This window comes from Sarcophilus harrisii, chromosome 4, assembly GCF_902635505.1.
Source record: "Sarcophilus harrisii chromosome 4, mSarHar1.11, whole genome shotgun sequence".
NCBI lineage: Eukaryota > Metazoa > Chordata > Mammalia > Dasyuromorphia > Dasyuridae > Sarcophilus > Sarcophilus harrisii.
Genome location: NC_045429.1, coordinates 295770252 through 295842340, shown reverse-complemented (window position 1 = coordinate 295842340; position 72089 = coordinate 295770252). Strand labels below are relative to the sequence as shown.

General features: G+C 34.4%; 1 protein-coding gene across 3 annotated transcripts; it reads right to left on the bottom strand.

The window, feature by feature from the left end:
• Positions 1-18804: 18804 nt before the first annotated feature.
• On the bottom strand, positions 18805-54851 carry LOC100932624 (zinc finger protein with KRAB and SCAN domains 8). Of its 3 annotated transcripts, XM_031968431.1 has the most exons (7): positions 54801-54851; positions 54292-54527; positions 45552-46073; positions 38855-38990; positions 25182-25273; positions 24741-24867; positions 18805-22923 (listed from the first exon to the last, which is right to left on the bottom strand). In XM_031968431.1, exons 3-7 carry the CDS (start codon positions 45969-45971, stop codon positions 21965-21967), a joined length of 1734 nt encoding a protein of 577 aa, XP_031824291.1. In that variant the 5' UTR covers positions 45972-46073; positions 54292-54527; positions 54801-54851; the 3' UTR covers positions 18805-21964. The 3 variants fall into 3 exon arrangements, with proteins under 3 accessions (XP_031824291.1, XP_012404295.1, XP_012404297.1); XM_012548841.3 differs by lacking the exon at positions 54801-54851 and having other exon boundaries at positions 54292-54587; XM_012548843.3 differs by lacking the exons at positions 45552-46073; positions 54801-54851 and having other exon boundaries at positions 54292-54586.
• Between the last annotated feature and the right edge of the window lie 17238 nt (positions 54852-72089).

Sequence of the window (72089 nt, the reverse complement as noted above, 5' to 3'; positions counted from 1 at the left end):
TCAGTCTGTCTGCCTCTGTCTCTGTCTCTCCCTCTCTCTATATATATTCCTTTTGCCATAATAATGAAAAAATTCTAAAATATTACTATTATCGTCCTCCTATGTAGGAATGTAAACAGATAAATCTTATAAAGTCCCCTTAATATCACTTTCTCCTTAGGTTTCTCCTGAGTTCTGTATTTGAAAATAAAATTTTCCATTCACTTCTGGTCTTTTCACCATGATTACTTTAAAATCCTCTATTTCCTTGAATTTTCACCTTTTCCCCTGAAGAATTACACTAAGTTTTGCTGGGTAGGTGATTCTTGATTGCAATCCTAGCTTGATTGCTCTTCAAAATACCATGTTCCAAGCCCTCCAATCCTTTTATGTAGAAGCTGATAAATCTTGTGTTATTCTGATTATAGTTCTGATGAGGTTTAGATTTAGGGAACCAAAATAAAATTAGGGTTTCTAGTGGTCAGGGAGTTAAATGATAAGGTCTAGTGGCAGGTTCGGGGTTCAGGGAACCAAATGGAGAGGTTTGCCTCCCCTGAACTCCCTTGGGATTTGGCTCAAGGGTAGGGAGTTTTGGGGACTCCTTTCTGGTGGTGCGGAGGTTCTTTGTAAAAGAATTGACAGACCCAAAAAATTAGATTGATAAAAAGAGGTTTATTATAGGAATTGGAAGTATGGTTAGAAATCCTGACAGAGAAGTATAAAGTCTGGTTAGGGAAATAGGTGAGGATAAGGAGAGGATAACACTGGAAAAGAATATTATTCCAGCAGGCAAATCTGGGGGAAATGGAGTTTTGCACTGAGAATGCAGTTCTCAGTGGACAGAAGGTCCTGGCAGAAAAGGGAGCTGCCAAGATCCATCTATAGAGACCTTAGTTGATGAAAGCTCATTATATTGGTTTTCTTGGTGGAGATTGGGAAACCCAAGCAGATCAGAACCAGATGGGGGCTGGGAGAGCCCAAGTTGGCTGAGATCTGGTGGAGGCTTTTGACCAGGATTTGTGAATCAAAGGCCCTGGCTGGCATCCTGGACTGATATACCCCAGCCAGGAGGGGCTCGGAATTGAAAGGAATCACAGATCAATAGGATCCGTTCCACTATCTTTGAATTTGTTTCTTTCTGGATGCTTGTAATATTCCCTCCTTGACCTGGGAATTCTGGAATTTGGCTATAATATTCTTGGGGGTTTTCATTTTTGTTGTCCTTTTCAGGAAGTTATTGGTGGATTCTTTTTGCTTCTATTTGCTCTCTGAATCTAGAATATCAGGACAGTTTCCCTTGATAATTTCTTGAAAGATGATGTCCAGGCTTTTTTAAATCATGATTTTCAGGTAGGCCAATAATTTTAAAATTATCTCTCCTGGATCTATTTTTCAGGTGACTTGTTGCTCTAATAATGTATTTCACTTTTTCCCCTATTTCTTTTTTTTTTTTTTTGGTTTTGCTTTGTTTTCTTCTGAGTGTGTTTTGATCTTCCTTGTCACCATAGTCCCTTTTTAACCTCAGAAACTTTTTCTGTTGCCTGCTCATTTTCCTAGTTGAGCTATATAATGCTCTATGTATTATCCTGGCTAAAGCCCATCCCATAAAGTGTTCATCTCTTTGTCTCCCCATACTGACTTCATTTATAAGATAATTCACTGTGATTTTTTTCATTTTCCAATCAGAATTCTGCCTAATGTGATCTTTAGATCTGTTTGGAGTTACAGTGGGGAGAAGGGAAGGAGTTTGATGTTCTTCCTGTTACTCCCTCATCTTAGCTCTTCCTCTCCATTTAGTAAGTAGGGAAATGTGGCAAGAGAGAATTGTTTTCCATATTATTGATGAGTAATTATCTACTTTGGTTCTACTGACTTTCCTCTTTTTCATTTAGTTCAAACTCCAATCACAGGTACTTGTCCTTTCTTACTTCCATTTAAAATCCTTATTTTTGGTCAATCTGCTGGAGTGGGGGGGGGGGGAGAACAGAGAGGGAGGGAGGGAGAGGACAGAATTTTACTTATGACTAAGCCCTTCCTGAATCAGACATCTGTTGACCCTCTCATCCTTTTTCCAGTTTGTTTCTGTTTCTCTATCAAAAAATACAGCATTTTCTCTCTCTGTCTGCCTGTCTCTCACTTGCTCTCTCCCCCCCACCCTCACTCTTTCTTCCATATTTACATAACACTCTTTTTGTACACCTTATATATTAAGTTCCATCCCTTGTCTTCCTAAGTTTATTCTTTTTCCTCTCCCTTAATACCATCAAAACACAGTGAAACTATTCTCGTGTCTTTGTTAACTCCCTCCATGACACTTTGTGACATTAAAAATGGTCCTTCAGAATAGACTGTGGTACTCATGACACTGATAGCATTTATACTCAATGTGCATACTCTGAAACTGCATAAGGCTAGTGCCCGCATTAAAGTCTTTCCTACATTCTTTGCATTTGTAGTCTCTGGTGTAGACTCTCCAATGTTCAATAAGATTTTAAGATTCTCCTAAAGGATTTCCCACATTCTTCATATTTACAAGGTCTCTCCCCAGTATTGATTCTCTAATGTCCTATAAATAGGCTGGTTTTTGAATTCTTTTGGCAAACAGTCAGATAGAGAGCAGCACTGCCTTTCAAACAGTGGATATATTTAATTATGTAGAGAATGCATTTAGTTGGGAACTTATCTCAGCACTTCAATATAGCTTGATCATCTTAATGAGAAGAAAAACTTAAAAGTGTATTCCACTATTTTATATACTTTAAAATTCCACTTATTTTTCTCATGACAATTCAACTCAGTTTTCATTAATACTTAGTTTCCTATCAAAAAGTTATCAAACTGTGCATACCCTTTGATCCAGCAGTGTTTTTACTGGGCTTATACCCCAAAGATAAGGAAGGGAAAGGAACCTGTATGTGTCAAACTGTTTGCGGCAGCCCTGTTTGTAGTGGCTAGAAACTGGCAAATGAATGGATGCCCATCAATTGGAGAATGGTTGGGTAAATTGTGGTATATGAATGTTATGGAATATTATTGTTCTGTAAGAAATGACCAGCAGGATGAATACAGAGAGGCTTGGCGAGACTTACATGAACTGATGCTAAGTGAAATGAGCAGAACCAGGAGATCATTATATATCTCAACAACGATTACTGTATGAGGATGTATTCTGATGGAAGTGGATTTCTTTGACAAAGAGAAGATCTAACTCAGTTTCAATTGATCAAGGATGGACAGAAACAGCTACACCCAAAGAAAGAACACTGGGAAATGAATGTAAACTTTTTTGGTTTTCTTCCCAGGTTATTTTTACCTTCTGAATCCAATTCTTCCTGTGCAACAAAAGACACACATATATTGTATCTAGGATATACTGTGGCATATTTAACATGTATAGGACTGCTTGCCATCTGGGGGAGGGGGTGAAGGGAGGGAGGGGAAAAGTTGGAACAGAAGTGAGTGTAAAAAAAATTACCCAGGCATGGGTTTTGTCAATAAAAAGTTATAATAAAAAAAATACTTGGTTTCCTAGTAGTTCAATTCTCTAAATCATTTGTTCAGTATCTTATTTTCTCAGACTACTTTCTGTTTCTATTATTTACTACTGAAATTTTTACCTTATTAACTTAAAAATGTAATTCTTTACTGTTGACCTTGGTGATTGGGTCTATTCTTGGAGTTTTCCCATTAACAAATAATTAATAGCTCTGTTCTGATCTTACCAACCATAGAGGAAATATCACTTTAGCAATTTCTTACACATAACAAAATAGAAAGCTGTTCTTTCCCAAACCAGCCCTGAAAAATACTGCCACATTTATTCTAATCTTTTCTTATCCACCTAGACAACAACAACAACAAAAAGAAATGGTCTCTGTCAGTCTGGGTTCTTTCTTCTAGAGTTTCTCTCCAGCAGAAAACAGCTTCAAGCTCTAATAGTGACTATTTTCTGATAATATGTGGGGCTTCTGCTTTGTAATCAATATATATCATTTCCTTACAAATGGTTTCCTACCTTTGTGGAATCTGAATAAAATTAAATATATTTGGATTTGTTAATAGTCAAATTTACCTCACAGGGTGGTTGTGAGGATAAAATGAGAATTGTAAAAAGTGTTTAGCAGGGTGCCTGGCACATAGGTGCTATAAAACTAACAAAAGCCAACAGTATCTCTAATACAGATACAATTCTTCATCACTGGTGGGGTGAACGAAAGGTATAGTTCTGCACCCAAGTCTGAAGTTTCTTACCATGGTTCTAGCATTGCTCTTGCACTAATAGTGAAATGATTTATTCCTTTGTGTGCATTTCTGGCCTGAGTCATTGATGGATGGCAAAGGTCCTGGATTTGGCCTTACAAAGTTCAGATATCTTTTGGTAGCAGAACTGCCTGGAGTTTCAAGGAGTTTATGGGGCTCTAAGAATTATCATAATCTGCCCTTTTTTACTATAAGAAAGAAGCCCCTTCTGTTCATCTGGAAAGTGAATAGCTAACGCTCCAATTAGTTTGCATGGGAATTTCTTCCATTCACCTGTAATTGAGGTGGTTGGGAGATAGTTCCTTTCAATCACTCTTCTTTAAGTGAATTCCTAAGAGAAATGAATTCTCCATTTAATAAGAATAGCATCACATACCAATAAAAAATACAAATAAAGAGAACAAAAGTATTTTATTAGACAGTAACCGTATAAAAGTGACAGTGTAAGAGAAAAGATTTCAGCTGGTCCTTTTTTACCTTCTGCTCCATATATCCAGCTAAGTACTATGAGATAATGGCATTGTGGCAAGCTCTTCAATATGGGTCCTACTAGGTCTATACTGTTAGGAAGATGGAGCAAGGAAGAAAATTTATTTTGGGACAGAAAAGACTGCGTAGAAAAGCAAAGATAAAAGGAAAGCTTACCCTCTGCTGCCTTTTCTGAATACATATTGGAATTTATGGTAGCATCAGACAGGAGCCAGGGTATCAGGGCATCTATGATCTGGCTTACCTTAATGAAACGCTTTTCTGCACTTAACTAGATGCAACAAATGCTTTCCCAGAGGGAGCAAGGGAGCAAAACAACAGGTTGAATTGTACAGATGTAGGTTAGGGACAGTAAGCTCTTCATAGATATTCTTGACATCGCACGAGGATGAGGGCCGGAGCCCGGCCATACCTGCAGAAAAAGAGGAAGGGAAGCGCCGTTCCAGGGCGGCACGGCCACGCCTCGGCCCCGCTCTCCAAGAGACTTCGAGCTTTGAACGAGCTCCTGCTTCCGTGCGCACCCACCCGCTTCCCGGCCAAGAGGGCATGCAGTGTCTCCGGACTCGTGGGTGGAGCTGAAACCCACGGAGCAAAAACCTGGAAGCTTGTGGGCTTCAAGTCCGGTAGAAGCAGAAACCCCCGCCCGACACTTACACTTGTTAACTTTCTAGGATTCCTAAGGGCTCCTAAAGCCTCCAGATCGCTGCCTTCCCCTCGCCCGTCGCAGCCTAGCAGCCAGGAGAGGAAAGGGGAAACACCCGGCTGCCACTGCTTGGTGCACGGAATTAAACACCCAGCTCTTCCGGGACAGGAACAGTTCCATTTTTGTCTATCCCCAGAGAATAACACTGTGTCTGAGACTCGGTGTTTAATAAAAAGCCCCGCTCACTGGGAGAAGCTAAACCATGGTGAGGCTGGGGCAAGGGAACGCCGGCCCCCCACCCGGGTTCCCGCAGTTTTCTTCCTGGTGCCTGCTTCCAGGAAACGAATGCTATGGTGCTCAAGGCAACTTGCTTTGCGAATTGCAAGCGAAGTTGATTTTAAAAATATTTTTCATCTTTTCTTTGCCCATTCCTATCTCAGACGAGGCACTCGCTCGCTCGTTAAATTTTCAGTATGAGTATTTGCAACTCTGAAATATGCAAATGTCCTTTTGGTAGTCTAGACTTGCGATGGAGAAAATATTAAAATGAAAAGTTTGTCTCTGCCTCGTCCACCCTCCACCGCTAAATTGGTTATTAAACATTGACAGGCACATCTAAACCGCCAGGATCAGAATGAATTCGTTTGTCTTTCAGACATCCGGGTTTCTTCCTACCTTTTCAGTCTTTTCGAATTTAACTCTTTTACAGGCACTTTGGGTTCCAACCTACACGGGCCCTCTTACTATTCCTCCATGTCATTCCATCTTCAGGCTTCATGATTGGATATTGTTCCCTTACCCTCGCAACAGCCCCTTCCCCACCCCCAACTAGCTAGGATGTTCTACCACCTTACCGGCTTCTTGGTTTGCATATTCTTCAAAACTCAGCTTAAATCCCACCTACTCCAGGAGGCCTTTATGCTTTGCCCCTTCACACTCAGGGATGATTATCTTGTCAGACTGTATATATTTTATATGTACCTAACTGTATACTTTTGTCTGTCCTTACCCTCACTCTTTGAATGTAAGCTCCAAAAAGGCAGAAACTTTAGTTTTTCATCATATCCCCAGCACTTTTTAGTGCCTTGGACAGTAGTGTCTAGTTACAGGCACTTTATGTTAGTTGACTTAATCTCCCTATGAATACTGCAATTTTATCCAGTAATTTAAGGGTAACAAGCTCATACAAAACTGGCATTTCAAGATCGGAGCTCTGAAATTGTCATGGTATGGTTGCTTTTTTTTTTAACCTCCATACTCAAAGATGGAAATTACTATAAGCGTTCTCATGCCATATGATTCTTCTTTCAGGGTTCCCATAAATTTTTTATAAGAGATGCAAGGGACTGAAAGCTCTCTAGTGCTTTTTTACCCTCTTTATTCTGTGACTGGTCCCGATTTTCGATATAGGAACAATGCAGGTCCAGAGTCCCCCTGGAACAATGAAATGGCTAAGTGATTTTCCCAAAGTCTAGCAGGTAGTTTGTTCTGCTGTGTCCCACTCTTCATGACCCTGCAGACCAAGCTGTTCATTGGAGTTTTTAGTGGATTTGGAATTTGTGGCAGTATCAGACTGGGGCCAGCTGGAGTAAGGCCAACAAAGGTTAAGTGACTTGTCTAAGGTCACATGGTTAGTAAATGAGGGAGAACTCGTCTCCCTCACTTCAGGCCGAGAGCTCTCTCCACTGAAGCATCTGGACAGCTAGCAGAACTAAAAATGAGACCTTGTCCTGTAAAAAGGCATCTCTACTCACAGTGGTCATACTGACTCTCCCTTTCATTCACCAACATAAATATACAATTGTGTCTTATCTTGCCTTTCACACCCCCACAGTTCCCACCTTTTCCCATCAGAGAGGTCTTCAGTAATTTATGTTTTTATAACACATAAGTACTTTATGTTATTTCTTGCACTAGTCATTCTTAATAATGTATTGCTATTTCTTTATATCAAGGAGATTTTATAGTATCCTTTAATAATTTGGATTTCCAAATTTTGTATTTTGTAACAATGTGGCAATCAAGAGAATCTTAACATTACAAATACACAAACTTCTGTGAAAGCATGAAGTTTGGGATAACTAAGAGCAGTGCCCAATTTCCCCATGTCCTTCTTATGCTCTGGCTCAGTTTGGGGCCTAACTCACTGATCATTAGAAGTTCTTTAAGATTATTCAATTGGTCCCAACCAGCTCTATGTCAGCCTCTGGATAAGATACATTTTTTGCTTCCTTTTTATGGACATGAAGGATTAAATTGTGTCAATAATGGATTTCATCAAGAAAGCAGTTCAGAGACTTTAATACCATTAGGACCATGTCACCTGAGAAGAAATTACTGAGAACCTTTCTAATAGTGAACCTTGTTATGTGAACAGTATTTTTCTCAATAATAGCAAACACCAAAAGATGTCAACTAATCAAAGACTGCTGAGCTAACATATCTGTCAAATTCTTGAATTATTTTCTCCTTCCCGCTCACTTTTCTTGTATGACTTTGATGTGAACTTTGGAGGGGGAAAAAAAAACACGTTTAAAATTGCACTTTGTTCTGACTTACTTTATTCAAATCAGTAAAAATATGGAGGATCTTTGTGTGAAATTCATTGTACTAGTTCAAACCCATTCTGACTAAAAGTTTCTGAAATGTTTTCATTTTCATTTTGTGGAGTGTAGCTACTTTTTGTCAATATGCTAAAAGTTCCATTAAATCCCTACTCTATTGCTTCAATAAAGGATGGAGGTGATTCTTGGTTCTTAAAGCTCTGATGACAATGCAATCTCTATCATCTGTCATAGAAAGTTTTGAATAAGGGCCTGATGATGTACTGTCCACAGTCTGGAATCCAAACAGATTAAGTTTAGAAAGCCTTGGCCATTAGGTGATTTTTTCCCCCCTTGTAACAGCAACTTAGACTTCAAGGTAAAATCCAAGAAAAGAGATCCTAAAAAGAAGAATGGCACTGAGAGCTAAAGAATGTGATATCAGTAAGAAAGAAACAATACAGAAAACTTTGATACTAAGTATTAAGTTCTTTGTAAAAACAGTTTAAGATGAATGCTCTGAATAAGCAACTGCTAACACTCTAATAATTGATAATGAGATTCCATAGGAAGATAGATTATCCTTTGAGGGTTGAGAGGGGAAAAAAATGAGTACTCAAGTTTGTAACCTGAGTGTCAAAGCAAATATCTGTTCACTTATAACATTGACAATAGTGAGAATTACTGTTTTAAAGGCAAGAAACTGGGATATGAGATGAGTATTTCCCAAGATTTGTGATTCATGAAGACAAAAGAGAAGGAAGTTACAATAAAAATCATGAAAGTGAAGATGTTAGGAACAGAGATGATATCTACTACTAATGCCAGAAACTTTAGAAGAAAAGGCAGATTTAGAAAGACAGTTGGTTTTGTAGTGATGTTTAAAAAAGGATGTTTTTTCTGAATTGCAAGTTAAAACACAGGAATCATAAATTTAAGGCTAGAAGAGTCAAATTCATCTAGTCTACCCCATCTTATTTTATAAATAAGGAAACTGATGCTGAGATTTGCCCTACAGATAATAAAAAGAACAGATTCAAACCCTGATTCTCCTACTCTAAATTCAACAATCTTTTCATCATATCATGCTGGCTCTTTGATAGACTCTTAGACAGTCATTGATGTAATAAATCAAGGACTGGTAAAATTTTTTTTTTTTTTTGCCAAGAATCTTGCAATTGCAATCAAGAGGACTATAAGTTGAAAAAAAGAGGAAAAGGACAAAACTTCCTATAGCTATCAACCAAGCCAGAAAGCACAGAGAACTATATCTACTCCACAGAAATAACAAAAATACTTAAAAATCTAAAATCCAAGTCTTTTGCACAATAAAATCCATGGCACAAAATGCAGATAATAGGCCAGGAAAACTCGAGAAATTTGACTTCCTTAGGTATCCCTCAGATTTTGTGAAATAGGACTAATGAATGGAATATTTTTTGAATATTTTTGAAGGGATATATAATTTATTGAAAAGATAAATAGGTAAAGAAAAGTGGCAGAGAAACAGTGTATTAAGGAAATATGCTCATCAGAAAAAATCCAGGAAGCATATTGGGGAAATTAATGGAAAAGCATTTGGGTAAAATCAGCAGAGAGTAAAACAGAAGCAATACTGTTATAGAAGTATACTATAAGACACCAGGACAAATGAAGGAAATGGATAATCTTTCTAGAAACAAATCAGAAGTCTTTTATAAATACATCATATTAAGTAGTGAGAGAATATCTGTGAAAAAGTGCTTGCTGCCAAAAACAAAGCAGCTAATGATTTCTGGGTCTGGTCATCTTAATGATATTTTCATCCTTTTGAAGGTTGAATGAGACAGGTGGGAAACTGCTGTTCCTGAACTAATTCTGCCAATGAAAGGGAATTGGTCTTGAAAAAGAAATAATAACAGCCAACATGTACACAGCATTTGAAAAACTGCATAACGCTGTACCTTTGATCTTCCTGAACAGCCCTGTGAGCAAAAACTATCTTTTTTTGTATTTCTTTTTTAGTGAAAAAAGTGAAAAAGAGAAGTGAAGTGACTGCCCAGGATAACATGGTTTGTGTCCGAGGTAGGATTTAAACTCGGGTCTTCTACAGGAAAAAAAATGAATTGGGATTCTTAGAGTGGTCACTTCTCCAATTTCAATATCTGTGACAGTATAAAATTCAACATCTGGCACATACCCTAGATTCAGAAAAAGTAGCTTTCAGAAGATAAAAGATAAACAGCTTATCAACTTAAAAATCTTTAGGGTGAGTTAGCCCAGGAGGGATGGGAGATACTCTTAATAATGAAAATTTTAAAATAACAAAATATTCCCATAAGAAAAGGGAAAATGACATTCTGTGAAGATACCATTATGAAGACACAGAAATTCATCAATCAACATGATTTAAGTAAGACATGTTAATACTTGAGGGTGAATACAAGACCATGGCATAATCCTTTAAAAATATCAGGACTGCTAATGCTTAGAATGAGCAAAGGCTGGCAAACAATCCTAATAAAAACAAAGGATTATAGGATTTGTTTGGCCTGGTTTTAGTTTTAGAGTACGTGGAAATGAAAAATGCTTAGTGGGATAATGAACATAACAAAAAGATAGATGCTAAATACTCACTGTACTTGTTTTCTTTTGAAAAATAAGAGACTTGGACTAGAAATGACAAAACAAAAATGGTTAATAAAAAGCTCCAAATATTTGCTGCAATTCTCTATGGCCAAAGCAGGGAAACATTACTTTTTAACCTATTTTAGTATCTTATAATTCCATCCTTCAAAAGGTGGAGGAACCCACTAAAGGGAAATTATATTGTTCTATTTTTTATTGCATTATGCTGTATTATATTACATTGTGTTCTGTTTTCTGTTCCATACCATTACCTGAAACAGGTATGGATGCCATATACCTATAATCCCTATTGAGACAGCCTAAGATTAGTGGATCTTCTGAGCTAGGGATATATGCAGTATGGAGAACTGAGCTGCAGTGAGGTAAAGTGATCAGTGTTCAAACCAAATCTGGCACCAATAAGGGTAACTCCCCTCTCCAGATGATTAAGAAAGGGCAAGCTGGCTCAGGTTGGAAATGAAGCAAATAAACCATTTTCTGATCTTTGTAAGAGGGTTCATAAAATGTTTCACAAACATCCCCTAAATGACTAGTCTAAATGAGGAAGGAAGGAATAAAAAGGAAAAGGAAGAGAAAGGAAGAAAGGAATGAAAAAAGAAAGGAAGGGAGGAAGAGAGAAAGGAAAGGAGGGAACAAGTAAGAGAGAAATAGGGGAGGAAAAAAAGAAAGAAATCTATATAACTGAAGATAAATATAAGATCAAGGCATAGTCTTATAGGAAGTGTCAGACCTACCATAATTTTTTTTTTAAAGAGGGAATGTATCCATTACATATAAAGTCAAACTTTTTCTATTATTGATCAGTTTTGCTGGGGGAAGAGGGGTTGTTTAAGTTACGGTGTTTTATTTTTAATCTGAGTTGTCTGACCAATTTTTTATATACATATCTGTCTCTTCAGACAAGTCCCATTTTTCCTTTTTCTATGTATGGCAAAAAATGTCATTCTTGAGGATCTCCCATACCTCCTGGATTGACTTTTTCTTAAGAGTATTTTAATTTGTGAGATTTTCCTCTGAATAGGAAGGAAATTTATTTTCCAAAAAAATGTCAGACTATATATATCTAGATTTCCTCTCTTCTCTCACAAATTCTAAGAATGAGTGGCCATTTTTCATCATTTATGTTTCAACAAATAATAAGAAATGAAAGTTATATTTTGGTGTATTAATAGTATATTATACTGATAAATGGTATCTAAGCTCAGTTCTTGACTTATTTTAACATTCACGATGACAGATGAATGAAATTCTAAGAAATGAAAATATTAAATTCTAGTTAAGAATCAACTCCCTGGCAAGGAGAGTCAGAGAAATAAAGAAGAAAATCTAGGTGATGTAAAAAGAAAAAAATATTAACATGAATTTTAAAAAGAGCAATTTCAGATATCCTAAAGTTTAGAGTAAGCCGAGTGTAGTAAGGGAAAATAAAAACAAAAAAAGTTGCTTATTGCTTAATGTTTTTAACATTGTTTTTTAAAAATTATATTGGGAGACTACTTGGAGTGAATGATATGTGGCAACAGAAAGAAGATAGAGCTTTCCAATTTTTATTTTTTATGTTTTCTCGTCCAAGAAAGATGGCCCTTGCCCTGAAGATAACACAACAAAAATGCCTAACAAGGGTTAAGAAAAATAAACAAAGAATGTGAAAAAAAGTTTTCTTCAATAAATTAAAGTTATGTAGTTCAGATGAACTACATCTGTGGGTCCTGAAAGAATTGGTAGATGTAACTGCAGGGCCATTATGAGTGATAATAGAGTTTGGAAAACAGAAGACAAACTACAAGACTGGAAAAGGGCAAATATACCAATTTTCAAAAAAAGGAAAGTGACCAGAATCTGAATACTATATAGGTCAGTGATCTTGAATTTCTGAAGAAATCCCAGAGATCATTTAAGAGATAATTGGCAAACAAAAGAGAAGTGATGATTTCATAAACAGGCCATGCCAGATTATTTCATTTCTGTTCTTGACAAGATTAAAACTAATCTATATCTAGATTTCCTCTCTTCTGTCACAAACTCTAGGAATGAATGATCAGAAGGATGCTGTAAATATTATTTACTTAGATTTTATCAAAATTATTGATAAAAATATCTTACACTATTCTTATGAGGATGTGGATTAAGAACAGAATTGATGGGCATATTCAGAGAATTTTTAAATGGTTTAACATTAACATGATAGGAGGCCTCTAGGTAGACTATACTAAGGAGATGACCTAGGCATTGGGCTGTCTGACAAATAAGTCAATAACTCCAATAAAGTACAGATGGCATACTCATTAACTTTGCTGACATAATTAAAGCAAAGAGAGGTAATCAATATTAGCAAAGTGGATGACAAAATTGATATCAAAAAAATCTTGATAGGCTATAACAGGGATCTTCAGTTTTTTATCTGTGTCGGAAAAATTTCCTAACAAAGTTTACCTAAAGTAGAATGGACTATCTACAGAGTGATGTATTTCCCCTCCTTGGAAGTCTTTAAGGAAAGTTTAGATGACTCCTTTTCAGGTATGTTATAGTAGGGATTCCTTTTATCCTCTGAACTCTCAAATGCTGTAATGCTTGAAGTTAAAACCTAAGTGGAGTAAGATTAACTTGATTCCTAGAAAAATTATAGATACTTCTACATACATTTACGATCTCTCCCTCCTATTCCTCTTACCTCCACTGAACAAAAGAGAAAAAGAAAACTATCATAACAAGTTTTCATAGTCCAATATAAGAAATTCCTATATTGATTACATTACAAAAATGTATGTATAAATCATATTATTAAAGAGATTTATGATAATCTAGAAAATGAAGTAGCAATACCAAGAGCCAACATGGCTTCATCAAAGAGAGACCATACTTGATTGGTTTGTTTTTTTTTTTTGGTTTGTTTTTGATAGGTTTGCCAGACTAGGAAGATCAGGAGAATAGTGTGTGTGTGTGTGTGTGTGTGTGTGTGTGTGTGAGAGAGAGAGAGAGAGAGAGAGAGAGAGAGAGAGAGAGAGAGAGAGAGAGAGAATGAGAATGAGAATATGAGAGAATTTAGCTAGGCTTTGACAAAGTCTGTGGCAAAAGAGTCTCACACTAGCCTTGTGGAAAGGATGGAAAGATGTAGGCTAGGTGGTATTCTATTTATGGAGAAGAAGAACTCATTAAATGACAAGAAGCAAAGTGTAGTCATTGATGGCTCAATGGAAACTTGGTCTTAATGGCAAGGTTCTTAGAACCGTTGCTGTATGTAGTTACTAAAATGCCTATTAGACTTGTGTGTGATTAATCTGGCAGAGACAACTAACGAAGACAAATAATATAATGGATAAGAATCAGAATCCCCAATAATATTAACAGGCAATAACAATGGTTTGAATCTAAAAGAGATAAATCTTTAAAATAGATTTAAGTATAAAATGGAGTTATGACTAAGCAGAAATTTATGAAAATGCCTGAGGTGAACTGCAGTGAACTACAAAGATCAATATAAGTCCCCAGTGTAACAAAGCATGATTTTAACCTGTACTGACATAATATCCAGAATTTGGGAATTGATAGTTTCATTCTATTCTGCTCTGGGCAGAACTACTCCTGGGATACTGTGTCTAATTCTAGGTATCCCATTGTAAGAGGAACTGTAAGTTGGAGGTGCATTAAAAGGAGTAAAATTTGACTAATTAGGGACTTCATTCCATTTGAGGATCAGATGAAGGGTTTGGTATTGTTTATCCAAGGCAGAGAAAAGTCTTAGGGGTGAAATATAAGCCCTCGAAGAGCTATACAGAAGAGAAATTAGAATTGTATTGCTTCATCTTAAAGAATAGTCTTGGGAGAAATGGCTGGAAGACTGAAGAAGGCGGCTTAAACTTGATATAAGTAAAATTTCTTAACAGAGTTTTCCAAAAGTGAAATGGGAGTCCATAGGAGATAATGAGTTTACCATCACTATATGTTTCCAAACAGAAACTGGATGAGCAAGTACTGGGAAACTAAAGGAAATTTTTGGTTAATTGTGTAATTATCTTAAGTATTTTCTATTTGTCCCTGCAAACTCTTAGATTCTGTGATTCTGGAAAAGGAAAGAAATATTATATAGCATTAATTCTTATAACATTTAATAATTTTTTCCTAAAGATTTTCCTTCCTAATTATGGCTGAAAGAAGATAAAGTAAAAATGGATATGAGATTTAAATGGGTGTTACTTAGAAATATCTATTCCTTTGCTGAGTTGGAAGATACAACCCCAATTTCTAATTGCCACCAATCAGACTCATTCTACTGAGGAAACTGTGAGGAGGGATTCCTGATCCTTAGCCTAAGTCAATCTTCATGTTGGTAGTCAGAGTGAAGAGCATGAGGAACACCCTATGTCACTGACCATTAGGGTGAAAATCATCAACACTGGTTTTGATGGTTTAACCAAAAGCTTATCTCATTTATGCAATGAGGTACACCTGAGATATAGGTGATATTAGACAGACTTAGGGCTGAAAGATACTTCAGGATAAAAGAAAAATCAAGTTTATTATAACTAATTCCATTGTGACCTTGATATACATACTACTGAGTGAACCCAAACAAAGGATTGTTCACTCTTAAAATCTTACAGACCACATGCATATGTAATACACCATTAAAACCAAGAATATGTACTTTTTCTAAGAGCAAATCACAAATGATTCTATTTTTTTTTTTACTTGTTTTGTATACATCTAGCCTAAGGCCTAACAATTCTACATTCCCAAGTCCTTTAGCATTCCTAATTTAAGTAGAAGTGGACAAGCAATTTCTGAGGGATTAGAGAAATTCCTAATTCATTTCTTAACCCCCAAATAATCTTAGAGAGTAGATAAATTCTTTACAGGTAGGAAGCTTATGATTTTATATCTTGTTTAATCTTTGCTTTCTTAGACTGGCTGATTATTTGGTTGTATTAGTAATAATGGATGTTGTCTCATGCAGCCACATCTTTAAAAAAAATTAGCCTTATGTACTTCCTAAACACACAATAAGTGGCAGGAAGTGCTATCCCAGAACTAATGTGGAGTAGGAAGGAAACTTAAAAATCATTGCAGATAATTCATATGGTGAATATAATACTTTAATTCAATAAGCATTTGTTAAATTCCTACCATGTACTCAGCAGTGTACTAGGCACTATAGGATACCAAAGTAAAAGATACTGTCCCTTGCCCACAAAGAGCTTACAATCTAGCTGTAAGAAAACACATACAAAATGAATCTATGGTACTAGCTAGCTGTTATCATTTAGGAAGTACAAAATAATAAATTATAAACTATTAGTGATCAGTGTAAGTAATGTGAGATTAGTTAAAGAAAGCTGAGAATAGGTGATTTGAGTGCCATAAATAATGGACATGGAATGATTTTAGGTTAGAGCAATTCCTAAGCAAGGAAAACAGGATCAACAAAGTACTAATTTTTAAAAAGGCAAATGAATATATAGAAGATGATTTGAACTAGCTAAAAAATTTGAACTAGCTAAAAGATTAGATTAGCTACTTTTGAACAACAAATTGATAGAAAACTTGAAAGGGCAAACTAAGTTTAGATTATAAGGAATCACTATAGCTTCTTGAGGGGAAATATGCCATGAAAATAATATTTAATATGTGCAGAAGACATTAGAGGAGGACTTTAAGAGATGGGGAGATCAACCAAATAACTTAAATAATTCATGCATGCGATAATGGGCCAGTTTGATGGGAGGAGTGGCTGTGGAAATATAAAATGAGATCTGAGATATATTACTAAATAAAAATGTTAAGTATGTGGCACTGGATAAAGGAGAAGTTCAAAAGAATTACAAGATTGAGGTATTTGGTAAGTTCAAACGATGATGCACAAGGTAATGGGACAACTGAAGTGATGTCTTTTGGGGAATAGAGGGAAGGAAAGGGCAAGAAACAATGACTATACCTATAAGGTGAGAAGAGAAGCTAAGTTATAATTTAAGAATTTACTAAGAAAATGCAAAGAAGAACATATATATAACTCATTTGAGGAGGCAGTCACCAAAAATGGGGTTTTTACCAATATGAGAAATTAGGATACAACTAGTGACAACAGAAAAATTATTGGGGCTGGAGTAAGGAAGATTTGTTTTCTAATCTGGCTGTAGACTTTCACTGAGCAATTCACTTAACCTCTGTCCAACTCAATTTCTTCAACTGTAAAATGGGGATAATAATGGCACCTACCTCCCAAGGTTGCTGTGAAGATCAAATAAGATACTTGTAAAGCACAATATCTGGCCCATAGAAGGCATTTATAAGTGCTGGTTTCCTTCATTCCAGGAAGAGTAGAAGGGAAACAGGACTGTAGATGGAAGAAGTATCCAGATTAAGAAAAGGTTCTTCATATTTCACTTAGTAGGTGAGCTAGACCTTTTTTCTATATCTTTTTTCCCCCCATCTCTCCTTGTTGAGGTACAAATTCTCCTCCTTCAATCATTCTGCTAAACATATCTCACTTCCCCTTAGCAGACAGAAGCATTAGATGCTTTAAGGTAATTGCTTTATTTTTTTCAGTTACCCTCCTAAATCCCATCTCCTATTTGCAGTTATTTTATGCTCTGCATATTTCCCCTTAATGGACTAGCACAAAATGACAAAAACTTGTTTTTTCACCCTATTTCCACAAAGACCCAAAACTTACTCTAAAAGCAAAGCAGAGAAATGTAATTTTTGTTAGGTGGAAAGGCACTTAACCTTTGTGGATCTCAGATTCTTCATTTATAAAATGAGTAATCTATAACTACAGTTCCAAAGTATTATGCTGTAATAAAAAAAATTAGTTTTGGAAAAGCAGTTGCTCCTCAAAATTGTTGGTGGTTGAGTAGAAGAGAACTGACTTTAAACTAAAAACAAAGAGAGAGAGAACACTGCTTAAGTTCTTTTACAAAGCAAAATACAAGAGAGAGAAGCAACAATATCACAAGAAGAATAAGTCACAGGATATCAATTTAAGTAATAAAACCCATGGTCTCAAGGTAAGGGTAATAAGTAAAGTCAACTAAAGACCCTAATGAAAGGTTTTGTGGCCTGAGAACTACATCTGGACTACAGTTCTATAATACCTTACTTGAAAAAAGACAGAAAAATTAAAATTAAAAGAGCAGCATTATATATGAAGAAGCTATACTTGTATGAGGAATTCCAGAAATCAGAGGAGGAAAGTTTGAAAGCATCTGGGTAATCAGCAGAGCGAGGAACAGTGGCATTTCTGTCATGAAAGTATGTTAAGGGACAGGTCAATTCTCTGAGAGCCTCCACAGCTGTGGATCATAACATCTGAAGGAGTTGCAAGGCAGTCTTTGCTTACACAGGTGTTGTGGACTGAGAATTAGATAAACTGGAGGCAAAGGAATGAGGAGAGAGGTCAGATAACACAACGGCCTCTCAGTCAGAGATCAGAGAACAGCAATTGCCTCTCAGTCTCCTTGTCTCATCCTCTCACAAGAGGAGATTCATTCCGCAGGTCTGGGTTGGATCTCTAGCAGCCACTGTCAGGTGGCTCCTGTGTATTTCAACAGCTCCCATGAATTCCAACAACAGTATATTATAACTTTTTTGAACAGAAGGAAATAAATAAGTTCAAGAAAAAGAACACAGGAATATAATATAATAATTCAGAATTCTGATTATCTATGTATCTGCTGGAGCTCTCTTATTGCCCAAATAAATTCTTGATTTGTCATTGACCCTTCTAGAATTAAAGGGGATGGGGTAGTTGAAAGGGGAGGGGGAGGGGAGAATGAAATGGAGAAAGGACACAGAAACTTGATTTTTACTAACTAAAAAAATAGCGAAAAATATTTTAGAATTCATGATAGCAAAGAAGATAGCCAAGAAGTTTAAAATGCACTCTAGATTTTGACAGATTTTCAAAGATTCAAAGAAATAAGAAGGATCCCATGACCCAAATTCAATAAGATAAGCCCAAAAAGGATAAGAAAGTCTCAAGAATAAAATTCTGAAAACACACACACACACACACACTCATTTCAATGAGTAAGGGGACTCTAAAGAGGCAAATGTGGACTTGCTTTGGTAGAAAATAGGATGAATTAAAAAACAGGGCATGATGCTATGAAGTATAATATCTGGAGGACAAAAGCTCAGAATGAGCTACAAGCTAGGTAGGAAACAAAATTCTTTTTAAGCTTTGTTAAGAGTATCAAAAAATGGATAAGCATACTCTTAGAGTGAATCAGATAATGAAAAAAAATGGAAAGGATAAATTAATTCTTATTTTGCTTCTATTTTCTCTGCCAAGGAGAATAAAGGCTAAATTCCTAAAAAGGTTTCGACATCCTAGATAAGAATACAATTAAAAAGTTCCTGGATGCTCTGACTTCATGTCATCTGTTCCAAATACACATCAAAAACACTGGGAAAAAAATACCAGGTATGACTTATTAGTCATTATTACTAATCTTTCAAAGACCAAGATAATTATCTTCAAACATCTGAAGGGCTGTTAGGTAGAAGAGTCATTAGACATTTTCTGTTTGGTCACAGTGGAAAGAACTACAACAATGTAGAAATCTGCAGATTTAGGCTTGCAAGAAGAAAAAGTTTCCTACCAATTAAACCTATCTAAAAACTGAATGCCTGTCTAAGGAGGTAGATTATTCACTAGATTACCACTGGATATCAAGTACAGACTGTATAATCACTTGTTGGAGATTTTTTAAAAAGCACTCTTGGTCAAGAATGGATTGAAGAAAATGCCCCTGGATCTTTTCCAGCTCTGAGATTCCATAACTATAATGATATTTATAATGTAAACTCCATGAAGGCAGGTAATATTTTCTAAACTTTTTAAAAAATGCGCTCCTTACAGAAGGCACATAATTAATGTCTGTTGAATAAATGAAAAAGGGAAGGATGAGAGACATGGTAGAACCCACATCACAGTTGTTTTTACTGTCCATCAGAAATCTCATCCTAAGGAACACGTGTATCCACAAAACATGTTCTAAGCAAAATCTTTATCTTAAAGAAACTATGAAGAATAATCTATAGTAGGTTAAGATGGCTTAGTTCTGGGATTTTCTAAATCATTAATTAACAGGTAAATGTCCAAAAGGAGTTTTCTATGGCATTATCTGGCTCGAAATCAGCTTACTCTGAGACTAACATGAGTAAGACAATTGACTAAGAGAAGTGAAATGGGGAATGAAGAAAGGCTAAAGCATTTGACAATGAAGTACTAGGTAAGTAATGGAGAAGAACCAGTGTAACAAAGACAAGCAATGTAAGTTGAAAGATTGAATCTAATATTCAAACAGTTTGGTAAGGGAAAATTTAATTAAGGAAGGGTGTTCCTTAAAGATGTTACTAGGAGATTTTAGTGAGGAGAGGCAGGCGGAGAAGGAACTTGATTCATTATAACATATGACCTATAAGATAAAATAAAAAAAAAACATACATAAGAATCTGATTTTGTCAGTTTAAATAGGGAACTCCCTTCCACTACCACAGATTACAACCCATCTTTGATGTAACAGGTAAATTCTAGAGAACTGATTAAGCCACATATAATTGCTTGTGAATTAATCAGTATCACAAATTTATTGTCAGAAGCAGGTCTGAAGTTAAGTTTTCCTGCTCCAAGTCCAGCATTCTATCCACTATTCTACATTATCTCTCTCATACCTCCAAATGGCTGCTATTCTTTTAAAGGAGTTACATTAGGAGATCTTATAATCACTCCAACCAAATAAATACTCAAAGCATTCTTGGGATTCCTTTGGAATTATGTTCAGATCCCCTATTACATGCTTTTAAATATCTTCACAGGTGGAAAATCTTTGATCTTTTAAAGGACTGATGGTATTTGGTTTTTAAAAACAACCCAGAGGAGTCTGTATCCAAGCTACTAATGAAGAGATTTACAAATTGGAAAATAGTTTTAGAAAAAAAAAACAAAGTAATATGCATGAGTTTCTAGCATGACTTTTAAATTGGTTCTAAAGCTAACTATAAATAATAAGTTTCAAAGAAATCTTAAGGAAAGTATAAGAAAGATTTCCTGAGTTCTAGTATGGTAATTTGTAATATCAACCTCATCACTTTATTCACAACTCATATCCTGGAAATCTCAGATATAGAGCAGTGACCCTGGTGGTCAGTCCGACTAACAGAGTAAAGATGGAGAGCAATATAGTCCAAGAAAGAAAGGATCTTTAAAACTGAGGATATGCGTGGATTTTCAAAATAGATACTGAAGTCACTGAAGCTAATAGCTAGAAATAAAGCAAAAAGAAATAATATGTACCAGCTGTACATCAACATCTGTGGAGGCTGATTGTAACATGAGAGAAAAATAATGACCAGAAGAAATGTATATTCTTTAGATATATTTTATCTTAGCCTCTGTTTTTTCCCAATCTGTAGCATTCTGAAGGTTGTATGGCATGGGTCTGTCCCAAGTTTAGAATAGGTGGTACTGTACTGTACTGTACAAAGCAGGAGGAGCTATAACATACAGTTATCTGAACATTGACCAAAAAACTAGGCAAAGATTTCAACTCACCTATTTTTCTACATTACTCCTATCATAATTACTTTGCTTTCACTTCCTTTGATAACTTCACCAAAAGTAATGGACATAATATGTCTGTGTATCCAAAAGAGTCAGCAAAATGACATGACAAAAAGAAAAGACCCTCTGGATATGGTTTTAAAATATAGCATTCTGAATTCAAATAACAATAAAGAATTCACAAACAGTGGAGACAATCACAGAAGCATTTACAATAAAATGTAGTTATATTCTCATGAAAGAATTAAGTGTTTTTCAAAGTTTTCCTATGATTTTATAAAGCTTGAAGTTTTTCATGAAACCTCATGATAATCTAAAGTAATACTGTACATCCAATCAGAAACATGACAGTAATTTCTACAAAGAATATGAAGGAAAACAATGGGAAAGACAAAATGTGGTGATGAAAGGAATAGTAGCAGCTTTCAAATCCACAGCCACTTAGCCAGAACCAAAGTTAAATTCCTTGGGTGGTAAATAAGCAGCTTATTCAAACACATTTTTCAATTTCAGAGAATAAATAGGCAACTTAAAAGTTGCATCCCATTACATAATGGGCCAAAATATCAAGTAAATTTTGCCCAACTTGCTCTGAAGAGTAGTATAATGTAACTATACCATATAGAGTCTATGATACTAGATACTAGATAAGATTATAACAGTGACTAACTTACTTTTCACTCATTTACTACAATGACAGGGACTCTCTCCAGTGTAGTTTCAATTCAAATTTAACAAACATTTATTAAGCACCCTACTAATTTTGCAAAGCACTCTTCTTCTAGGCTCTGAGGAATGGCAGCTAATTCTCTAATGGTTGAATAATGCTTGAATTGTGACTGAAAGCTTTCATACATATTATGTGGATTCAGATTTTTCTGCACTGTGTATTCTCTGATGTCGAATAAGACTTGACCTTTGAATAAAGGCCTTTCCACATGCCCCACACTGATAAGGTTTCTCCCCAGTATGGATTCTCAGATGTTGAATAAGGCCTGTGTTTCCATTGAAAGCTTTCCCACATTCTTTACATTTATAGGGTCTCTCTCCTGTATGTATTCTTTGATGTTCAATAAGACCTGACTTCTGACTGAACGCTCTCCCACATTCACCACATTTGTAGGGTTTCTCCCCAGTGTGGCTTCTCTGATGGCCAATGAGGTGTGAGCTCCTCCTGAAAGTTTTTCCACACTCATCACATTCATAGGGTTTCTCCCCAGTGTGGATTCTCTGATGTCCAATAAGGTGAGAACTATGACTAAAAGCTTTTCCACATTCGTTACATTCATAGGGTTTTTCCCCACTGTGAATTCTCTGATGTAGAATTAGGCCTGCACTCTGACTAAAAGCCTTCCCACACTGATTACACTCATAAGGCTTTTCCCCAGTGTGGATTCTCTGATGTAGAATAAGTCCTGTGTTCTGACTAAAGGCTTTCCCACACTCTTTACAATGATAGCGTTTCACTTTGTTGTGGATATCCTGATGTGAAAGAAGGGCTGACCTATAACTGAAGGCTTTACCACACACATTACATTGATATGGTTTTTCCCCAGTGTGGATTCTCCAGTGTCGAACAAGACCCGAGCTTTGGGCAAAGCTCTTCCCACATTCCTCACATTTATGTCGTCTTTCTCCTGTGGGGGGATTTCCTCGTCGTCGATCTATCCTGCCTGTATATTCACTAACTTGTCCATGATCTTTACTCTCAGGAACGTTCCCATTGCGTTTGGCAGTTTTCTCTCCATTTGGTTCCATTTCAGGAGAAATTACCTGTTTTTGAGTTAGATCTCTGTTCTCACTCCTGGTCTCACCACCTGAAACAAACCAAAGAAACCAAATAACACTAGAACACTCAAATGGCACAGGGCTTGATAGCAAAGTGGCATCATAACATAAGAAAAGAAATACCAAGGTTCAAAATACCATGGAACAACAGTGATGCATAGTTAGCAGATAGGGAACAAAGCTCCCAGCCAGACTTAATCAAAGAAAATGACGAGTAATTCTATTCACTTACTCATTCCTAATGCTTCTTCAAGATTTTATCTTTCTTATCTTAGCATGAAGGGGGTAGGGAAGAATAGAAAAGAGTCTGGAAAAATAAGAGATGCTCTGTTAATGTGTACTGTTTAAAAATGTTTTCTAACTATAAACTGTAATCTAAGAAACCATTAAAGACAAAAGATATGTTCGGCATGCTCAGAGCAACAAAAACAGATTAGGATCTAATGTCATTTAAGAATTTGGTGTTCACTACTTCTTAAAGGAATCTACCATCTGAATCTTGCAATAAGTGGGGAGCTAGGGTAAGGTCACCAAAAGGTATATGTTAAAAAATGAAGAAAACATCAATCTAGGAGGAAAGCTTAAGCTGGAAGCCCAAAGGGGGAATGGAGGCTTTCACTCATGACTCCTGACCTCCAGAAGCACAGGAACCAATGCCAAAAGATATAAAACCAACATAACCACAAAGATCAGAACCAGTTACTATAATCCAACTTGGTACGTGCAATGAGAGAGAAGATGATTTGAACTGGGGAAACTACTGTCTTAAGTCCCAGGTTTCTACTCTCAGACCTGAAAGTTGAACGAAGCAGATTGCAGAGGCTGATCTATAAAACAGTCCTACAAGATCAAATTCACAAGTGAAGTGAAAATAGAGAATACAGTAATAGAATACAGAAATAGAGAATACAGTACCCTAATACAGTACCCCAGGTTTATGGGGTACTGTATTCTCTATTTCCCATTCTTCCTTAAGTGTCACCTCCATGAAAAGCCTAATGTTGTAGAAAAAAGGAAACTGTTCTGCAATAAAATTCTAGCTATTATTTGTGTGACCCTGGGCAAGTACCTTCTCTTGGCCTGTTTCCTCATCTATAAAATTATGGAATAAAAACCAGATTACCACAGGCTCTTTCTAGGTCTAAATTTATGATCTTAAAGCTGGTAAAAGGCTCACATGAGAAAAACTTGGACTTTGGTTTGTACAAGGACTGGAGGAAGAGTATCAAGAAGAATTAAAGGGATGGAGAGTTGCTAAGTGGAATTCTATAATTATGGCAAGAAGATCTAGCAAAGATAGTAAGAATGAGAAAATACAAAGAATGGTTTAAAAAAAGATAAACAGTGGTAAATAAAATTTGAAATCTATATATCAAATATCTCTCAGGGAAGTGGGAAGATGGAAAAGGTGACAGTAAGGAAAAAAAATCCAGAAATTTGCTTCCAAACAGAGTCCAACAAAAATTAACAAACTATCCTTTGGAATATGAGAGCCAAGAACATGGTGCAGGGGAGCGTGGCAGTGATTAGAGTACTGGATTTGGGAATTCAGGAGAACTTGAGTTCAAATCCTACCTCAACACTTACTGTGACTCATGGAAAATCACTTAATCTCTCTTAGTTTGTTTCTTTATCTGTAAAATGGGAATATTACCTACTTCATGAAGCTGTTAAGAGCAACAAAAAAGATAAGCATGTTATTTTAGGATCTTACAAGGGTCTTTATATTTCAGTTACCTGAGGCTAAACTTAAATTGAGGTCTGCATACATACGTACATACATGGCTACAATTCCATGTTAAGTCAATAAAATTTTAAAATATGCTAATCTGCTATTGGTCCTTACCCAGGGAGTACATGTGACCATAATTCTCTGGCCTGCCATCACTACAGAGGTCTTTCTGTGCTGGATCAAGAAGTCCCCACTCCTCCTGGATAAGAGATACTGCCATGTCCTCAATCTTCACCAAAGTCTGGAACAACACAAAATCCCCACTGAGGCCTTTTGTCTCAAAAGTTATAGTCCCATTACTTTAACCCAGAGTAAAAAAATGAACCAGCAGGATCAGAGTAGAAGAGTGAGAGAATCTCTCTGATGAAATGGGCAGTGTTGAAATGGGGAGAAAAATAGAAAAGGTGACCATCAGAAAACCAGAATGGATATCTTCAGGAAGAAGTATTTAGGGTGAATACCCTAGGTGAAATTTACTAGAAGATCCAGGATGATGGCAAATAATCAAGTAGCAGCTATGGGGTTTTAATAAGGGGTAAGCAGACAACAGCTTACCTGGAACCCAGCTGTGAGAAGTGCAGCTGCCATCTCCTGGTCTCGGGGGCTTCCCTTCTGAGATGAAGCAGGAGCCTGGGGAATAGGCAAAACTAAGAGAAGAAAAAGAAGGCATAAATGGTATTAGCCTTGTCCTCAGGCCTCTCCTCACTAGGATCCAAACTTGTGGGATTCTGAATTAATTACCCACCAATTTCAAACCTGCCTCTTATCTTTTTAAAATGTATACTGGATATTTTGAAACTAGTCATATCTAAGGGTTTTCTTACTCTATACTTGAATGCTCTAAAAACATAATTTATCCTTTGAACAAGACTTTTCAATTCATTACTATTAATAGCATGACATGTAATAGCATGTAACAAATGGCCCCTACTTGTGTCTCAGTGTAATATCTCTTAGTTCCATATCTGTGATCAATTGTCCAATTAACCAGGGAACCTGCAGAACTAATTTAATTTATACTAATGCTTTCTGGAATGTCTCTTTTAACCTCCAGTGCCCACCTTCTATCATAAAACTTATTGCCAAAATCAACACAGGTCTACCCAGGTTCGAATTTCAAGCTTCAGAGCTTTTGACTAAGGAACTTCAGATTTGGTAGTTTAAGTAAGAGTGGAAGGGTAACTAAGTGAAAACATATGGTTTTATGTTGAAAAGATGTAACAAAGGTAATGAGTAAATGCTAAATATGTTCTACTGTAAAAGTAGAGTAATATAAACAGATAAGGTGAGGTCTTTGTGGTATTCTTACTGCATTTTTGAACTCAGTAGGTTATCAACCTTCCCTAATTCCCTAATGTGATTTTATTTACATAAAGTGTGTGTGTGTGTGTGTGTGTGCATATGCATACAGTCAGGTTTTCAAAGTTTTCTTTACACAGTCAGTAAAAAAGAAAGAAATATAATGTATTTAACCTTACATTCTTTGTAGGTAATCTACTTTGAAGTAGAAAAGAAGGTACTGAGCTCCTCTCTGTGGCATAAAGAAATCTTTAGGAAAGATTAAGGCAACCTACCATCTTTTCAACTCCTCCACTTTATTATTACATACATCCCTGTCAGGGTAGGCACTCTTCAGTTCTACCTCCTTTTCCCACAAATTATTCAAATAAAAGTTGTTATGTCTCCTTTGTTCTTGGTAAACTAAATGGTTTAAGATCATCTAGGAAAGGAATTGGCAATCATAAAGAGAGATACATGGTTTCATCAATTACAAATCAGTATAAAGTAATCTTATTTCCTTTTTGGAGGGGCTACTAAAACTACTACACCAGAGAAATACTATATAGTTAACAAGATTTTTGCTATTCTTATGGAAAAGTTGGGGAGGCAGTACAATTAGAAAGCTTCAGAACTGGCTGAATAGTTTGACTCAAAGAACTGGTTCCATGTCAATTTGGAAGTTATGGCCTCGCTCTGTGTAGCTGAACATTTTCATAAACAACTTATGTAAGATCACAGATAATAAATATCATCAATTCACTGTCTTCATTTTATAGAAAAGAAAGCTGGGGCCTAGAGATGTTAAGTGAAACATCTGAGGACATACAAGTGGTAGAGCCAGTATTTATATCCAGGTCTCTGATGCCAAATCCAGTGCTTTCCAATGTACCACAGGCTTATCCAATAAGTAAATAAAATAGTCCTGAAAAGGATACCTAATAAAGTGAGTGATAGTTAAGATTTTTTAAAATCTTGACAGGCAAACTTGAAATCTAAAGCAAATTTAATTAAGATAAATCTGTTTTTTAAAAAAAAAAAAAGCTTGTGGAGGCATGGTTAGACAATACTTTAAAGTAAAATTCAGGAGTTTTAATGAACTACCAACAACAATCAAAAAAGTTACTATGATCATGGACTGCATTGATAGGAACTGCTTTCAAGAATTCACTTCTGAACATGTCACCTAAGGAAAACATGAACAAGCGGGTGAGTATGCAATAGAAACCAGTGAGAAGAATAGAGAGTCTTAAATTCATGCCACATAATGATTAAAGAAACTGATGGTATTTAGCCTAAAGACAATAGGATTTATGATTTCAACTACATGAAAAAGGAATCTGACTTATTTTGTTTGGCCCCTAAGAAATCAAATTAGGAGCAACAGGAAATGATTTAGAAAAAGCAAATCTAGGCATGCCATAAGGAAAAACTAGGTCAAAATGTAAACTATCTGACAAAAACCACTTAGTATATATAGGTTTCTGTTTCTATTCTGAAAGGAGGGACCTGCATTTCATTGTCTTCAATATTCTAAATTTTAAAGAATTTAGTTTTCTGCGGTAAAACCAGACAATAGAACGTGACTGATTTTTCAGTAGTCAATTAACTTTTCAATACATTAGATTGCCTAGCCAGTTTAAAAGGTAATACATCAAAAAGTTACCACACTGAAACATAATAATTATAAAGATCTCAGCTTTGTAATTTCAGAGTAGCATTTAATTCTTCTTATCACTACAATATCCAATTTCAAAGACTTTTCCTTTAAGATGACCACATGAATTGATTTTTCATTTTTATATTCAAAAACTATATATATAAAACACTGTCCTCTAGAAGATTTATTATTTTTAACCTCTCTCTATTTCAACCCATATTCACCTGGCTGGGGAAATGATATTATTCATATACTATATGATCTCACATTCAGTCAGAAGTCTATAAGCATTTTTAAGGCTTAATTTCCCTAGCACTGCAGGTGTCAAATAAAATTATTTTGTCTAATTGATTAAACTTATTATAGCACTTTAGTTTACTTATATAATAGGCTTTTTGCATTTTCTACTTTTATCATGCTCTGTCCAGGATAGCTATTTTCTGCTAAAGATTAATTCAATATTTACATAACTATGCAGATTTAGTTTATTAAAAGCTGGTTAATGTTCTACATACACAGTATTACGTATGAATTTTTTCTCATCTCTAGAGTTAAGTTATGGAGTAAATCAAATATTACTCAGTTTTTCCTATGCATCCACACTTATTTTTTTATTAAAGCTTTTTATTTTTCAAAACATATGCGAACATTAGCTCTTGCAAAACCTTGTGTTCCAATTTCCCTCCTTCCCCCACGCCCTCCCCAAGATGGCAAATAGTCTAATATATGTTAAACATGGTTATGTTAAATGTAATATATGCATACATATTTATACAATTATCATGCTGCACAAGGAAAATCAAATCAAACAGAGAGAGAGAGAGAGAGAGAGAAGCAAAATAAAATGCAAGCAAACAACAACAAAAAAAGTGAAAATGCTATGTTGTAAACCACATTCAGTTTCCACAGTCCTCTCTTTGCATGTAGATGGCTCTCTTTATCACTGAACAATTGGAACTGGTTTGAATCATTTCATTGTTGAAGAGAACCACAACCATAAGAATTGATCATTGTATAATCTTGTAGTTGCTGTGTACAATGATATCCTGGTTGGGCTCATTTCATTTAGCAACAGTTCATGTTAAGTCTCTCCAGGCATCTCTGAAATCATCCTGCTAATCGTTTCTAATAGAATACTAATATTCCATTAACATTCATATACCATAACTTATTCAGCCATTCTCCAATCGATGGGCATACACTCAAGTTTCCAATTTCTTGCCACTACAAAAAGGGCTGCTAAAAACATTTTTGCACATGTGGGTCCCTTTCTCTCCTTTAAGATCTCTTTGGGATATAAGCCCAGTAGAAATACTACTGGATCAAAGAGTATGCACAGTTTGATAACTTTCTGAGCATAGTTCCAACTTGCTCTCCAGAATGGTTGGATCTGTTCACAGTTCCACCAACAATATATTAGTGTCCCAGTTTTCTCATATCCATTCCAACATTCATTATTATCTTTTCCTGTCATCTTAGCTAGTCTGACAGGTGTGTAGTAGTACTTAGAGTTGTATTAATTTATGCATCCACACTTAAAGATGCAATAAAAGTTGGTAGTAATGCCAGTGTATGTTTTTAGATACTGAGGAAATTTCTAAGAAAGGCTAAAAGTGAAAGCTCATGGAGAGACAATCATTCGAGAGTTATATCATATAGATACTTATGCTTTAAAATTTCACATAATTAGAGATGACTAAAGTAAAAAGAAGTTTTCATGAATAAGAATAACCTAATGGTGTTTAAAGCTGGGTCTCCTGAACTCATATTAGAGCAAGGAACAGTAAATGGAAAACATACTTTAAGAGTATCTAGGGAAAGTCATAAAAAACAGGAGAGCTCAATTTCAACAGGTACACAAAACAAGAAAAATGATCACTGATTCAGAGCTCATATTACTTCTCAATTAGAAGGAATAGATACTCTCCACTTGAACATCAATCTAAAATATACCAAATTCCTTACTTGAAGACTTCCAGCAAAAAATAATACATAACATTCAATCTTCTATTTTTTAAAATTATAATCAGTAGGAAGATCTTCCTTATATCAGGCCTAAATCTACCTCTGCTACCATAACCCATTATCTATAGGATAGAAGCTGAAAACAAAGGTAAAACAGACAATAAGGAGACATGTAGTCAGGAAATTGATGGAAGAATCTGACCCTGATGAGGGAATCTTAACTACTTATGAGTAATGCTTTTATCCCCACTATTGAATAAAATAAAGACCTTAAAAAGAAAAAGTAGAATATTTAGTAAAGAAATCACTAAGATGATGATGTCAGGAAATAAGATTCAATTTTCTGGACTACAGTATAAAACACATTTGACCAGGAGAATATCTAACAAGGGCTATGAATGTCTTTGCTGCACTGTTGTTTTTTTTTTTTATTGGCAATGAGAGTTAACAAGGGTCAGATAAATTTCTCTTTTGAACCAGTTATGATTTCTGAATCAAATTTATAACTTTATATGCTAAGAAGGACTATTTGAAAAATACTTATTTTATATTTTATGATCTGCATTATTAGTTACCTTAGACATCATAAGTAATCGCTAAAATACTTAACATTTAGCCCTCCAATTTTCATCTTATTTAAAAACATTGTGATACCTCTAAGTCATCTAAATCAATTTCTTAGAAAAATCCTGGTAAGATTTTTTTTAAGACAAATAAAATGTAAAATGACAAAAGAAAAGTATGGGAATAGGAAGAATTTTTGTATCTGAAGACAATTTAATTAATAGAACTTAAATTGAAAGTGGGAAAGGATAGACAAAAGTACCCAAATACAGTTATTAAACCTAATATTGTAGTTTCTTTTTTTAAAAAAATTATTTCTTTAGATATGACCTAAGTATCACTCAGACTTGATTGGATGGGATTAGAATATGAGATTGGAGAAGTATCCTTTATATAAAAACAGAGAATAATTTAGCAGGGTAACACTACCGCATGTGTTATATTATGTTATGTTATGTGTTGAAACTCATAAACTCAAAAGCATCATGGTAGAGAACATTTGTATAAAGATTAAAGTAAGACAATAAATGGCAGAAGTATATAATAGGGGCAACTAGGAAAATCTTGACTCTGATGAATTCACTGCCAATAGCATCTAACCAATCTGTGGGCTTTGTGATTGAAGAGAGCTGAAGCACTGTTGATTTGCCAAGCAAAAATGACAAGTAAAGGGTAGAGCAAGTCCAATCAATTAATATCTATTAATGATGTGCCAGGAACTATAGTAAGCACTGGGAATACAAAAAGGGGGCAAAAGACAGTCCCTTTCCTCAAGAAATAATCTGAGAAAGAAGACAACATGCAAATATATACACAAATATATACAAGATAAGCCACATGCAGGATAAATAGAAAATAATTAACAGAGGGATAACACTGGAATTAAGAGGAGCTGGGAAAGGCTTTATGTAGAAGATAGGATGTTAGATGGAACTTAAAGGAAGCCATGGATGGAGGAGTGAATTGTTTGTAGAACAGCCAGAAGGCCAGTATTATTGAAGTGAAGATTACGTAGCTAGAAAAAAAAAAGCTGTAAGAAGGTTTTATAGGTAGGAAATAGGTTAGGTTATAAAAGGCTTTGAATACCAAATAGAACATTTGCTTTTTACTCTTGCAACCAATAAGAAACCATTAGGGTTTACTGAGTAAGGGTCTGACAAGATCAGACCTATGCTTTAGGAAAAATCTCTTTGGGCAGACCCACCAGCAGAGTATTGCAATAAGCCAGAAGTGAGGTGGTGAGGGTTTCACTAGAATGGTGGGCATGTCAGGGGAGAGAAAGAAGTGTGATCAATAGATGTTGCAAAAGTAAGATCAGCATCCAGGATGAATCCAAGATTATAAACTTTAGGGATTGGGAGGATGGTGTTGCCTTCCACAGTAATTGGGAAGCTAGTTACAGGAAAGAACTTAGAGGGAAAGATAAAATCTGTTTTGAACAAAACTGAGTTTAAGATGTCTACTGAATAACTATTTTATAGTTATTCATAGTTATTATGTTATATAGTTATTATAATAGTTAGAAATTCAAGATTGAAGGTCAGCAGAAAATTTGGGTAGCTACTCTCTAGGATTGTTGTGAAGATAAGATAGAAATATAAACTTTAAATTACTTTTCAAATCCTAAAGCAGCATAAAATGCTATTATTACTATCCTATTTTCTTCTCTCCACCTTTCTGTGCTAGTAAAAATATAGAAATACATATACTAATAAGCTAATAGACCTCCCTCTAGAAGACACTACATTCTTACTGTTATAGGGCAAAGGAGTAAGGAAAAGGGAATTTGCACTGAAATATGTATTAGGCTTGCAAGGAAACATGTGCCAACATCGAGAGCATTATGCTGAGACTAACAAATTCAGGAAGTGCTGTCTGAATGCTACAAATAATTGCTGAACCTAAGGAGCTAAGAAAAAAAGATGTTGAGCATTATTTTGCCACATGAAGAAAAAGGGGAATTCTTTCCCAGAATAAAAGCCAAAAAAATTCAATGGAATCTTGGGCTTTATTAGGAAGGGCATAGCTTCCACGAATAGGTAAGCAATGTTTTGTCCTTTCAGACCTCATCTAGAGTATTGTCTGGGCAAAAATTTACAAAGGACTGGCAAATTGGAGGGTATTCAGAGAAAGACAAGCAGGATAGTATAAGGCCCTGAGTCCATGAAATCTCAACTGAAAGACTAGGAATATTTGGCCTGGAAAGAAGACCAGGGAAGGGGAGGAGAGAAGGGGGCGAGTGAGATGAGGAGGAAAAAAGGGGAAAACTGAGGGAATAAGAGTAAATGACACTTGAATTTAAATATCTGAAATATCCCCATAAAGAAGAATGATAAGATTTGTCTTGTTTGGCCCCAGAAGACCAAACCAAAAGTTGCATGAAGACAAATTTGGGAGGGTGGTGCAAGTAATAACACTTGAGGAATAAGGGAGGAATGATACCTGTGAACAACACAACTGGTCAAGGTGAGAAAGCAAAGTTATTTATAATTTTGAGGAAATAGGACTCAGCATAGCTTATTATATTTGTTTTCCTCATGGGTTATAATATTTGTTTCCCCCATAGTTTATGCTGAAGTTATATAAATAATATAAAATTTTAAGATTCAAATTCCTTTACATTATTGTTTGATGACCTGGGGCTACAAGAAGGGAGAGTTAGAATGCTTACTTACACTTGGTCACCCTTCTTCTCTAGTACTGATTGTTCTTTCTTTTTCTCCTGACAAAATAGGCCGATCTTTACTGATTCTTCTAGATCCTTCATATGCCATCATCATTCAGCAAGTACTTCTCTTTTGAGACACATTCAATTCATCTATCTCACACTTTTCAGATCCTATCTTCTGGTCATTTTCTGACCCTTCCCTTCCCAAAAAGTTAGTACCTAACTCACAGACTTCCCTCTTCACTCAAACCCTGTACCCCTAAGAACTTTAATATATTATCTCCTCTTATTGTGAAATGAGTAGGAATAATGATGGTGATGCCCAATGCAAAGACAATGGAATCAATGAACATTTGTAAAATAGAGAGAAAATAGCTGAAGAAGTTCAAAAATAAGCACAGACAAGCAGGATAGTTTTGGAGGACAAAACACTAGTGAGTTTATTTTGTCCCTTTAAAAAACCCAAATTGTATATAATAGAGATTCATACATAATTTATTTTTTGTCCTTTATATATGGACACAATCATGTTTTGCTGATTTTTTTGTCAAGATCAAAATAAATAAATAAATAAATTTAAATATTACGCTCTCTATTAAACACCTCAACTTCAACTCTAATAACTTGTCTTTATTCCATAACTGCAGCCACTATGCATCATTCCACAAACTACAGCCAAGTAATTTTCCTTATATTTCTCTTGATCTGTTCTTCAGATGTCATTGTTCTTTTAAGATTCACATTCTCTTCTTTTTTTTTTCATTCTTTATTATCTGTTTTGTTATTTCTTGGTCTCTCATAGCATCACTGGCTTCCCTTTGCCCAATTCTAATTTTCAAAGAGTTATTTTTATCTTTGAGACTCCGTAGCTCTTTTGTTACTTGGTTAACTTTTTTCCCATAATCATCTTGTTTTTCTTGGATGTTTTTTTAATTTAGTTTTTTCTACATTGTCTCTTATTTGATTTTTAAATTCTTTTTTGAGTTCTTCTATAAATCTCTCCAAGCAGCCATTTCATATTACATTTTGGGATAAAAGCAGCTCTTTTTACTTCAATATCCTCCTATAAAGACGAACCCCATTTTCCCTGTTCCCATAAGTTTCTATGATTGGGCTCTTTATTCTTTGCCAGTTTTTTTTTTTTAATAATAAGTTTTAGTGTAAGCATCTCTAATCTTGGAGTGGGGGGAGGGTGTCTCTGGCTTTTCTTCAGCTCTCCCTTCAGACCAGGAATAAACCTAAAGCTCCACCCTTCAGCAAGTGCCTGAAACCTGCAGTGTTCCTGGCCCCCTGCCATTGCACTCACTAGATGTGTGGGTTCTTTCTAGCCCTAAGATCACTCCATGACATTTTTAATTGGTCAAGATTCTAGCCATACTTAGCTAGCCCCAGGGTTCCCACTTGGAGTTTCTGTGGAGCTAGCCAGGAAGTATTTGCACTTCACACAGGTTAATAATGGCCCCAGGTCTTTCTTCAGATCTTCTCAGGTTATATTACAAACAGCCAGGTTCGGCCTCAACTCTATGTTTGCCCTGAAGGGCAAATTTGTTCTATTGTAAAGGAAATCTAGAGAGCTTGACATTTACCAATCTATTCTGCCAGCTCAGAATCCTCCCCCAAAATCATTTTCCTTAAGCAGAGATTTATCCAGTGGGACACTTCTCCTTACTCCAAATGGCCACATGCCCCACCCCCCAAAAAAATTCATAAAAGAACTCAAAAAAGACTTTAAAAATCAGAGAAAAAAATTTTTTTAAATAAGAACTATCCAAGAAAAAACAAGATTATGAAAAGAAAATCAACAAAATAGAAAAGGAAATCCAGAATCTTACTGAAGAAAATGACTCCTCAAAAATTAGAACTGGACAAAGGTAGGGACAGAAAATAAGATACACATAAATATAATAATAAAAAGCAGAAGTAGAATTTATTAGGTTAAAAAAAGGAGGAAAGATAAAATTAAAATGGAGAAAAACTGGCAAACTATATGCCAGCCATATTAATCAACATTGTTTTAGATTATTTTAAATAACTAGATAGTATATGGTTGGAATATTGTTGTGGTATATAAAATGATGACCTGGTTGATTTAGAAACATATGGAGACTTAGACTTGTGAAGGAAGATGTTATCCATTTTCAGAGAAAGAATAAAACAAGAGTAGAATAATCTTACATAGATATATATAAATGTATGAGTATATATGTGTGTGATTTTGGATATCTATGTATAGTATATAAATGTATATGTATATGTGTGTGCGTGTGTGTGCATGTGTATATGTATATAGATAAATATATATGAGTTTAATTGTAGCCTTGGGGAGGGGAGGGAGAGAAGAAAGGGGAAAAAATAAAGTAAAAAGTACACATAAAAGAAAAAAAAACCTACAAGAAAGCAACAAAAAGATGAACATTTCTGAACACAATATGTAGTATTTATTATATAGGCTTTTTGGAATGAAAATTTATTGTTCATGTTTTGAATCTTCTATGTTTGGTACACATGGCAATGTATTTTTTTTTCCTTTTTCTATTTTGTATTTAAGTTTTAAATAAAAAAGGAAAGAGAAAAAAACAAGACAAGTCTTACTACCAGAACAGCCTGAACCTCTGACACAAAGTAGCCATTTTTATTTTAGTCTTCATGCAGGACCTAACAGTATCTAGCAAATAGCTTATTAAATGCTCATTAAAATAAACTGATTTGAATTGACTAGTTTATCTACTAGCTCATGATATCTAACTACAATCAGGACTTCATTGTTACATGGCAATCATTTTATTCTTCTTAATGACTCTTATGCCATATTCCGTGTAATGACTGTTTTCTTTTCCCCCAAATTCCCGTTCATTCCTCTCAGCAGAGGACTTCACTTGCTACTTTGCTGAGAAAATGAGATCATCTACCTTGACTTCTCCCCTCTTCCCTAATTCCATTCTTCAAAACCCTTTAATCATCTCATCTTTCTACTCCTTTGCTTCAGTTTTTGAACAAGAAATGGCCTTGCTCTTCCTCCATTTTTGCCCTTGCTCATCTCCTTTCCTATCTCTCAGGAGTCATTTCCTCTTTTCTCATCTTCAATCTCCAATCCTTCAATCTGATTTGTTTTCCACTGCTTACAAGCATGTTCAGGAGTTTTTCATGCATAAAAACACACAAAAACTTTCAACTGGTCCTGTAATTTCCTCAAGCTATCATCTAATTCAATAACTTCTCCCTTTCTTAGCACAAGTCTCAGAAAAAGTGAACTAATGTAACTTCCATTTTAATCTCTCCTTTATTTTTCATCCATTGGTAATCTAGTTTAGCATATAGTAGACACATAATACATGTTTAATGATTTGATTCGACTCTTCTCATCCTAATATCTAAGTAGTTTCCTCATCTAGTCAATTTTATGTTCATAATATGCTTAGCAGCTTTTGAATTCTGTTCATTCATCCATATCACTTTTTGCTTACAACACTCTTTAATAGTCTCTTAAATGGTCTCAGTACCTACAAGGTATCTTCCCTTAACAACAATCTCCACAAAACACTAAAAATAATTTTGAACAACCATCTCACTCCTTTGCTTAAAAATTTTAAGTGGTTCCCTTGCCCCACCATCACTCTCTTCCATACAATTTACATTGCAAACTGTCTTACTGTTTCTTAAACAGTTTTCTATCCTCTATCTTCATGTCTTTACAAAGACTGAATGACCCACCTATCATTTTCATTTACATTTCTTAAATACTAACTTTACTTCAAGATTCATCTCAGATGCCACCTCCTATGCAAACTCATTCCCTAGCTGTTAGAACATTCTCTTCCTCCAATTATCTGGTACTTATCCAGATATATAGTGTAGACTAGCTTTTTGATATCAGAAACTGTTTCATTTTTGTGCTTTTCCTTAGCATATAGTAGCATTTAAAAAATGGTGAACTGAGTTATTCCTGCTTGCTCTTGATTCTCTCACTTGTTTTTTGTCCTAGGGAATTCTTGTCCCTCAAACATTTCAATTCTATCTTACTCTTAATGGTCAGTCATTTCAACTATATTTTTACTAATACCCTATTGCTTGTGCCTTTCACTTTGCTGTACCTGCTTTAACAATCCTAAAACTTGGATAAACTCTGTCACTTATCTCCTTTTTTTCTACAACTCAGACTTCTAATAACTAACTGAAAATCACATAAGTTTGCCAAATAACTATTACTTGTTTAACAGCTAACCTTACTGCTATCTTATAACCCTTTTATTCATCATTCACTGGCTTCCAATTATATTTCCCAGAATAGTTATCTCATATTACTACACCATAAGTTCCCTAAAGGCAGATAATATATTTTATTCTTCTTTTACTCCATTTTACAGAGTTTGGTGCATTATATAAAATCATCTGTGCAACTGAAATGATAGACAAAGAAGTTAACAAACTGAGAAGCTAAGCACTAGGCCTTAGAATAAGTTACAAATATATCATATGGGTATTCAAGTTAAAAATACCAATAAATTCAAAGAGCAATTTATTGATGCTAGTGACACAATGAGTTAAAGGAAAGTTAAAGATGTCAGAAATATATCATACATGATATGATTTTCGCAAAACAAATTTTCACAAAATGTCTCTTAGAATCACCATCCTCTTATAATCTTTCACTTTCATCAAAACTAACTCATGAGCTACCTCCTAGAGAAAGCCTATCCAAATCTCCTACAATCTCCAGTTGCTAATACCCTCAGTCTTGAAATTACTTAGTATATAATTTTGTATTTAATTTATCATATATATGTTGTTTCTGCCAAATAGGAATGTAAATTCCTTAAGAGTAAGGACCATTTAGTTTTTGTCAGTATACCTCCAATGACCAGTACATAGTGAGGTGTTTAATAAATGTTTACTGAGAGGTGATTCAAAGCAATTCTAATAAACCTGTGATGGTGCCATTACATCTAGAAAGAGAACTATGAAGAGTGAATGTGGATCAAAGAACAGTATTTTCACCTTTTTTGTTGTTGTTGCTTGTTATTTTTTCTTTCTAGTGTTTTTTTTTCCTTTTTGATCTAATTTTTTCTTGCATAGGATGATGGATATGGAAATATGTCTAAAACTGTACATGTTTAACTTGCATCAGATTGTTTGCTGTCTTGGGGAGGGGAAGGAGGAGGAAAGAGAGAAAGAAAAAGTTGGAACACAAAATTTTGCTAAGGTAAATGTTGAAAACTATCTTTGTATTTATTTGGAAAAATAAAATACTAGTAAGTTTTATAACCCTAAAAAATAAAATAAAGGTTTATTGAATTTAATTCAATTCAATCTTTATTTTTAGACATGAAGAACTGAGGCTCAAAGATTGTTAACTTCCTTGCTTATGGTCACACAATTAGTATGTGTCAGAAGTAGAACTTAAACACAAGTCCCTGGGATCCTAAGTCTGGCATTCTTCCTATTAAGCTGCTTTGAAATGTGTACACACGCACACACACACACACCCACCATCTGAACAGATTTATTCCATGTATTTCAATGTGAAGAATAGATTTTCTGAGTTAAAAAATCTTGAACACACAATAATTTCTTTGTGTAATAAAACTTCTTGGTAAAAACATAAGTTTAATTTCACATAGTGTGCCCTTCATTATCAAAGTTGCACAAGATGAGGGAATAAACAGCTCTCTCCCTAACCCAAAAAAAAAAAAATCCTATTCAATATTTTATTTCTCAAATAAGAAGTTAAGAGGGAACAGATTCAGACAGGACTAGATGTAACTGAGAAATTAACTATATTTTGGCAAATTCATAATTTAGGGTATATAAATTGCGTGGCTGTAAATATACATGGAAATCTTATAGTTTTCTCCAGATGAACTTTAAGACTCATCATATATAACATGGAATTTCAGCCTCAGGTTGTAAGTATGTAATTCTTGCAATTAATAAATGCTATAATCATAATTCCTGGGATTGGCTCATAAATAATTATTTTTATATGTTGCTTCTTCAAATATGAAAGGAGGGACTAAGACAAAATCTATGGCTATTCTAACTCCTCTGTAAAATATTTATCACCTCTCCCTTCATGAATAAAATTTCATTCCTTACCTCTTTCCTGCAGAATCTGGGGATCTGAAGAGTCACACTTGAGTCCCATAGACTGTGGCTGAATATTTGTTGGCTCCTGTGCTGTTCCCAGATTTGTTCTCTCTTCCCAGGGCATTCCACTGGCATGAGCTGGCCCCTGAAGATATTAGGTTCAGATAGTCACTTGAGAATTAAATGTATAATTTCAGTAGAAATTATTAGGAATTCTCCCCAGAATACTATACAGATATAAAACACTCCTAGAAAAATCCTATAATGTTTCATCATTATACAGAGAAGACTTTGGGGTCCTGAAAAATATATAAGCATAAAGACCATGAAGCTGAGGGAGTAACCATCAAAGGGAGAATGGAATAAAAAAATATGGCATATGAACTTAATTGTATGTAATTGTTCTATAAGAATTAAAGGGCAGTTTAAAAGAAACCTGGCAAAACTCATGTGAAGTGACGCAGAGTAAAGTGAGAAGAACAGGAAAGCAACTTATGCAATAATAACACTGTAAAAAACAATTTTGTTTTCACAACTTTTTATCACTGATCAGAACTGATCAATGCAGTTATCAATCAGGATTCCAGGGGGCTGATGATGAGAGACTATACACCTAAAAAAAGAATCATTTTTTTAGACATGGACAAAATCTGAATTTGTTTTCATGACTACAAATATTTGTCACAAGAGGCTTGTTAGGGTTTTTTTTTTTTCTGTTGGTTTTGAGGAGAGAATAGGAAAAGAAGAAAGTAAATGGTTGTTAATTGAAAAAATTAATTTAAAAAAGGAATACTATTTTAAAAAGGAATATACTTTAAAATAAAAGCAAAGTTTCAAATACACTCCCTTTTTTCTTTTCTATTATGTATGGAAATGCTCCTTGTATTTGGTGTTTAAGTTTGCAATCAAACAAAACATGAAGTTGATTATATGTTAACAGACTGCTTACTAATTTTGAAGTCACTGGCAAACTGGTAAAGCTTCACAAAGTCAACGTATTTACCAAAATCAATAATGTGAAAGAAAAATGTAATGAAGAAAATACAATTAAAACAGTTTCAAAGAGGCAAATAAGTCTACTTTGCCTCAATCTAAGATCAGAAGTAAAATCTTACTGAAAACCATGCAACTGATATATACTCCTCTTAGTCCTATAATGTAGAAAAGAATGCAGTTAGCCACTTCTGAATGAAGTAGTTTACTTCCTCACATATCAAACCATTAATTCCTTTTCAAAAAGTTAACATTTAGGCCACAAGCATTTTAAAGGCTTTTCCAGTGGAAAAAAATAGGATAATATCAAAGAAACAAAGTGGAAGAACACTGATGGTCTTTTCTTCAAATGTTATATACTTTAAAATCTCATCAGTACAGCAAGTGGAATAGATCACACATCATCTGAAATTTAGTCCAAAAAGTTCCTTTTGACATTATCATCAAAAAAGGTACTGTAGACTTCTAGAATCATCTGTTGGGCCACAAGAACGAAACAGGTTTCTAGGACACTAGGAATTTTTATTTTATAACTTACTCCTTTACAGATCTGAACATTTCCAATTGTTTAAAACATGCTTTCAGATTAATCTGGCACTAATCTTTTTTTTTTTTTTTTTTTTTTTGCAATAATCTTGTACAAAAGGATTACTTGCTACAGGGCATACCAGAAGATATGTTTCTTGCAACATCATTTGGGATGTTACATCCAGGAATAAGTATAAATTTTGAAGGACCAGAGTATCCCACAGCACCTAATAACCTGGCTGAATTATCATCATGGAGGCAGAAAAAATAAATACAGAGGAATAAAGAGTTAAATACTGCAGAATGTTGTCTTATGCAAAGACTAAAGATAACAGAATTTTACCACAAGAAGAAACAAACTGAGCACCAGAAAAAAATTTTAAAGGTCTGACAATTTTGGTGATTGTTCTAAATTGCTTTCAGAGTGGTTGTACAATCTCAAAACTCTACCAAATATGTGTGCTTGCTCCCTCCAAAAATTGTAATCTTTTTTTCCCCATCTTTGCCAATCTTATGAGTGAGGTGAAAGCTCAGAGTTATTTAATTTGCATTTTATTATTATTGATCTGGGACATATTTTGATATTGCTGATAACTCGGTCTGTATTCCTCTGAGATTTGTCCATGTTCTCTTGAAAAATAGCTACAATTTGTGTGTGTAAATGTGTGTGTGTGCGCATGCGTGTGTGTGTGTGTGTGTATTTGCAATGATTCCTTAAATATCAAAGCTTTATCAGAAAAAATTTATATATAGTTTTCCCCAGTTAACTGTTTACTTTGTAATTCTAGCTGCATTTATTTGGTTTCTATAAAAACTCTTCAGTTGTATTCAATGAAAACATGTTTTACCTCATAAGATCTCTATTATCTTGTTTGGTTAAGAACTCAGCCTTTAATCATACTGATGAAAGACATCTCTTGCATTACTTCTAATTTGTTTATGACAATTTTAAAATCTAAAATTTTACATCCATTGGGGTTTTTTGTGCCTGATGGTTTAAAATTGTGATATAAATATATTTTGACAGATTGCTTTCCAATTTTCCTTTAAGTTTTTGTTTAATAGTCCTTAAACCAGGGGTTGGGAGTGCTTGAGTTTCTCATATTATGCTACTAGGTTCAATTACTTCTGGGTCTTCTGTACTTAATCTGTTCCACTGATCAACTTTTCTATTTTTTACCAGGTATAGAGTTTTGATGATTACTGCTTTGTATTATAATTTAAAAATCTGCTTCTGCTAGGCCTTATTCATTCCAACTTTTTCTCTGTCAATGTTTCCTTTGTCTAGTAAATAAGAAGCATTTAAATGAATGTTGACTAACTAGGATTCTTGATCATATGGTCTCTCCATATGAATTTTGTTATTTTGTATTTAATTCTATAAAATGACTCTTTGGTGATCTAATTGGCACAGCAGTGAATCTACAAATTAATGTAGATAGCATAGTCATTTGAAAATTGTATTAGGATGATCCAATTCAATATCCATCCATTTGTTTAGGTCTTTGATAGGTGTCTTGTAGCACCATTTCCTCTCTCCACCATGTAGAATAATAGCTAGTTCTATGCCTAAAAAGAAGATATCCCTAAAATTCAATTGGCTCAAAATCACAGGTACCATAGATCCAGGTTCCTGGTGGCCTAAGACTGGGCTGATATGACTTCCTATTCACCTTAGGGCCCCACCCACATAGAGCTGAAGCCCTTTGGATTGTCACAAAGTCTCACAAGTTACCATACCCTGAACCTGCTGACCAGACATATTTCAGTATGCAGACAAAGAAGGCTGCATCTCTGACCAAAGAGTTGCACTTTGTTAAGAATCCTTTGTATGCTCTCTCTCCTCATCTCTGTCTTATGGCTTTCTTCAAGTTCTAGTTAAAATGTCACCTTCTCTGAGACCCTGCCTTACTTTCCCTTGATGCTAGTGTCCTCCATTTAATGATTATCTTCAATTTATCCTGTATCTTTCTCAAACACAGCTGTTTTCCCATTGTCCTCTCATTAGAATATGAGCTCCCTGAAAACAGGAAATGGCTTTTTTTGCCTTTATTTGTATTCCCAGCATTGAACACTGTGCCAGGTACATAGTAAGCAGGTGCTTAATAAATTCTTGCTAACTGGAAAAAGTAAAAATCAATTTTTTAACTGCTTAATGACTTAGAAAAATTTCATTTTGTTTAAAGATCTGTTAAGTCCAGTGCCCAATGTATCATATAATCAGTAACTGGAATATTTTGGCATCAAACAATACAAGTATGAAAAAGTGATCAAATAGCCAGCTATACCACTGAGGCAGCCCTTAGTAAATTGTCTTCTGGTGGTATAGAGAATGTAATAGAGAAAAAGATGCCACTTGTGTGGAGTAATTAGTTCTCATGGTGCTCAGAAGGCTGACAGTAAAGGTGAAGAAAGCAACAAAGATTTCTGAACAACAATGCGGCCTGAAAAGAAACTGCCCCCTGAGACCCCATATACCTACTTCAACAAAACCCTAAAAATGACCAAATGTCAAGTAATTATCAAACAATGAATAACTTAAGTAACTAACTTATTCTACCCCAGAAAATGCACAAAATATTAGCCAGAAGATCACAGACAACTGGAAATAAGACCCAGCAGAAAAGTCAGCACAGGTGAAAGTCAGAAGCCATTCATGTGACCAGGGGAAAGCCAGAGAAATTTCAAGAAGTTTTGTCTCTCTTTTATTACTTTTGTAGCCTGTAATATAAGAATAGCTTTTTGGCATCTTACATTTTCTTCCACCTTTTTCCATCTTTTGACTTTGTCCCATGATAACAATCTGTATGAGATGGCTGGTATTAGGCCAGTTCATGCCTAATATTTCAGTATCCTAGCAGTCCACTTCTGGTCCTAGATTTGACCATTTATGTTTTCTGCCTTGCTGTGGCCCTAACAGGTCCCAAAGGGATTTGGGATTATACGTGTCTCAAGCCTCCTACACATGCTCAATGCAAAAGTATTATTATCCCTGCCTTCTACAGTATATTCCCATGTAATGACCCATATATATGAATACTAGTTCTGTCACCTATTTCTGTTCTGACCAGCTATGAACTAGTTCAGGTAACTAATTACTAAGCTTGCAAAGGCTTGTAATTTATCCTCTTCAAAGTAATGATTACTTTCAGATCTGTTTACAAAAACCCCAGGCGATAACTTTACAACACAATCAAATTAAAAGTGAAAACCTTACAAGATTCCACTGTGCTTATTGGTTACTGAATATTTAAAAAGCATTTTATCTGGTAAAATAACTGCTTATCTTTAAGGTTCCTCTTCCAAAAATGGAACTCCTATGCATATGTCAAAGTCAAAAAGGTTATTTGAAAGATGCAGTGACAGGAATAATATTGACTCTCTGATATAATCAAGTGAAAGAAAACTGAAAGATATGTGCTTGACAAATGTGTTTGCCAGTGCCATGGAAGATGTTCAAATGGAAGCAGGATTCCCTATAAATGATGAAGTATTCCTGATGATTCTGTTTGTAGATGTTTTACTGATTACACCAAGCCCAGAACACTGCAGAGTGTCCTAGACGAGATCCAAAAATATTCAAGAGTTGAACTACACAAACAGGAAAAACCAAATCTACCAAAAAAATTCATATTTTCCAGAGTTGCACAGAAAATCTATAAATCTGGTTCATCAGCATATATAGGATATCCCAAAAGTTTTAATGCAATTTTAGGTTTAACTGAATCTAAATGAGTTTAAAACTACACTGGGATTTTTATATATCCTTAATAGACATGTCAATTGGTCAATGAATTTGATCCAGAAATGAACAGGAAGAAAACAGACTAGATTGCATTTGGGAAATTGCAATACTTTTAATTATATCAACCTTTGCCTTGGGACAAAACAAAGGCCCAGCATTTTAGCCCCAACATTTTTCATTAATGCTACATGGCTACAAATCATGAAATATCAATCAAGCAAGAACTAAAGTTACAGATAATCCAGAGTACAATGCAGAATATGCATTAGGTAAGAATGAGTTGTATTAACATACCAAAAAGTATATTAACATACTAAAAGGAGCATAAAATTAATTGAAAAAATGTACCAATAGAAGAAGTGGATCAATCCTGCAAGAATGGTAAGCAGATGGCTAGCCAATATGCTCCACTGGTACTCATGTAATGACAAGAGATATCAAAGGCGGCTCTCAAGAATGTTAGGTGAATTTTCTGTGAAAGACTTGTAGGAGAACTGGAACAATAAAGAATTGCAAAGCATAAAAAAGGTATGAATAGATTATAGTCTACACCTAACAAAGCATCCCAGGACACTGAAGAAGTTAAGTAAGACAAAGACTAAAGATTTCAGCATAGCCTAGTGTATATTAAATCCCACTGCTTGAAAGTGACCTCTTATATTTGCTTAGATATACAATTTTTTTCTGTTTTGGGAAAGAAAGTAGAAAAGAGATTTACATAGAAAAAGTAAAGGCAGCAGTTTTGTGAAAAGAGTACTTGATTGGTGATCAAGAGATAAGGTTTTTACTCTTAGATTTAGCATTAATCAGAAATTAATGGAGACTAAGAAAATCAATTAGTCTCTTTGCTAATTTGTTTGCTAATATGTCACTTATTTGTTAATGTGTCAATGAGAAACAGCTTCAAAGGAGTGCTATAAAGTTAAAAATAGTATGACATCTATAACAGTACTCTGATAAAATTAATAGTTTTATACATACATACACACACACACACACACACGGACACATACATGCATACACAGACATACAGCAGCTGGTGTTACAATGAGAGAGTAACAAGTAGGAAGTCAAGAAGACCTGAATTCAAAACTGACCTCAGACACTTGCTAGGTATGACCTTGAGCAAGTCACTTGATTATTTGCCTCTATTTCCTCAAGTATTAAATGTGGATTACACAAGTTGTTATGAGGATCAGAGGAAGTAACAGTCCTTAAAAAGCAGTAAGCACAGTTTCTGGCACATGCAGGCACTATATAAAATGCTTACTGTCTTTCCCTTCCGTGTGTCCCTCTGTGGGTGTATGTCTACTATATCGTTATTAACTATCTGCAACCTAGGATATATGACACTCACATTTAGCAAATCTCAACTTGCTCAATTAAGATCAAAGTTCCATGGTCCTTGACTGATAAAAAAATAAAATTGCTTCCACTTACCTCTTGTCCTAGTATATTAATATGTCTCTCCAAATCCTCCAACACAGTTACCACCTCCTCTCCACTCTCTAGATGATGTTCCTGCACCAAGGTCTGAAGTTCCCCAGGCAGGATGGACAGGAACTGCTCTAGCACCAGCAGTTCCAGGATCTGCTCCTTTGTGTGCAAATCTGGTCTTAACCACTGATGGCAAAGGGCTCGAAGCTGGATCAAAGCTTCACGGGGCCCTAGTGTCTCCCTGTAGCAGAACTGTCTGAAGCGCTGGCGGAAGACCTCCTGGCCATGAGGGTTAGGCTCATGGAAGCTGGATTCCTGGTCCCAGTTGTGGTCTTCCTCCTCTACTTTTACTATTACAAGACCTTCCTCTGGAGCCTGGACCAGAGGAGATAGGCCTACTGTCTCCCTTGATTCTACAGCCATCTGGAGCTGGAAGAGCTTGGGAGAAAGTAAAGTAAACTCTTTAATTGGGTTCTTTTCACAGGAAAGATCCTCTTGAAATTCTCTTCTCTCAAGGTGTTGTTTCTGAGATATAAGAAAATGACATGTTGCTATTTAAGGTTATTCAGAAAACAATTAAAAATATTAATTTAACAAAACTTGTTACCCAATCTAGCCCTTTTGGTAAGTCACTTCAAGCATGTCCTTGTCATCACTGAAAATTATTCCCCTTCTTGAACTCTCATTATGCCAATCTTTACCCTTTGGCAATACACTGGTAAGAAACTAATACTGTACTAGTTTGATCCACTATAAATTCCTTAATCTAAAATGGGGCATCACTACTTCTCTGAAAACCTTTTAATTTGTGTGAATGGGAACCCTTTCATATTCCCCACAGAAGTGGATCCAAATTTTTTTTCACACTGAGTAAAGGCCCATCAACTTCAACTACTTTCTTTCCCTTCTGTCTCAAAGAAAAAAAATTGTCTTCTTCTTTCCATCTCATTCTTATTCTAGATAGCCATCCCCAAAACCTGAGATTTATGGAAGATGGCCTAAGGCTGGAGAACACAGAATTCCATGGGGAGAAAGGAGGAAGAAAAATGAAAGACTGAAGAATAGTACTTTTAGCTGGGGTGAGGAGAGGGGTCAGTATGGCAAGAGTATCTTAGAGGTAATGTGTTTTTAGAAGAATAAGAATGGAGAAGCCAAAATTTGTTGTACTTTACCAGTGTCTCCAGTCTAGAATCAAGCATACATAGGAGGGGAGGATACTATGTCATTGTATCTACAGAACCTTATATGGCCTACTTCTGGAAAACTACATTTATTTTTTAACAGCATTTCATTTTTACATTACATGTTCAAATAAATTTTATCATTCATTTAAAATTTTTGAATTTCTAATATTCTCCCTCACTTTCCCTCTCCTTAAAGTGGTAAACAACTTGGCATAGGTTATATACATACAAGTCTGCAAAATATATTTCCATATTAGTCATTTTGGGAAAGAGGAAAGAGACCAAAAGAAAAAAAAAAGAATAAAGAAAAATTGGTAAACTTCAATCTGCATTAAGACTCTATCGGTCCTTTCTCCAGATATAAATAAAAAGCATTTTTCCTCATGAAATATTTCACTTTTCATCACTTCATGGAAGTCTTACTAGGATCATCATTTTTTATAGTAGTGTTCCATCACATTCATATATCACAACTTGTTCAGTCATTCCCCAATTGATGGACATCCCCTCAGTTTTCAATTCTTTGCTACTACAAAAAGAGATGCTATAAATATTTTTGTATATGTAGGTCTTTATCCATTTTTTAAAAATCTTCTTGGAATACAGACCTAATAACTGGATCACAGTTTTTGACTGCTCTTTGGGCATCATGCCAAATTGCTCTCCAAAATAACTGGATCAGTTCACAATTCCATCAACAATGCATTAGTACTCCAATGTTCCCACAGCCTCTCGAACATCATTTTCCCTTTCTGTCATATTAGCCAATCTGACAGGGTTGAAATGATATCACAGAGTTGTTTCTCCAATCAATTGTGATTTAGAGCATTTTTTCATATGACTATAAGATAGCTTTGACTTCTTCTGAAAACTGCCTTTGACCATCTGTCAATTGGGAGAATGACTTGTATTTTTATAAATTTGACTCAATTCTCTATATATTTGACAAATGAGGCTTTTATCAGAGACATTTGCTGGAAAAAAATTGTTGGGAACCTACATTTAGCACTTATTAGAACTGAGAGCCAAAGGGTAGAACAAAGTTTTAGGAAAGAAGGTGACATAGGAAATAATCTATAATGTGATTAAAAGCATCAATTGATATTACATTGATTTTAGTATTTGCGTAGTAGTGATTTTTTTTATTAAATTGAATAGATAAAGTTTACTGATAAATTTGCAATTTAATAATATACTTCAAAAACCTAGAGTTCTATGATTAATCTTACTAATTTGTACTTCAATCAGCAATTTCAGGTGGCTTCTTAAACTAGAATATTTTAAGTTAGATATTTTTAGTATTTTTTAATATTAGTTATAATTATATAGTTATATTAGTTATAATTAGTATAAATTAGATATTTTTATTATCTTTTAGTATTTTAGTGCTTAGATGAGCTAGATGGAGAGTAGGCAAACTGGGTTTGCACTTTAATGGACCTCTAATAAATTCGAAAGTATAAATCAAAACTTCAAATACACTTGTCCTTCACCAATAGAATGTGAAAGAGACTGGATTTTATCTTTGTAACCCCTCAGTTTCCAGCACAATGTCTTAATGCTTAATTAAGCTGAATCCTCTCAAACCTTATGCAATCTATCTATTACCCACTTTTTCGCACTCATGTTTTTAAGCTTCCTCTTCTGCTCTTTGCTCTGTCTATAAACATAATAAACCATTTTATAGCATTTCATAATTCAAAAGCATTTATTTTTGTTTTTACTTAGTATCATTCCAAACAAGCTCAAATCTTCCTTTCCTAAAAGAAACTTTCTCTTGATCTTTACCCTTTTCAAACTGTGATCATCTCTCTTACCCTTCTTTTATCACCAAATTTGTTAAAAGGACAATCTACTACACAAACTACCTCACCACTCACATATTCCTAAAACCAGTTCAATCTGATTTCTGCTCCTCACATATTATAGTAATTGCTCTTTTTAAGTTAGGAGTAACCTTATATTCTCTAAAATCATCTTCCCTTAACAATATTTGTGACTGCAATATTTAATATACTCATCCCATAGCTTCTTATATTTTCTTTGTTCTCCTAACTTATACTCAGTAAATGCCCTATCAAATATCATGCATTCCAGACAAAGTAGATTTACTCAAACATAACCCTTTAACCCTTGCATGCCATTTCCTCTCCCAAAAGTATCCTTTCTCCTAATTTCCATTATTCAGAATCCTACTAATCCTTCATGGCCTTGCTCAGATTTTACCTTCTCCATGATGGAATTGATCAACTTAGATGATTTTCACCTTTCTTGAATTTCCATAACATACATTTCAACTTCTACAGATAAAAATCTTCATTTTGTGGTAGTAATCAAGTACTTTCTAAATTAGTAATTTATATATAACTCCTTTGCCAGATTGAACTCCTTTAGAAAATAAACTAATAACTTATATTTACACAGAAACATAAATATATTTTGTTTTACATAATTAATTTTTCATTTTAAATGAGCTGTAGTAGAATAAATAAATAAAAGCTGGGTAAAGTGATCAATAGTTAAGAAATTCTATTTCTGTGGATTATAGGTCTATTTCTTTTCAGCATTTGGCACTTGAAGGAATCAGGTTAATAAGCTGAAGAATACACTTATTAATCTGTGCAAAGAAGAAGATGACATTGAGCACTGACTTTACTGGTAGTAGTGCAAAATAAGGACAATACGCAGTATGTGGGAAGAACAAAACTTACTAAAAGGCATTGAAAATCACAAGCACTTTGAAAGGAAAGATTGGAATTATGTGGGCTTAAATTGGAGAAAGAGGAAAATTTTTGCAGAAGGGGGTGGATTTAAAGAAGGGGCAAGAAGGCAAGAAAGAATAATTACAAAATTTTAAATTAAATTAAGTTAGTATTAATTTCCTTAATATACATTTCATGATTATATAATTGGACTTAAAACAAGTTAAAATTCAAAGATCAAGACAACTAGTAATTTCTCATCAAAATAGTTTCTCCATAATACCCACTACAAAATATATTAAAATTAAGTCTATTTTAAATAAAGAACTCTATTTTAAAGGACTTTAAAAACCCTTTAAAACTATTTAAGTTTTAATTAAGTCAGACTATTAGTATATCTAATTGATTTCTAAATCATAGCATAGGCCCTTGTTATCAGTCATCTGATTTTACTACCTACCTAAGATTTCTCTGTCCAATAGATTAATCTTCTTAAAATGCCATTTTTTATCATTTCATAGCCCAATTTCAAAAACTTACAATAGTGCCCTATTCCATATTGGATCAAGCTCAAAAATCCCAAATCCAGGCTGCATTTAACCTTAAATTAGCTCTACCTTACCCATCCAACTTCAACTGACCTCCCACTACAGCAAAGAAATCCTTTCATTTCTCCCCCATAACCCATTCCATGTCTCGCTCCCCAAAGGAGTTATTTCAAATCTGTCCTCAATCTTCTTTCACAGAGGCACCTAGTAATACAGTGAACAGATAAGCCAGGTCTGTGGTGAGGAAGACCAGAATTCAAATGTGACCTTACTAGTTGACTCTAAGCAAGTTACTTAATTTTTGTTTTCCTCAGTTTCCTTAGCTACCAAATGGACACAATAACAGTTCTTGTGAGCACCTGATGAAAAATTTGTAAAACACTTAACACAGTGCCCCAAACATAGTAGGAGTCATGTAAATGCTTATTCTCTTCTCCTTGCCCTCTTTTAATGGCCCTTCTCATTGCCCAGGCCAATTCCTCATTATGCCCTTAATCCCATCTTCTCCAGTCTCCAACAGATTGCAATCTCAATCATCCTCTGTTCCTTTCTCTCAGCCTTCAAACATACTACAAAAAATTTTCACTAGACCATAACATTTTCATGATTTACCTTAAATCTCTTTTCTGCATTTCAAACTCTTAGAAAAAGTTATATATACTTAATTATAAGGGCAATATCGACCTTGGAATCAGGAAGATCTGAGCTCAAATCCAGCTTCACTTACTAGCTGTATGACCCTGGGCAAATCACTTAACCCTAACTGCCTCCCAAAAGACAAAAACAAAACAAAATAAAAATTCATATATGGGGGTAGATATAAACACATGCAGGTATATGTTGTGTGTATGCAAACATCTGCATACATACCAAAAACCAATTATAAACTTAATTATGTTACTAAATAACTATGAAAATCACATACATCCCAGTTTTTAAAAAGCATTACCTTTCTGCAGATACAGAAACATAAACTACTTTGAGCTAATTATAAATTGAGGAAAATAGGTGGAAATGGAAAAAATAAAATCATCTTTCTTTTTCAGACTATGAATAAAGAGAAAGTAAAAATCAAGATGCAATATTTAAAATTTCTCATATTGACTTCACTAAATTAATGCTTGGTTATCAGTTATCAAACTGAGAAATTTTACTTTTATTAAAAGTGAACAATTATAAAGTATATATCGTTTATATTAGCAACAAAGTCCAGCAGAAAGAAATAGGGAAATTTCATTTAAAATAACTATAGGCAATATAAACTACTTAGCATCTACCTGCCAAAACAAACCCAAGAACTTTATGATTTTATAAAGCATTTTTCACACAAATAAAATCAGATCTAAACAATTAGAAAAAACTCATGGGTAGACCAGTTCAATATAATAAAAATGAGAATTTTCCCTAAATCAATCTATTTATTCAGTACCACACCAATCAAAAAAATAGAGAGAACTAGAAAAATAATAAAATTCAATCTGGAAGAACAAAAGCTCAAGGCTGTCAAGTGAATCAATGAAAAAAAAAATGTGAGTAGGTGGTCTAACCATGCCAGATCTCAAATTGTATTATAAGGGAGTTAATTATCAAAAACAATCTGATATTGACTATGAAACAGACTAGTCTATCAGAACAAATTGGATATAAATTACATTACAATAAATGATTATGTAATTCAGTATAAGATAAATCCAAAGATCCATTCTTTGGGAACAAAAACTGGAAAACAGTATAGCAGAAACTACGTATAGAACAGTATCTCACACTATATACCAAGATAAAGTCATAATGGGTACATGCTTTATACACAGTGATACCACAAGTAAATTAAGAGAGAATGGAATAATTTATCTATCAAATCTATGGATAAAGGAAGAATTTAGGACCAAAGATTTTAAGTACATTACAAAATGTTAAAGAAATTTTGATTAATAAAATTAATCAAAACAAACAAAATCAAATGCAACCAAAATTATGATGAAGGTAGAACTGGGGGAAATTTATGTAACCAGTATCTCTGATAAAGACTTCATTCCTCAAATACATAGAGAACAGTCAAATTTATAGAAACAAAAAGCTATTCTCCAATTGACAAATGGTCAAAGAATATGTACAGGCAATTTTCAATATTAGAAATCAAAGCTATCAATAAGCATATGAAAAAAGCTCTACATCTATATTGATTAGAGAAATGCAAATTAAAACAATTCTGAGGTACTGCTCCATTCTTGTCAGAATGACTAATATGACAAAAAAAGGAAAATGTTGGATGTTGGAAGGTATGTGGGAAAACTAGGACACTAATGCATTATTGGTGGAGATATGAACTGATCAAATCATTCTGGAGAGTGATTTGGAACTATAAATAAAGTGCTATGGATTATACTTTGATCCATAGCTAGATCTATATCCCAAAGACATCCAAAAAGAAAGGGGGGAGGAAAGGACCTATTTCTACCAAAATATTTACAGACGCTTTCTGGATTAGCTAAGGATTAGAAATCAAAGAGATGTCCATCAGTTGGGGAATGACTACAATTCTAGAATATGATTGTAATGGAACACTATCATGCTAGAAGAAATGGCAAATAGGACTTCAGGAACATCAGTAACTTATATGAACTAAAGCATAGTTGAACAGAACCATAACATTATACACAGTAACAGCAAGAACTCTAATTGATTTAGCTATTCTCAGCAAAAAAAATGGTGAAGCAAATTATCCATTTTCAGAGACAGAATATTGACTGAATAAAAACTGAAGCATGCTATTTTTCACTTTCATTTTTTCTTTTGATTTTTCTTGTACAAAATAACTAATATGGAAATGTTTTACATAATTGCACATATATAAGCTATATGTGGCTGTTTGTCTGGGGGGTGAGGGGATTAAAGGAAGGGATAGAATTTGGAACTCAAAACTTTAAATAAAAATATTAAAAATTGAGAAATATCTATCTCCTTGATTGCTTAAAATAATTACACGACATTGAAGAATAGTGAGAGAGTGCCTCTCTCTGTTCATATGGCAGTTTATCTCACCATTTCCTAACTGCTGCACAAGTGGGTTGTGTATATATGTGTTCAGTGCATGTATATAGGTATATATGTTTAAGAACATACGCACATAATAATGTTATGAGGCATTGGGGTGTAGGGGAAAAGGTGCTGAACTATCAAGAAAGTTGACATCAAATGCCACACTCTGACACTACCCTCAGTTTCCCCTTCTCTAAAATGGGGATAATAATATCCATAGTAACAACCTTAACAGGGTGATAGTGAGGATAAAATGAGAAAATGTATATAAAGTGCTTTGTAAAACTATATAGTAAAATTCTGATAAACTTGTTTGCCTGTGACTGTGAGGATAGTACCTTAAAATTGTTTCAACTTGCCTTTCTTTATCAGAGAAGTTAAAAGTTACTTGGGGTGATTCTCTACATTTGCAATTCTTGACTTTGGACATTGGATTTTTCCTCTGTGCTGACTCTATATTGTAGAGTTGACTATATATATAAAACATGGTGAAATGTAGCCCCAGTTCTCAGCACAACGCCTGGCACATAGTAGGCACTTAACAAATTTTGGCATATTGAAAAAAATCAAAAAAATTAAAAGCACTGATAACCTGTCATGCATATTTTCTTTCCATGTTTAAATGTAAATGGTGTAAAGTATGTTTAATGGTCTTGCTGACACTTAAAAGTTCTCAATATCATTAAAAAATAAAACAAAAACAAACTGAATGATTTTTCAGGATAGCAGGCCAACTCTTTATAAAGCCAAAAATTTTGCAAAACTTTTTTCTGGACTTGGGAACACAAAAATGCAGTTTATCATCAGCTTAACGTTCGGGTCCTGCGAGGGTCCCGGAGAGGACAGCTGTTTGGTACCTACTATCATTTTTAAAAACCCAGTCATTTAAACGATAGCTCTCTGCCTCAATTTACTCACCCAGGAAGGTGGTTAACAGCTCATCTTGCCCACTTTGTTATTAGGATCGAAACCGTGCTCATAAACGCTTTAGACGCTGATGCCCTAAATGCATGTTTCCTCAAAGTGCAAAGCGCCAAGTGGAAAAAGCGAGGCCCACTGAGCGCCAGCGAAGGGCCTCGCCGCCCCCTCTCCCTCGGCCCCCCACTCCTCAGCCTGGGCTTTCCCGGAGCCCTCTCTCCCCGGAGACGGCGCCTCTGCAGTCGCCAACGCTGGCGAGGATGCCGAGAGCGCTCCCCTTCAACCCGCCCAGGACTGGCCTCGACCTGCCTACAAAGCCCTTCCCCCTGCCCGGAGCCCAGGCCCGACTCACCGAGAATTCCCGGCCGGAACTGCGTGCAGGCGCTAAAGGGGAGCGCGGGAGAAGGGAAGGTGGCTGGCCGGGAGACCGCTCCCAAAAGAGAAGCCAGCGCCAGAGAGAGGCTCAACACACCTACGGCCGCACCCGGGAGCGGATCGCCAGCAGCCGACCCCTAGAGAGCACTTCCGGAGACTTTCTCTAGGAACCTTGGGAGGCTTAGGCGTCTCTATGGTTTCCGTTTTAGCTGCCTGGGGAGAGAGGAAGCGACTTCACTTCTCGACTCCATTTTTTTCTCGTCTCTTGCAATCTCGGACACTGTCACTCTTCCAAGCCCCCCCTCATTTCCGCCCCCCCGCCGCGCCTGCCTCTGCGCGTCCTTCTCTCGGTCTGCATATCCCTTCCTCCCTCCTAGTCCCCTCACCCCTCTGGTCTGCGGGAAGCCAGTTCCTGAGCCCCACACGCCTAGCGCCCGCGCTCTGGTAACTAGGTTCCAGAAGACAGCTTTCTTTGCTTGTACATACTCATTTCTCCTCTCCCTTTTAAACCTGAGCTCTTCCATGGTGGACTCCTGCCTCTTTTGATATCCTCTGCATTTATAGCGCCCCGCCTGACTCATGGCGGGCACTTAATAAATATTAATTGCCTGCTTGACTTACACCTATTTTTATCTTTGTGTCTCTCTTTCCACCTACAACCCCCCCCCTCCCCACACACACTAATCCTGTGCCTTTGTTATTTAATAATAAAATTGCATTTACACTGTGCTTACTGATAAAAGCCAATAAATATGTAAAAATCACTGATAGTGAATCTGCATCTTGCATCCACGTCATACATGAGTGCACAGCCTCAGATACTACCATATTTACAGACCAGTCTTTAGAATTCCACACGTTTTCTAACAGCCATGTGTGGAAGTTAATTCAAAACATGTTTTTCCCCTTAAAAATTGCATTTAGCCTAATGACGCTCCCATCTAGAATAGCGTGTCAAGGTTTGAGTGCCAGCCATTATTTTTGTACACATGCATCTTTCTTCCCTCAATTTAACCTAGCTGAACTATTGTCTTCTAGTTCCACATCTAACTGGCCTAATCTTAGATGTTTTCTGCTCAGGTATTTAAGAATATGTACCAAGTAGTAAAAAAAACAAAACAAAAAAAAAAAACTGAATTTGTAAATATTGGGAGGATGGGAATGGGATTCTGAACATTCTAAATGGGGAGAAAAACAAAATGTTATGTGATCTCATAAAAATAATGCAAACCTGTGTGATCCGTGAGAATCTTTTCCAAAATGCCAAGAAGTAAGATTTTGCTTTTTAAGTAAGATTCTGAGTTTCCACAGGAAAATGAGGGAAACTTTTGGGAAAAGGAACTATTTACTCTGAGTGATTTGTAAATGATAATACAGTGCTAGAAATAATAATGTAAAAGGAGTTAAGTAAGTTTAACCTGGAAAAGGTTGTCAATATGGAAGAGGAAGACTAATTCTATGTTGTTCCAACAAGTATTCTAGGTAGAATGAATAAAAGAAAAAATATAAATAATTTATAACTAGAGAGTTTTATCATTTGTAAGTAATTCATTATCTCACTTTTTATCCTCACAATAACATACTGAGAAAAGTCAACCAACAGTCAATAAACATTTATTTAGAGCCTATTATGTGCCAAACACTGTGCTAAGTGTCAGGTTTATAAACTAAGGCAAAAAAAAAATCCACAACCCCTCCCCCCAAAAAAAGGTCCTGCTATTAATAGAAACTCAGTCTAATGAGGGAGACAATCTCTAAACTGTTATGTACGAACAAGACAGATGTATACATTACATACATACATATATACACACATAGCATATACACAAATAGCATAAATTAGAAATTAACACAGAAGGAAGGCACTAAGATAAAGGAAGGCTTGGAAGAGTTTTTTGTAGAAGCTAGGTCTATGAGGTATGAATTCAGCACTTTTCCCACCACTATCAACTTTGATAGCTCCAGAAGTTTTATGATATCAAAAGTGTTTTTACAAAACAAATTGCATTGCCAGAATGAATAAAAATAATGATAAAAAATACAATGGACAATCACTAGCCAGCTGTGCCACTTTGGACAGAGCCCTTACACTCTCTGGGCTTCAATTCCTTCATAGAAAGAAGGAAATTATTAATAAGATTAGTAGTTAGCAATTATATAAAACTTTGAGTTCTGCAAAATATTTTTAAAATATTATCTCATTTTATCCTCACAACAAACTAAGAAAGGCAGTGGTTAAATAATTTGCCCAAGGTTATATTACCAGTAAGTGTCTGAAGCTGAATTTGAACTCAGGGACAATGAAAATACAGGAAAGAATATATGGGTTAAAAAACAAATAATAGAATCAATAATTTCATTCAAGAAAATGGCACTATTTAAACACCATATCAAAATTGATGGTATATAGCAAAAGCAATAATCAGAGGAAAAAATTTATCTCTTAAGTGTTTACATCAATTAAAAAAAAAGAAAAAACAAATCAATGAACTGGGTATGCTATTAAAACTAAAACAGAAACAAATTTAAAATCCTTAATTAAAAACTAAATTGTAAAACCTAAAAATTAAAGGTGAAATTAATAAAATTGAGTGTAAGAAAATCAGAGTTAATAAATAAAACTAACATCTAGTACTATGAAAAAAATAAATTATATAAACTTTTGGTTAATATTATTTTAAAAGAGAGAAAAAAACTAAATGATTAATATCAAAATGGAAAGGATAAATATATATCACTAAAGAAGATGAAATCAAAGTAATTATAAGTAGTTATTTTTGTCCAATTATATGCCAATAAATTTTAACAACTTAAATGAAATCGAAGAATATTTACAAAAATACAAACTACTTAAATTATCAGAAGAGGAAACAGAATATCTAAATAGACCTATTTTAGAAAAAAAGAAATCATACAGGACATAAATGAGCTTCCTGAGAAAAAATGCACCAGACTAATACATTATTGGTGGTGTTGGGAATTGATTCAACCATTCTGGAGAGCAATTTGGAACTATACCCAAAGGGCTATGAAATTGAGCATACCCTTTGACCCAGATGTGACATTACTGGGTCTGTATCCCAAAGAGATCATTAAAAAGGGAAAAGGACCCACACACATGTGCAAAAATGTTTGTAGCACCAAGGAATTATAAATTGAGTAGATGTCCATTAATTGGGGGAATGATTAAATAAGTTATGATATATGAATATGATGAATATTGTTGTTCTATAAGAAATGACAAATAGGCTAATTTCACAAAAGCCTGGAAAGACTTACCTGAACTGATGCTAAAGGAAGTGAGGAGAATCAAGAGAACACTGTTCACAGAAACAGCAAGATTATGTAATGATCAACTGTAATGGACTTGGCTCTTTTCAATAATGAGGTGATTCAAGGCAATTCTAATACACTTGTAATGGAAAAAAACATCACAGGCAGAGACAGAACTATGGAGATGGAATATGGATCAAAGCACAATATTTTTCACCTTTTTGTTGTTATTGCTTGTTTCCTTGTTTTTTTTTTTCTTTCTTTCTCATGGTTTTGTTCTCCTTTTTGATCCAATTTTTCTTGTGCAGAATGCCAAATATGGAACTATTTTAACCTATATCGTATTGCTTCCTCTATAGAAGAGGGGGGAAGAGGGAAGGAAAAAAATTTGGAACACAGATTTTGCAAAGGTGAATGCTGAAAACTATCTTTACATGTATTTGGAAAAATAATATCTATTATAAAAAAGTAAAAGAAAAAAAAAGAAAGAAAAAACCACCAGAACCAAAAAGATTTACAAGTGAATTCTATCAAACATTCAAAGACCAACTAATTCCAATATTAAATAAATTATTTGGAATAATAGGCAAAGAAGAGGCCTGTCAAACTCCTTTTATGAAATAAATATGATGCTGAAACTTAAACTAGAAAAAGTAAAAACAAAGAAAGAAAATTATAGACCAATTTCATCAATGAATAAAGATGTAAAAATCCTTAATAAAATACTAGCTAAAAAATTACAACAATGTATTATAAAGATTATATATTATGACCAAGTGGGTTTCATACCAAGAATGCAGATATTAGGTTGGTTGAACATAAACAAAATTATCAATATAATTGGTTACATCAATAATAAAAGTAACAAAAATCATATGAAATATCAATAAATACAGAAAAAGCAACATTCATTTCTTTTTATTAATATTAAAGCTTTTTATTTTCAAAATATATGCATAGATAATTTTCAGCATTCACCCTTGAAAAACTTTGTGTTCCAAATTTTTTTCTCCTCTTTCTCTCATTCTTTCTCCTAGATGGCAAGTAATCCAATATATGTTAAACATGTGCAATTCTTCTATCAATCAATTAAATCAATCATTCTGAACTAGAGAACTATTTATTAGCATGCTAAACTAGAAAACTGTTGTTTTTATCAATTCCACTTAGTTAACATCTTGTTTAAATTAATCATAATGAGACTTAAGTATCCTGATCTTTACAACATCCATCAGAATTGCTCATTATATAATCTTGCTGTTGCCATGTACAATGATCTTCTGGTTCTGCTCACTTCATTTAGCATCAGTTCATGTAAGTCTCACAGGTCTCTCTGAAATCATCCTGCTGATCATTTCTTATAAAACAATAATATTCCATAACATTCATACACTATAACTTATTCAGCCATTCTTCAACTAATGGACATCCACTCATTTTCAGGTTTCTTGCCGCTACAAAAAGGGCTGCCACAAATACTTTTGTACATAGGTCCCTTTTCCTCCGTTATGATCTCTTTAGACATAAGCCCAGTAGAGACACTTCTGGATCAAAGGATATGCACAGTTTGATAGCCCTTTCAGCTTAGTTAAATTGCTTTCCAGAATGGTTGAATCAATTCACAACTCCACCAACAATGTATTAGTGTCCCAGTTTTCCCACATTACTTCTAACATTCATCATTATTTTTTCCTGTCATCTTAGTCAATCTGTGAGGTTGTGTATCTCAGTTGTCCTAATTTGCATTTCTTTGAACAAAAGTGATTTAGAGCACCTTTTCATATGATTAGAAATGGTTTCATTTTCTTCATCTGAAAAATACCTATTCATATTCTTTGAACATTTATCAATTGGGGAATGGCTTGAATTCCCTATATATTGTAGAAATGAGGCTTTTATCAGAACCTTTGAATATACACATTTCCCCCCAGTTTATTGCTTCACTTCTAATCTTGTCTGCATTGGTTTTGTAGTACTAAAAATTTTCAACTTAATATACTCAAAATTATCCATTTTGCATTCAATAATGTACTCCAGTTCTTTTTTAGCCACAAATTCCTTTCTTCTCCACAAATCCCAGAGGTAAAATATTCTTTGTTCTTATAATTTGCTTATAAGATCATTCTTTATGTCTAAATCATGAACTCATTTTTGACCTTATCTTGGTATAGACTATTAGATGTGAGTCAATGCCTAGTTTCTGCCATATTAATTTCCAATTTCCCCCTCAATTTTTAAAAATTTTAATTGCTTTTTATTTACAAGTTATATGCATGGGTAATTTTACAGCATTGACAATTGCCAAACCTTTTGTTCCAATTTTTCCCCTCCTTCCCCCCACCCCCTCCCCTAGATGGCAGGATGATTAATACATGTTAAATATATTAGAGTATAAATTAAATACAAAATAAGTATACATGTCCAAACCATTATTTTGCTGTAGAAAAAGAATCGGACTCCGAAATATTGTACAGTTAGCCTGTGAAGGAAATAAAAAATGTAGGCGTTTCCCATCAATTTTTATCAAATAGTGAGGTTTTATCCCAAAAGCTGAGATGTTTGGGTTTGTCAAACCCTAGATTATTATAGTCATTGACTATTGTGTGTTGGCAACACTCATTTCTATTAAAAACATTTTAAAGTATGGGCATAAATGGGATTTTTCTTAAATTGATAAGAAGCATTTTCCCAAAATCATTAGGAAGTATTATTTGTTATGGGGATAAGCTAGAAGCCTTCACAATAAGAACAATTGTGAAACAAAGATCCCCACCATCACCAATATTATTCAAAATTGTATTGGAAATCCTAGCAATAGCAATGAGAAGAAAAAGAAAAAGGAATCTGAATAGGGAATAAGGTAATAAAACTATTTTTGCATATAATATGATGACATACTTGAAAAATTGGGTTATTATATTCATTTGATGCTGTAAATTTTATGTATGCTCTAATGATTTTTTTTATTTCTTAGACAGTATGACATAGTTTTAATAATTACTGCCTTATAATTTAGTTTAAAACCTGGTACTGTTAAGACTCTTTCTTTTACATTTTCCACCAACTAGTTCGTTTGATGTCATGAACTTGAATTGTTCATGAGTAGGCTGAGCCAATATAATAAAAATGATAATTTTACAAACATTAATTTATATATTCAACTCCATCCCAGCTAAATTACCAAAAATTATTTTATGGAACTAAAAAAATTAATAACAATTCATTTGGAAGAATTAAAGGTCACAACTTAAGTTTTGAGTATAAGAATTCATTATTTGGTAAAAAAACAAAAAAATTGTTAGGTAAGCTGGAAAGCAGTTTGCCAGAAGTTGGGCACGGACCAATATCTTAAACCATTTATCAAGAAAAGGTCAAAATGGTTACAAAACCTAGGTATAAAGGGAGATATTACAAGAAAATTTCAAAAATATGGAATGTATTATCTGAAGGATAATACTTATGGATTAATAAGACTTATGGATAGTTGAAAATTTTATGAACAACAAGAGAGAGAGAATATTGAGAGATGTAAAATGGATAATTTTGGTTACATTAAATAAAAAGTTTTGTACAAATAAAATGAATGTAGCCAGCATCATAAGGAAATCAGAAAACTGGGGGAGGGTGGAATTTTATAGACAATTCATCAGATAAAGGTTTCATATCTCACATATATAAAAAACTTTGTCAAATCTATAAGAATGTGAGTTGTTTCCCAATTGGTAAATGGTCAAAGGGAATGAACAGGAAGTTTTCTGATAAAGAAGTCATGACAATTATAGACATATGAAAAATACTCTAAATCATTATTGATTAGAGAAATGTAAATTAAACAATCTTGAGATATCATTTTATACCCTTCAGATTAGCTAAAATGATAGAAAGGGAAAATGACAAATGTTGGAGAGAATGTGGAAAAACTGGACCTTAATTCATTTTTAGTGAATCTGTAAGTTGATCCAGTCACCTTGGAGAGAGATTTGAAATTATGCCCAAGGAGTTATTAAAACTGCCTACATCCTTTGACCCAGGAATACCACTCTGAGGTCTGTTTTTCAAGATGATTCGAGAAGATGGAAAAGAACCTACATGTTCTACAATATTTATAGCATCTATTTTTGTGGTAGAGATGAACTAGAAATTGCAGGAATTCCCATTAGTTGGGGAATGGCTAAAATAACATAACTTTGTTGTATGTTTGAAAGGAATAGCAAGTTGTACATAATAGATCTACAATTTCATATCCAAACTTCTGTTTTTCTATCTCCTTTGTTATGGAAATGCTTATTTTATTTCTTAAATTCAGAATAAAATAAATATTTTTTAAGAAGAAAAAAGATTATGATATAAAAATGTGAAAATATGAGTAAATAATAGCAATTTTATCTAGTGCTAGACTGAGAAAAAAGATCTACCCAGATCAAAACCTTTAACTATGTAACCTGTAGCAAATATAATTAACCTCTGTGCCTCAGAGAATTTCTTAGGATTTAATGAACTAAAATCACATATTTTTATCTATTTTAAATGGAGAGTTGTCACAGAGAAATCTCTGTTCCTAACAAAATCAGAGATCCATAAAATATAAGAGAAAAATAGAAATTCAATTACAATATAAGATGGAAACTGAAGATATAGTGGAAAGAATGCTGCATTTGTCATCAGACATGAGTTCAAATCCCAACTCTGGGGCTTAAACTTTTGTGGATTTTCTTAAGGCTCAGTTTCCTCATATATAAAGTGAGGGACCTATTATGACTCTTCTAGTACCAATGACATAAGATACTAAATGATTAAATATAAAGTGAGTAGCAACTATAAATGCTTTAGAAATTCATCTCCATAGTGGTTTCTCTTTCATTGAAAGTAAACTGGAAAGGCTTAATGGAGTAGAATGGAATGGTCTAAATAGACTTAATATAGTTTTCTCATATTTTTTAAAATTTAATTTTAATACTTTAAAATTATTTTAAATTCTGAATTCTCTTTCCCTTCCTCCCCTCCTTCTTCATTGAGAAGGCAAATCAATTATCTATGTAGATGGTGTTCTCCTAGTGAAAAGAGATCTATTTTGTTTAACTTGCTCAGTTGAGCACACAGCAGGGTCCAGTGCAAACAAATAGCAAATACAAGGATAATTCTTTTGCCTGGTGTAATTTCCCACAACAATGGACTAAATCAGGATATAAAGAGGACATGAGGAAGTTGGTCTCTGCTATCTCCTCTTATTTTAATCATTCAAGCAATAAACAGTTATTAAACACCTACTATGAACTAGGGATACAAAAAGAGGCAAAAGATAGTCCCTGCTCTGAAGAAGTATGTAATCTACTAAAGGAGACAACATGCAAACAAATACATGCAAAGCATATATCCTACACTTTGTAAAGGATAAAGAGAAAATACTTAACATAGAAAACACTTAACACATAACACTGCTGCCTAAAATTTGATCTTCAGAGTACGTGGCCAAGTATGGAATTGTCTTTAATGGGAGAGGGGAAAATAAGCTCATAAGAGCCTGGAGAAAAAATGGATTTGAACAAGAAAGTATAAAAGAATAGAGTGAAATATATAGGACTAGCTTTTTCTTCTTGAATGATTTGAACACAATCTTATTTGTACATTGGTGAACTTACCCTAGGAAGAGTGAGTAGTGATAGGGGAAAGGTTCAGTGTGACTTAAAGCATAATTTGCATAGGACAGCAACAGTGTACTCTCCCCCTGAAATTATCTTTTTTTCCTATCAGAATCAACTCAAATCCCCTACAGAATCCACAGAATTTAAGGTTTTGAGAAAAGCACAAGTCATCTAATCCAATCTATATTTAACCAAAAATCTCTACAATACAATATGCCCAATAGTCATCCAGCATTTGTTTGAAGACCGCTAGTGAGAGGGAAAAAATTGCCTTTTGAGGCAATCCATTTTACTTTTGAGTAACTTTGTTAAGAAGTTTTTCATGTATTGTCAAAATTAGCCTCTCTACAACTTTCAATCATTGTTTCTAGTTTTTGTTCTCCATACCCAAACAATACATCTTATCCTTTTTCACATCACAGCCTTTAAAAATTGTCCCACTTCAATTCTTTCCCCACATCTTGGGGAATTCTACTATAGATTTGTCTCAATATTGACATTTACCCACTTCTTCAGGTCCAATCAGTCAACCAGTTCCAGATCCACTTGACTGAACTACCACTAGCCCACATATCTTCTTATCCACAAGTGCATCAATGGAAGATTATTGAATCCTTTCCTGAAAATTAAGAATACCATGTTTACAACATTCCCCTGATTTGCTGATCTCATAACCCTAACAAAAAAGGAAATTAATTTAGTCTTGCATATTCTATTCTTGATGAATCCATGCTAGCTCAGAGTGATTATTGCTTCTTTTTTTTCCCCCTGAGACAATTGGGGTTAAGTGATTTTGCCCAGGGTCACACAGCTAGGAAGTGTTAAGTGTCTAAGACCAGATTTGAACTCAGGTCCTCTTGACTTCAGGGCTGATGCTCTACCCACTGTGCCACCTAGCTGCTCCCCTTTTTTTAATTGAAGTTTTTTATTTTTAAAACATATGCAAGGATAATTTTCACCACTGACTTTTGCAAAACCTTGTGTTCCAATTTTTCCTCTTCCCCTACCCCCTCTCCTAGATGGCAAGTAATACAATATATGGTTTTTTTTATTTACAAAGCATATGCATGGATAATTTTTCCAACAAAAAATTTTGTTGCACATTTCCCCCTTCTTCCCACACCCCTCCCCCATCTGACAGGTAGTCCAATACATGTTAAATATGTTGAAATACATCTTAGATCCAATATGTGTATATATATTTATATAGTTATCTGGTTGCACAAGAAAAATCAGATCAAGAAGGAAGAAAAAAACTGAGAAAAAATGCAAGCAAATAACAACAGAGAGAATGAGAATGCTATGTTGTGTTTCACTGTCTTGTTTCCATGGTTCTCTCTCTGGGTGTAGATGGTTCTCTTCATCACTGCACAAGTGGAACTGGTTTGAATCATCTTAATGTTAAAGAGAGCCATGTCCATTAGAATTGATCATCATATAGTTTTGTTGTTGCTGGGTACCATGATCTACTGGTTCTGCTTATTTCACTTTGAATCATCAGTTCATGTAGGTCTTTACAAGCCTCTCCAAAAATCATCCTGCTGTTCGTCTCCTACAGAACAACAGTACTCCATAGCATTCATATACCACAACTTACTCAGCCATTCTCCAATTGATGGGCATCCACTCGGTCTCCAGCTTTCCACCACTATAAACAGGGCTGCCACAAACATCCCTGCACATGTGGGTCCCTTTCTCTCCTTCAAGATCTCTCTGGGATATAATCCCAGCAGAAACACTGCTGGACCAAAGGGCATTATTGTTTCTTTTTAAGTGCTTTTAATACATTATCCCACCAATATTTCAAAAGTTTGGGATTTTATCAATATGATACTTCCTTCAGTGACACAGACCACAATCTTAGAAGGCTTTTATATGTTGGTTGTAAAGCTAAAAATATTTATCTCCTTGAGACCAACCTAGCAATAAGCCTCTCAGAACTTAACCTGTTCTTCAGTCTAGTTTGTTACTAGGTCCTTTTTGACTTATCAGAGTTTCTATTCTACTAATATAGCATTCAAAAACACAGAAAAACTTCCAAGCAATGATAGACCTAATTAATGAACCTAAGTGGAGCTTACAAACAATTCTTTAACAATATGTTATGAAATTTTACCAGGAATAGAAGCTTATCAGTCTGTAGTTTCTTTTATCTTTTTAAAATTTATTTATCAAATCTCCAGAATCTTTTAAAACCCCAGTAACCTAGTATATAGTACTCTGGAACTGATGGTTTAAACTCAAAGAATGAAACTAAATGCTGACATCATCTCACTTACTTTAGGCTGCTAATATAACTCTGTTAAGCATTTTTGTTTATCCTTTACGGTATAAAGATCATTCATTCTCTTTGAAGGAGAAAATAAATACAAGGATTGAACACTTGGGCCTTTTCAGTGTCATATTTGATGATTATCTCATTGACTGAGCAATATCCTTATCCTTATTCTCAACAAAAATAAATAGCCTTCTTTCCCCCTTATTATTAGTATTCTCAGTTTAAGTGGTAGCATTTCTGATACTATTCTTACAATGTCATGTTATGCTTTTATATTCATTCTTAGTTAGTTGCCTTGTCTGTATTTATTAAATGAATTACTCAATGAATTCCTTGTGCAACTCCATCATTCATTTTATGCAACTCTTTTTTCTTTCTTATCAGAATAATTTTCCCCTGGATCTTCAGAATGTTATTCTTTAGTTTTTTGTCTCAATAAGCTCCAATAGCTCTCTATTACTTCCAAAATCAAATATAAAATTCATTATTCAATCTTTAAAATTTGGACCCTCCCATTTCCAGTATTTGTCCTTCAGGTACTCTACAATCCAGTGAAACTGGCCTTCATGCTTTCCTTGCACATGACACTCAATCTCCCAACTCTATCTCTTTTCATTCATTTTCTTCAAAACTTGAATATTCTCCCTCCTGGTTTCCTTCAAGATTCAGCTCAAATCCAACTATTGTATAAGTATTCTTCTGGTCCACTTCCATGGCTAGTTCTTTCCCCTGGAGATTATTTCTCTGTAAATTGTAGATATCTTGTGTGTGTGTGTGTGTGTGTGTGTGTGTGTGTGTGTGTGTGTGTATGTGTGTATCTCTCTCTCTCTCTCTCTCTCTCTCTCCATATATATATTTATATTGTTTGAATGTCATCTCTTCTATTAGATTGTGAACTTGTTGACTGCATAACTGGGCTAATTTACCTTATAGAATTTTAAAGCAGGGCAATTATTACCCTTTATCCTTCTTATCCTTACTAGATGATCTCTTTCCTGATTATACTTATGGATCCAATTCATCATTTCTTAAAATATAAGCTGTTAGCTATTGGTAAAAAAGGAATTCTTGGCAAACAAGGGGTAGAGGTAATTGCAAAAGACAAAATAGATCATTGTGATAATGTGAAATTGAATATCTTTTGTTCAAACAAAATTAAGATGTGTAGCATTAGAAGAAAATGATCATTTGGGGAGAAAATCTTTTTATCAAATATTACAGTTAAGGATTTAATATCTAAAATATGTAGAAAATAGAATATATAAAGCCAAAAGCCATTTTCCATAGATAAAAAGTCAAAGAATGTGAACAAACAATTCTGCCAAAAAATTAAAATATTATTAAGAACCAAACTAAAACAATGTTCCAAATCACTAAAAGCAGGAATACAAATACAAACAATGCTGAGATTTGCTACCCACCAAATGTGCAAAAATAGGAATAATTAATGTATAATAATTAAAGTATAATGTATAATAATTAAGATATAGAAAGGCAGGTACCCTATTGTTGGTGGAGCTGTGAAATGATACAACCATTCTGAAAAGTAAATTGGAATTCTACAAATAAAATAATTAAAATCACTGTGTGGGACCCAGTTTCCCTAGTGAGGAATATACTACAGGGAGATCATTGACGAAAAAACAAAGACTCTAGATACACCAAAATATTTATAGTAGTACTTTTTGTGGTTTAAAAAGAACTGGAAACAAAGTAAATGTGTATGGATCAAGAAATGGCTAATCAAAATTAGGTATGTGATTGTAATGAAATATTATTATTCTTTAAAATATCATCATGATGAATACAAGGAAGCATTAAAATACATATACACAATTACTACAACAGTATAAATAGAAAGGACAACCACTAAACACTCAACATTAAATGTTGTGAAATTATAAAGACAATGCTTGGCCCTTGAAAATAGATATAAGAAGACCTTTCCTCAGGAAAAGTGAGGGCCCACCGCTACATAATAAGATATTAGGATTTTGTTCTTGTTAGAAGTATTGATTAATTTACATGACTTTTTTTTTCTTTAAAAAGATTCTACATTGGACTTATGGCCAAGATAGCAGAGAGGACATGCGCATTTTATCTAAGCTCTTTCTTACCCTCAGAATACTTACTTGACTGAAATTAGTGCTTGACTGAAAAAACCCACGAATATATTACCAACAAAAGATCTTGGAAATTCACCATAAAAGGTCTGTTTTTGCTCATGGGAAGGGACGTTTAGACTAGGCACAGACTGCAGGCAGGCACAGAAGGCAGCTCACACTGAGCAGACTGGAGGGGGTGGGAGTGTAATCATAGTCCTTGGAAAACTTGCAGGGAGAACTTTACCCTGTGTGAACTTCTTTGCCCTGGTAGCAAGCCAGTAGATCAGCAGAGAAACTACAAACTCAGGGGCCGAAACACTGGGGTCTCTCTCAGGACCTGACCATACCCACTCAACACCCAGAGTGACTTAGCACATTCTCAGAGTCTCAAAGAGCAACAGATGTGAAGACATAGTGCAGCCATTGCTGTTCCACTGCTGTTCATTGCTATCTCTTGTAGTCTGTAGAGGAAGCTTGGTAACATCATATTACCCAAACAGCAGACCACATTTGCTTTTTTTGTTTGTTTGTTTTCTTTGATTCTTTTTTGTCAAAATGAGCAAAAAATTAAAATGTACTCTAAACTATAGATAGCTTCTATACAGATAGAGAGCAAACTTCAAACCCTGAGAAGACTAAAAACAAATTGTCTCTAGATGAATCCCCAAAGGGGGATATGATCTTGTCCCTATCACACAACATTGTCATAGAAGAAATTTTAAAAGACTTGTACAAGAGAGTTAGAAGAAAAATAGGGAAAGGAAAGGGAAGCTTGGCAAGAGGGTCTAGAAAAGTCATCCCACTCATCTAAAGATAAAGTGGATAAAGAAATCAAATCCCTGAAAAACAGAATTAGTGAATTGTAAAAGGTAAACAATTCCAAGAAAAACAGAATTAGTGAACTGGAAAAAGAAAATAGTTCTCTAAAAAATAAAATTTGGCAAAATGGAAAAAAATTCCATAGAACAAAACAACTCACTTAAAAACTCAATTGGAAATTATAAAAATAAATAAAAAACTAAGTGAAGAAAATAATTCATTAAAAATCAGAATTGAACAAATGGAAATGAATGACTCAAGGAGACAACAAGAATCAGTCAAACAAAACCAAAAAAAAAAAAAGAAAAGGAAAAAAAAAAAAGAAACTTGGGAAAACAACAGACCTGGATAATAGCTCTAGGAGAGATAATCTGTGAATTATTGGATTTCCTGAAAATTATGATTAAAAAAAGAGCCTAGACACCATTTTTCAGGAAATCACCAAAGAGAACTGCCCAGATGTTATAGAAATAGAAGGTAAAAAAATTCATTGATCACTTACTGCAAGAGATCCCAAAATCAAAGCTCCAAGAAATATTGTGGCTAAATTCCAGAACTATCAGACGAAGGAAAAAGTACTACAAACAGCTAGGGGAAAAAAAATCAAATATAGAGGAGCCACAATAAGAATTATTCAGGAACTAACAGCATCCACATTAAAGGATCAAAGAGCCTGGAATCTGACATTGCAAAAGGCTAAGGAACTTGGTATGCAGCCAGGAATAACTTACCCAGCCAAAATGAGCATTTTTTCAGGGAAGAAGATGGACATTCAGTAAAATAGGTAAATTTCATCTATTTCTGATGAAAAAAAATGGAACTAAACAAAAAGTTTGATCTCCAAATATAGCACTAAAGAGAAACATAAAAAGGTAAAAAGAAATCTTGGGAACTATATTTCTTTTATGAATTTACATAAAGAACACATGTATAATTTGGTTTTACAGTTATAATATGAAAATGAAGCTAGAAGTGGAAAGGAAATTGTACCAGAAAAAGGGTAAAATGGGGGAACTATATCGCATGAAGAGGCAAAGGAAACCTATTATATCTGAGGGGGAAAATGGAGGGGGATGAACACAGTGTGTATCTTACTCTCATCAGAATTGGCATAAAGAGAAAAATATTAGACATATTCGATTTACAGAGAAACTTCTCCCACCTCATTGAAAAGTGGGAGGGGAAAAGTGAAAAGGGAAGGAGAAAGCTAAGTAGAAGGTAATACAGAAATTGTGAGGAAAAAGGGTGAGAAAAGGGGAGGAATTCTAAGGTGGGAAGAGGGATCCTAAAAAGGAGGGTTGTGAGAGGCAAGAGGTACTCACACAAGTTTAATCCTGGGGAATGGAGTAAGAGGGAAGAAAAGGAGAAAAGCATAAATAGGGGTTAACAAGATGGCAAGTAATACCATATTGATAATTTTAACCAAAAATGTGAATGGGGTAAATTCCCTCATAAAGCAGAGGCAGATAGTAGACTGGATTAAAAGCCAGAATCCTACAATATGTTGTTTACAGGAAACACACTTGAAGCAGGGCAATACACACAAAGTAAAGGTAAAAGGCTGGAGCAGAATCTACTATGCTTCAGGTGAAGTCAAAAAAGCAGGGGTAGCCATCCTGATCTCAGATCAAACAAAAGCAAAAATTGATCTGATAAAAAGAGATAAGGAAGGCACTATATCTTGCTAAAAGGTAGCATAGATAATGAAGCAATATCAATATTAAACATATATGCACCAAGTACTGTAGCATCTAAATTCTTAAAAGAGAGCTGAAAGAAGAAATAGACAGCAAAACTATAAGAGTGGAAGATCTCAACCTTGCATTCTCAGAATTAGATAAATCAAAATAAATAAATAAGAAAGTCAAATAGGTAAATAGAACACTAGAAAAGTTAGGTATGATAGATCTTTGGAGAAAACTGAATGGAGACAAAAAGGAATATACTCCTTCTCAGCAGTTCATGGAACCTGTATAAAAAATGACCATATATTAGGACATAAAGACCTCAAATTCAAATGCAGAAAGGCAGAAATAGCAAATGCATCCTTCTTAGATCATGATGCAATGAAAATTACATTCAATAAAAAGCCAGGAGAAAATAGACCAAAAAATAATTGGAAACTAAATAATCTCATCCTAAAGAATGATTAAGTGAAACAGCAAATTGTAGACATAATTAACAATTTCACCCAAGAAAATAACAATAATGAGATGTCATACCAAAATATGTGGGATGCAACCAAAGTGGTAATAAGGGGAAATTTTATATCTCTAGAGGCCTACTTGCATGAAATAGAGAAAGAGAAGGTCAGTGAATTGGGCTTGCAACTAAAAAAGCTAGAAAAGGCACAAATTAACCCCTCCCCCCCAGTCAAATACTAAACTTGAAATTCTAAAAATAAAAGGAGAGATTAATAAAATTGAAAGTAAAAACTATTGAATTAATAAATAAAATTAAGAGTTGGTTTTTATGAAAAAACCAACAAAATAGATAAACCCTTAGTAAATATGATTTTAAAAAGGAAAAAAGAAAATCAAATTGTTAGTCTTAAAGATGAAAAGGGAGAATTTGCCATTAATGAAGAGGAAATTAGAGCAATAATTAGGAGTTACTTTGCCCAACTTTATGCCAATAAATTCAATAACTTCAATGAAATGGAAGAATACCTTCAAAAATATAGCTTGCACAGATTAACAGAGGAAGAAGTAAATTGGTTAAACAGTCCCATTTTAGAAAATGAAATAGAACAAGCTATTAATCAAGTCCCTAAAAAAAATCCCCAGGACCAGATGGATTTACATGTGAATTCTACCAAACATTTAAAGAACACTTAACTCCAATGCTATATAAACTATATATATATATATATATATATATATATATATATATATATATATATATAACTCCAATGCTATATAAATGCTATATATAAAAATGCTTATAAAAAATAGGGATTGAAGGAGTACTACCAAATTCCTTTTATAACACAGACATGGTACTGATACCTAAACCAGGCATGTTGAAACTGAGGAAGAAAATTATAGACCAATTTCCCTAATGAATATTGATGCTAAAATCTTAAATAAAATATTAGCAAAAAGATTACAGAAAATTATCCCCAGGATAATACACTATGACCAAGTAGGATTTATACCAGGATTGCAGGGCTGATTCAATATTAGGAAAACTATTAGCATAATTGACTATATCAATAACCAAATTAACAAAAAATATATGATCATCTCAATAGATGCAGAAAAAGCATTTTATAAAATCCAACATCCATTCCTAATAAAAACACTTGAGAGTACAGGAATAAATGGACTTTTCCTTAAAATAACCAGGAGCATCTGTTTAAAACCATCAGTAAACATCACATGTAATGGGAATAAACTGGAACCATTCCCAATAAGATCAGGAGTGAAACAAGGTTGCCCACTATCACCATTACTATTCAATATTGTATTAGAAACTCTAGCTTTGGCAATAAGAGTTGAGAAAGAGATTAAAGGAACTAGAGTAAGTAATGAGGAAACCAAATTATCACTTTTTGCAAATGATATGATGGTATACTTAGAGAACCCCAAAGATTCTACTAAAAAGCCATTAGAAATAATCTACAACTTTAGGAAAGTTGCAGGACACAAAATAAATC

Bases quoted from the DNA above. Each gene is read 5' to 3' on its own strand.
- LOC100932624 (XM_031968431.1), bottom strand. From the start codon at position 45,971: ATGGCTGTAGAATCAAGGGAGACAGTAGGCCTATCTCCTCTGGTCCAG. The intron at 38,991-45,551 runs GTAAGTGGAAGC...TAATATCTTCAG, and splicing joins TTAATATACTAGGACAAGAG to GGGCCAGCTCATGCCAGTGG. The intron at 22,924-24,740 runs GTAAGGACCAAT...GGTTTGTTTCAG, and splicing joins TGGTCACATGTACTCCCTGG to GTGGTGAGACCAGGAGTGAG.